Source organism: Vigna angularis, chromosome 8 (genome assembly GCF_016808095.1).
Source record: "Vigna angularis cultivar LongXiaoDou No.4 chromosome 8, ASM1680809v1, whole genome shotgun sequence".
NCBI lineage: Eukaryota > Viridiplantae > Streptophyta > Magnoliopsida > Fabales > Fabaceae > Vigna > Vigna angularis.
Window position 1 is genome coordinate 4,863,625 of NC_068977.1, and position 72,089 is coordinate 4,935,713.

At 35.3% G+C, this 72,089-nt stretch overlaps 4 protein-coding genes, 2 long non-coding RNA genes and 1 pseudogene across 9 annotated transcripts; 5 read left to right on the forward strand and 2 right to left on the reverse strand.

Moving 5' to 3' along the window:
* Positions 1-1,575: 1,575 nt before the first annotated feature.
* On the reverse strand, positions 1,576-2,865 carry LOC128193581 (uncharacterized). The gene is made up of 2 exons (XR_008244902.1): positions 2,372-2,865; positions 1,576-1,884 (listed from the first exon to the last, which is right to left on the reverse strand). It is a non-coding gene; the product is annotated as an uncharacterized LOC128193581 (long non-coding RNA).
* Positions 2,866-13,314: 10,449 nt separating this feature from the next.
* LOC108345728 (cullin-3A) lies at positions 13,315-16,673 on the forward strand. 2 transcript variants are annotated; one of them, XM_017584448.2, is made up of 3 exons: positions 13,315-13,477; positions 13,558-13,747; positions 14,497-16,673. In XM_017584448.2, the coding sequence occupies exons 2-3, from the start codon at positions 13,587-13,589 to the stop codon at positions 16,535-16,537; spliced, it is 2,202 nt and encodes a 733-aa protein (XP_017439937.1). In that variant the 5' UTR covers positions 13,315-13,477; positions 13,558-13,586; the 3' UTR covers positions 16,538-16,673. The 2 variants fall into 2 exon arrangements, with proteins under 2 accessions (XP_017439937.1, XP_017439938.1); XM_017584449.2 differs by having other exon boundaries at positions 13,566-13,747.
* A 4,190-nt stretch (positions 16,674-20,863) lies between these two features.
* On the forward strand, positions 20,864-31,140 carry LOC108345640 (uncharacterized). Its single transcript, XM_017584279.2, has 4 exons — positions 20,864-24,333; positions 24,622-24,872; positions 26,392-26,982; positions 28,691-31,140. Exons 1-4 carry the CDS (start codon positions 21,028-21,030, stop codon positions 31,080-31,082), a joined length of 6,540 nt encoding a protein of 2,179 aa, XP_017439768.1. The 5' UTR covers positions 20,864-21,027; the 3' UTR covers positions 31,083-31,140.
* A 427-nt stretch (positions 31,141-31,567) lies between these two features.
* Positions 31,568-35,706, reverse strand: LOC108346121 (DExH-box ATP-dependent RNA helicase DExH18, mitochondrial). The gene is made up of 2 exons (XM_017585109.2): positions 33,102-35,706; positions 31,568-32,125 (listed from the first exon to the last, which is right to left on the reverse strand). The coding sequence occupies exons 1-2, from the start codon at positions 35,510-35,512 to the stop codon at positions 32,071-32,073; spliced, it is 2,466 nt and encodes an 821-aa protein (XP_017440598.1). The 5' UTR covers positions 35,513-35,706; the 3' UTR covers positions 31,568-32,070.
* Positions 35,707-37,251: 1,545 nt separating this feature from the next.
* On the forward strand, positions 37,252-38,345 carry LOC128193678 (G-type lectin S-receptor-like serine/threonine-protein kinase LECRK1; annotated as a pseudogene).
* A 7,420-nt stretch (positions 38,346-45,765) lies between these two features.
* LOC108345426 (uncharacterized) lies at positions 45,766-47,825 on the forward strand. 3 transcript variants are annotated; one of them, XR_008244864.1, is made up of 3 exons: positions 45,766-45,933; positions 46,052-46,132; positions 47,055-47,825. It is a non-coding gene; the product is annotated as an uncharacterized LOC108345426 (long non-coding RNA). The 3 variants fall into 3 exon arrangements; XR_008244866.1 differs by having other exon boundaries at positions 47,120-47,825; XR_008244865.1 differs by having other exon boundaries at positions 47,212-47,825.
* A 17,013-nt stretch (positions 47,826-64,838) lies between these two features.
* On the forward strand, positions 64,839-65,354 carry LOC108344545 (uncharacterized). The gene has a single exon (XM_017582978.1). The coding sequence runs from the start codon at positions 64,839-64,841 to the stop codon at positions 65,352-65,354; it is 516 nt and encodes a 171-aa protein (XP_017438467.1).
* The last annotated feature ends 6,735 nt before the right edge of the window (positions 65,355-72,089 follow it).

Sequence of the window (72,089 nt, forward strand, 5' to 3'; positions counted from 1 at the left end):
ACTCAATTTCAATTATTAATGTTAATACATATATTATTTATTCACTATTAAAAATCCCATCATTAAAACTCATATTCCACCCTATATGACAGAATTACCGCAAGTAAAAGTTTCATTTTAATATCAAGCATTGTTTAAACTTCTGTTCCTCACAAATCATACTTGTAAAAAACTGGTTAAGTATGTTCTATTTTTTTTTTCTTATGCAAGTGTAAATTAGTTCAACCATTCATTTTAATTCTAATCATTCACACAAAATCCAAAATGATAGAGATATTTTAGATCACTAATGACATACACTACATGATAAATCCATGTGACTAGTTTTGGCATCTTTCTGGAAAACAACAGCATTTACCATTATTTATCAGTCCATAATCACATTGAACATACAATAAAAGTCTAATCCCTCCAAAAAGATTAACTAAATTATATCAGCTCAGTTCAGATTTTAAATCACAGTGCTAAATTTCAATTATATATTGTATCATGATCACAATTATTACTGCACAAGTTGTGTTTAAAGTTTTTTACAATGTGAAAATCTTGAAATAGATTTACATTCTCAACTGCAACTGCAACTTAGAAGCATGGTTGAGTTACAACTTTTGGTGTTATTAATCCATTAACATGACAAGAAGAAAGAGATGAAAGCTTCACTCACTTGCAAACAAATCATTAGCATTTGATAACTTAGTCCATTAATCAATGAAAAGAAAGGTATAAACAACACAGATGCTTGGTGGTAACAGCCTCAGAAATTGAGGTCACACAGAATTTGGAATTGGTCGGGTAGTTCTTCAGCACTCAATTGTACTTTGTGTGGCTCTTGGGACCTCTCTTGCTCAAAAGTCAAGGAAAATTTGTTTATAGTCTCAAGTGTGATGAAAACAACCCCAATACAGTTTTTGAAAATGTTTTCAACAAAATATATTTAGAAACTGATGAAGTGGCTTTAGCTGTGTTGTAGCCCCTTTTGGGAACATGGGATCCGTTTTGGTGAGCTAATTCAGTCCTTGTATATGTATTAATAATAACACCATACATATCATATAGCATGTGACATGCTTTTCTTAATTAGGATTCCATTTTGTCCTTTAAATCCTTGTTGCCCTAGCTTGTAGATCATACCCTATAGCCTTATCTCTTGCTAATCTCACTATTCCATTCTTCCATGTGATTAATACCATACAAGAAAAGTTATACTCTATAGTTCTAGAGTATTTTTCAATCCAACATAAACTAGACTGGTTTTCTTTCTTCATAGGTGAATAGGTGGATATCAGTAACTATTTGCTGTTGAATGGCAAAGAATGTAACCATTTAAAGTTATGTATTTAGGCTTTAAAATGGAGACTCAAGGTACAAAGTAGAGGACCACAAACTTTGGAGTATAGGGTCCTACTCTGTATAGGGTAGCTAGTTACACTATAATAATGTTAAGTACCTGCAGACGAAATAAATATTAGATTAGCAGCTGTAAGTTGGTCTTTCCCTTCTTAATCACCATAATTATTAAAGATCTTTGATGTAGTGGTGATCCTTGGTTCAAATAGGTAGAATCATACGAGCAGCTAAGATTAAATGATTATTGCTGTCCCTTTATATTTCTTTTAAACATGGCAGCACAAGAGGGTCAAATACCACATACTGCAACAAATCATTCAAACTCTTTCAATTATTTACCCACCACTACTGCTAATTTATTATTGCTTGCTTTTTGCTCATGTAGTTGTTCAGGGCACCATGAAAAATGTGCAATCCCTCTGTCCCATATGCTTGAATAGCATCATGCAGTTTGCCTCAGTTTCCATTTTCTTGACCTGGTCCATTCTGTACATTCAGCTCTGGAAAAAAGGTTGTCTTCTACTTTAAATGGGTGCCCTACAAGAGTACCAAAATGTTACTTTCCTATTCTTTTCTAACTTGCTTGTGGCCCTAGCATACAGTGTCCAAGTCCAATGCTATTTAGAAACATGGAGTAACATGAATGGTAGATAGGCCCTTCAACATGTAGTGAGATTTTCATCCTAAGGATTCAAAAAGTACAAAATATACTGAGTAACATGCATTTAAGTAAATCACATTCATTTGGTAAAAAAACTCTGCAATGTTATTCCCACTAAAACGTGACAAAACACAGTTGTAATAACTCTTAGGTTCTTTGAGGCAATATATCAAACAGATTGAACAGTGTGAACAAACTCAAAAAAACAGGATATTAGACCTAACCCAAAAATTTAAATGAATAAATCACTTCATCTTTTTGATTTCTTCCTTACAGAACACAACCTGAATGAAGCACACTTCACTGTATACTTTTGGGGGGCCCTTGAATCCATGATTATCTTAATGATATGACCAAACATACCTCACTGTTTTCTCACTTTATAAGCTTTGATTGCTGAGGGAAAAACAACACTATTTTAAGCAATAACGGCGAACAATGAATGATCGAAGGCACCAGCAGGTAGCTTTTTGCATGTGGACACACCCCTTTGCAACTTTCATGAGTGGTCATAAATTTGACGAGTGAACCATGTCTGGCACCTCATCACAATTTCAACAACATATACAAGAACAAGAAGCTTCAGCCACAAAGTTTTCTTCATCAACATGCACAAACTTTACCTATTCTTTTCAGATCTCCAACACAGATCAAAAACATGTTCCTGTCTTTTAATTTCATTACAATAAATATCATCAATTTCAGCAAAATTATGATATATCGAATAAATAATAAATCGCTAAATTTGATCAGATTTTAATTTTAATTCAACTTTATTTGTTAAATAAATTTTACGAATTGGTCTAAGTAGATCTTCGATGAACATTTATGCATTTTCTTAAAAATAAATAAATTCTTCTCACACCATACCAACTTTATCTCTTGATAGGTTTCTGGATTAGACAACTCATTTGGTGACACCATATGCTCCAGGTTTCCACAACATTGATAATGAGATAAATGTGTGGCTTGAATTTTGGATCACCAATAGTACCAAAATAATAATAATAATAATAATAATAATAATAATAATAATAATAATAATGCCAGGTTATTTACAAACTGAGAATATATGTACATTATTTTTCCTTATCCTGTCTTTTAGTTGTTTTTTTCGTAAACTTTTCTATAATTATTCATACAAAAAAAATTTCCGGTCCTTAAATATAATATACTGTAACCAATTAGTAATTAGCAAAAGAAAAGAAAATAAAAACTTAATATTTTTGGAGTCATATTCTTTTATCATTCTAAAGCTAGATTGTACATTTTCATTGCGATCAATTATGTCTTGGGTTTCAGTCAAGTGGCCCAAACCCAACCTCAATAATAGGCTTACTGACTATATACACACTCCCCTTTTTACTCTTCACACGCGTACCTTATTTTTGTATCTTTTAACAAAATAAAATATCAACAACATACTTATTCTAAAATGTATTGTCAGATTAATTAAAAAATTTTAAAACCATAAAATAAAAAAATTTTAAAAAATGATATAACAGTATGAATTTGTGAGTTTTCATAAAATTTAATCAACATGTTAATAGTTTCCTTCAACAAAAATAGCCTCTTTCAAAAATTAGTTTTAGTAATACATCATAGCCCATTGTTTCCTATACCCCACAATTACCAACTACACTCCAACATTATTATTATTATTAATAATAATAATAATAATAAATTAATATTCATTATTGTTCCATACATATTAATAATTAATGAACAATAAACTTTTTTCATAAATAAGACAGTTTTTAATTTTCTTTACAATAAAAACTGAAAAATTGGATTAGACAGAAATGAACCATAAATATAGGTATATGATCTTTAGTTTTATAAAACACCTTAGATTCTTTCTTAATTTTATTTTTTAATAGAGATGAAGAGAAAGAAAATATATACTCACGGATTTAAGTTCCAATATTTTAATTTAAAATTTCAACCAATTAAAATATTGTTAATGGTCTCTCCATAATAAACCTTTCCTACATATAAATTTTTAGTTATAATTAATTAATTAAATTATTTTATGTTTGAAAATACTAACCGTGACCACCGTTGCTATGTAGCTTTGGAAGAAGAAGAAAAACACACTATGGGAAAAAGAAAGAAAACCCAAAAACGAAAAGCTCATTCTGAAATTGTATTCTAGAAAATTCGTTTCGGAAGGCATTTTATATGTTCCAAAAAGTTTGTTTTGGAAAGTAAAAAATTAGAAAGTAAAAAGTAAAAAGTTAAAATAAAAAGGGTAGTTTAGTAGTTAAAAAAATCTGGGAGAGGTGCAGAGAGTATTTGGGGTGGTGGAGGGAGTAACTTCCTGGGGTGTAATAGTGAAAAGAGAGGACAAAATATTTTTGGTCAAAATGTAGAAAAGTGGAGGTGTGAATAGAAAAAATCTCCAGGAAATTACCATCTCATTTTAAGGCCTTGTTATTGGAACTCCCAAACTTCTCTTAAAATCTCTCTTCGTGGGAATTTGTTGGCATTCCATGTTTTCTTCCTGCACCACCATAATTTTTAAACTTTCAATTGTGTTCTGGCTAAAATTAATAGAAAAAGGATAGTTTAAGATTTTTTTTTCTTGTTTTAATTATAATTTTGAATTATACAATTTCATGATTATTTCGAATTACATAATTTAAAATTCAAAAATATTAATTTTAAAATTTTCAAATTGTATAATTAGAAATATTGTGAATTGTATTTCAAACATGTGTCCATGATACAATCCCCCTCTCCTTTTTATTGGTACATCAAATGGAGAAATATTTCCCTTATGTGTTTCAACAAAATTTCTTTACAATAAAAGTTTTTAACTTTATTTTATATTCACAAAATAAAATTCAATTCTGTAATTAAATTTTCTAATACAAGTTAATTATTATTTGTAACAAACAAAATTAAAATATAAAACAATTTAAGATACAGCTTTATGTATATTTGTTAATCGATCTTTAATTCTAAATATATGATATTTTACTTAAAAATAATTAATTATTTAATTTTAATATTTACTTTGAATTCAATTAGTAAAACACGCATACACTACATACATGGATATTTACATTTTTTTATTAACAAAAAATAATAAAATTATAATTGTAGAAATAAATATAAATAATTTTATAATTTTATGGTATGTGATTTTTATTTATTTTTGTAAATCATTTTTATTATAAATTGTTATATGAATTTAATAATTAAGTTTAAAAAATTGTAAAACTAAAAAGACAGTTAAATTTAGAAAAGTAAATATTTAAAATTTTGATTTAAAAAATATTACTTATTGAATGATAAGATTGAAAAAGAGTGAATTACTTTTATATATGATAGATAGTACAGGAGTATAGAAGTACAAATAATAAAAAGAAAATATTGAAAGAAAATCTAGCCTTCACAACTTTTATTATTATTACTTTTATGAGTTTGATTTTGAATACCCAGTTTTCAGAACTAATAAATTTCATGGTCAGATTTATTTAATTTTAAGCAATAAAAATGTTACATTATTTTCTTTATTCATTATTTTTTTTTCATTTCATTATTTTATGTATAAAACTTAAAAATAGGTGTTTTTTTTAAGAAAATGCTATTTTAGAGATGGGTGGGTTAAAAGTTTTAATATAAAAGAAATTCTTATAAACAAATTTTATTATTTTAAAATATATCATTTTTTTAGAAATTATTTTTCTTCTCTTTGTACTTATTCATTTGTTTGAATATTAGAGATAGCTTATACAATAATTATAGTGAGATCTTTAAGTTTATTCGATTTTTTCTTAAATATAAGTAAGTTTTTTACTCTTTCTCTGTTTTCACATTTTTCCATGCAAGCTGTTTTGCATTTTTTGACCTTGGCCAATATCACCATCTTTATAAATATATGTCTTCTTCCAAACTTCATTGCACAATTCCTATTCAACAAACTAGATAGTTCAAGTGGTCCTTCACTGTAGTTTTGGACCTATCTCCCCTACTCCTCAAGTTGCTCACATCAACTCTAAATTCAGCATGAGTCGGAATCCTACGGGCGAAACATTCACCCCTTTCCACCCTCTCGCAAAAAGAAATGTCAACACTCGAATCCTAATCTCTTCCATCGACATCATGGACGAAGAGACTCATCTCTTATACCACCTTATAAACATAAACACCAGTTAGTACCACATAAACACCACAATAGCATATCTCTCATGAAATTACAATTCACTAAAGCATTTCACCTAACAACTCCTAAAGTACAGTCTGACAATTGAATGAATAACATAACAACACAACAAAATTCATTTGTTTCATCATATCTAATCGTGAATACAATCTCATCAATTTCTTTCATAATTACCATTTTCAAACCCTCAATCATCAAATTCGAACAAGATTTACCAATTCATATCACCCACGCAATAAACATAGACAAGTAGGGTTAACCTTTGTATCTACCCTTTTCATTTTCCCAATATCTCACTTATTTCAGATACTGCATGCTTTTTTATAAAACTTAGAGGTACAGAGAGAACGTCTCTTCTACTAAATAGTAAACGTTGTTTTTAATTATTGTAAGGAAAATGATACTTAAACAACCATTTTTGACAACATTTAGACACGCCACACGTGTCAGCGTCTGAGCGGTTGACGTTTTGGGTGGAAAAAGCTGCTGCGTTCTGAGAAAGTCTGATGAAACCTGCTTCAACGCTGACGTGGCGAGGACGGGCAGATTGGGGTGTGCGTTTCAAAAATTAAAATGACGTGGCAATGACAGAATTGGGGGCAGATTCAAATTTTAGGGTTGTTTCGAAAATTTGAGATTCAAATATTTTGAGAGAGAGAGAAAACGGAGAACATTTGATGGAGCACCTTCTTTCCTTCTTTCCTTCTTTCCTTCGAACCAGCCACCACAGCTCTCGCCGGATACGCGCCGCCCGTAGACGTTGCCGTTTTCGCTCCATCCAGTGCCGTCGGTGTCCGTCGTCTTCCACCCAGCCACGCAGTTCCGTTTGCGGGTCGCCGCAGCGCCATTGTTGGCAGACGAACCGAAGACGGCATCGTCTTCCCTCCGGCCCAGCCAACCAAGTTTGCGTTTTGAGTATCGATTCCTCCCACCCGCTTCCTTCCCTGTGCCGGACCCTTGCGGTGGCCGCCGGACTGCCGTCGGAGTGTCGCCGAACCAAAAATAGTCCCACTTGGTCCCTTCCCTTCCCTTGATGATATTTTATGGACTTGCAAATCTCTTTTGCCAGTAAACCAACTTCCTTAGATTCTACTGATTCATTGGATGGTAGAAATACATAAATTTGTTGCAATATATGTTGTCTTTTTGGACGAATTTCTCATAAACTATGCTTAGAATATATGTTCATTAGATTTGATAGAGTATTGAGATCAAGTTCTTTAATTGCTTGAATAGACCCAAAACTATTTTTGTCGTTCTTGGATTTATTTTGTTAATTTGAGTTGACAAATCATGATACAATGATAATTTTGTTTCGGTTCTTACATGTTTTAATCACATCTATTGGTTTGAAATTCCACAGGAGACTATTGGATGACTGTTGATAATGGAATCATTAGGTAGGCAGACATAATTGGAGGGTTGGTGGAGTGGGAAACATTAATGGAAGTTTGCTAAGTGGGAATCATTAGTGAAGATCGTGGGAATCATTACTGGGGCCCTAAACGAGGGGAGCGATCAAGACGAGAGAGGGAGTGATCAGGACGAGCGGTAGATGAGGGGAAGGGATTAGGACGAGCGGTAGATGAGGGAAAGTGATTAAGACGAGTGGTAGACGAGGGGAAGTGATTAGGACGAGCGGTAGATGAGGGACAATGACTAGGACGAGCGATAGATGATGGGAAGTGATTAGGACGAGCAGTAGACGAGGGGAAGTGATTAGGACGAGCGGTAGATGAGGGGAAGTGATTAGGACGAGCGGTAGATGAGGGGAAGTGATTAGGACGAGCGGTAGAGGAAGAGAAATGATTAGGACGAGCGGTAGATGAGGGGAAGTGATTAGGACGAGCGGTAGAGGAAGAGAAATGATTAGGACTATTTTAAAACAGCAAACCATTTTAAAACCTATTATATACTGTTATGACGAACGCCTTGTAAAGACTGAACGTTCAACTGAGAATAAGATCGTAGACAACGAACGTTCACTAACACATAAAATGATCGTAGCCCAGCGAGTGGACGCCCGTCGCCCAGCGAGTGGACGCTCGTTGACCAGAGAACGAACGCCCATCGAACAGCAAGTCAGGACGCTCGTCCAGCGCGCAGCGCAGAGGACGCTCGGCCAGCACTCAGAGAAGGCTCGTCCAGCGCGCAGAGGACGCTCGTCCAGCAAGTGGACGCTCGTCCAGAGAGCGGAGATCGCTCGCCCAGCTACCGGAGAACGCTCGCCCAGCTCGCAAAGGACGCTCGTCCAGAAGCTTGTCGCCCAGAGGGGACGCTCGTCCAGCGCGCAGAGGACGCTCGTCCTATCAACCATTTACAGCAGATATGTGGTGTGCTACGACTGTCTCATTTTTTTGTGATTGGAATTGTTATATGGATTCTTGAACACCGAGTCAATAGTGACTTTCGTGGTCCTCCTAAGAAGCAAATTGTAATTATGTTAATGTACGCCTTTGTAGCGTCATATGATAACCTTTTACGGCCAGTTTATTGAATTTGGTGTAGCAATAGGTGTCCCAATGTTCATCTTTTGTTTAAGATTCTAAATCCATCTAACGAGTTATTGATGATTTGAATTAATGCAGTATAGACTAGGAAGTATTGCGGTTCAGTCATAGATGACACACGAAAAAAAGGGGGGTTTTTTTTTGGATTGTTTTGCAAGGAAAATTAAATTAATTAAAAGTTGAAAGTTAAAAACAATTGACAAAATTATGAAAATTAAAAGCTGAAAGCAGAAAACCGAACGGTTCTAACCAATGTTAAAACCGAACGGTGATATAAAAGACCGAACGGTCCAAAGCACAGAACGAAAGGTTGAAGTATAAATTGCACAGAAGTAAAAACCGAGCTGTAATAACATTGAGACCGAGCGGTCTCCGAAAATGCATTTGAGCGAACGCTAAATACTGAGCGTCCTAACTGCACGGTTCTTATAACAAGGCCGATCGGTTAAGGCAGTAAATCAGAAATGAGCACAATAAAGCCGAACGGTAAAAGCAGCTTAAACAGTTAATGAAAAGGACGAACGGTATTAGGTGACCGAACGATATGAAGATAAGAGGCAATGGAAAATGATATTGAAAACTAAACCAAACACAACACGCAATTGCAGAAACAGTAAACTCGCACAATAAAGCTATCAGTACAAACGAACGTAAAAATTAAATTGCAAACAATCAACAACAGTATAAATTAAATGGCAGACACACAACAACACAGATTAGATTTCAGCAGAAATTTAATCGCATGAGTAGAATAAAATTGACAATTCAGTAACAGGAAATTAAATGACATTGTTCATTCAAATTAAAATTCATTACAATACAGAAAATTAAATTCGAACCGTACACCTCAAAATGGTAAACAGCTCCTACTGTCGTGACTTCTCCTCGGCTGGAACTCCCTATGCACCTCACAGCACCTCACGGCACCTCTACTCTCATACAACAATCTCACTACATTACATTATTTAGAGTTCAAAACTAATCTACTGAACTTGGAGGAGAAGAACCGAGAGCCTCCTCCCAAGCGTAACCCTCTCACTCACGGCCTCTCACTCTTTTAAAGCCAAATTCTCAAGTCTCGTTCTGGTGCTGCCTCGTGCGTTTCCAGCCAGGTTGCCATGCTGTTGTCTCCCATTAGCAACCTTTAATGAATTTCTTCCATCACTCTTTTGCTTCTCTGTCAGATAAAGCCATGTGGGACCCTCCATTTTGTTTACACTTCTGCATGTTCTGCACACCATCGCTGCCCCAAAATCCAACACTTAACTAATATGGAGGCCCAAAGATAGTTTCTCCAAACACTAAGAATAAAGATTTACAAGATATAAAGAGAACATGTAAATGAACATGATATAAAATTAATAATTGCAGTTAGTTACAAGCCAAATATAACTTTAAATATTGTTTCTTATATTTTTATCTTTATGAACACCATTAATCCTTTATTTTGAAAAAATGGCAATTATCAGGCTTTCTCTGATAACGGTTTAGGGTTGCCATACTCAACTCAAGTTAAAAGTAAATTTGCATACGCAACTATGGAGTCAACAGCAGATTCGGGTTCTCTTATTTTCTGTATTTATTTGTTCCAACTTGAAAAGCACAATGTCAAAATTACACATTCCTTACACGTTCAGATTTGAGAGTAAAATATTTTTAACTGGATAATATTTTTTAAGGATATGAACTACCCTTAGCAAGAAATTCCACAACTCCTTGGCCACATAAAAAACCAATGATTGCCTAAACAAATGGATGATCTACAACTACTCTGGAGTGAATTGGAAAATAAATATTGTATTTTACAATGATACTTCAGTAGAACAAAGAAATAAAAAATCAGAAAATTAAGAATGATAAAATACATACATACCGTTTCCCCAGGTTCAAGAACATTTGCAATCCGCCTCATCATGACGGCAATATCTTTAGAAGAAAGGTCAGGCATGCCCTCATCCACATCATTAGTTGGTACAGATTTTAATGCAGACTATTTTGGATCAAATTCAATATTATCAAGCCATGCATCCTGCAAGGATCCCTAATTTATTAACAGAATTCAAATGAAATATCACAAATAAAGAAAGAAAACAACATAAATCCCTCACCTTAATCTCATTCTCTCTTACATATTCAACAAAATTGGCTGCTGCATGAAAATAACCTTCTTCCGTTTCTTTATCTAGGTTGAAAGGCTCAATTTGAATCCCGTCATCGACAAAATTCTCGCTATCCTGCCACAAGATATCACACATCATTGCCTGCCTATCTTTTACGTATCCAGTAACAGCTCATACATAACCAAAATCATCCACAAACAACATCATGCACGTATTCAACATTCATTCCACTGAAATAAAAAAAAAAAAAAACTAACCTTGAGTGAACACGAGGTGTGGCGGTTGGAACAGAGACAATTGCCTACGGTGTGGGTGGGACTGACAACCCGGAAAACCCCTCTTTTTCGTCCACCGTGCAGTCGCCACTCCGGCGGCACTCCGGCGGTGAATGCAAAGGTCCGGCATAGGGAGGGAAGCAGGTGGGACGAAGCGAGACTCAGAACGCGCACCTAGTTCGCTGGGCCGGAGGGAAGACGACGTCGTCTTCGGTTCGTTCGCCAACGTCGGAGCTGCGGCGACCGTGAATTGGAACCGGCTGGAGGAGTTGAGGACCTCCGACGACCTTCAACGTTGTCCGGCGGCACTCCGGCAAGCAATCCGTCGGACCTCTCTCTCTCGAACTCCCTTTCTCCAACTCTCTCGGGCTCTCACTCTCTCTCTCAACCTTCACTTCTCTCTAAAATTGTTCAAAAATGAAATTCAAATTTCAAACGCCAAACAAAAACCCCTGACCACTCCCTTTCCAAGTGATATTTCATTTTCATTTTAATTTTTGAAACGCACAACCCAAACTGCCCGTGCCCGTCCTCGCCACGTCAGCGTTGAAGCAGGTTTCATCAGACTTTCTCAGAACGCAGCAGCTTTTTCCACCCAAAACGTCAACCGCTCAGACGCTGACACGTGTGGCGTGTCTAAATGTTGTCAAAAATGGTTGTTCAAGTATCATTTTCCTTATTGTAATGACACTTTATTAATTTTTTTTCTCTTTTATATTTTGGATGACTTTTTTTTTTTATAATAATCAGGGTTGTGAAAATGAAGTTGACTTAAATAAATTAACACAAAAAACATCAGGTTAATTAACAAAATAGTATGATATAAATTAACAGAAAGACTTTCTTTACTTCCTTCATTTACTCTGCAATTTAAATGTACTTTAAGCCAACTCTACATTTATATGTTTTATAAAATACGATCTTGCTAACAGACAAATTATGTAAAAATAATTAATAAACATTAAATTTTACAAAAGTTAATAATTAAACGTGACATTAAATCAATATTGAGCTTAATAATTTTTAATATAGTTTTACTTTATGTAGAAGATAAAAATGTCTATAAATATTATAAAACTGTAATTAATAATTTATTTCATATACACAAACAAAACTAAAATTAATAAAATAATTATAATATTGTTATACCATTTTTTTAACTGTTTGTTTTTTATTTTAATATTGCTAAAAATTAAAATATAATTAAACGTAATAGAGAGTTTAAATTAACATAGAAAACAACAAACGAAAATAAATAAAAAAAAGTAAACAATCCAGTATGTCAACTACCGAGTAATAAATTACTAAATATCTAAATATTAAAAAAAATAATTAAAATATGTTACATAAATTTATATTATTTTAGTTAATGAAGATAATTATTCAAGATTTTAACATTAATGAAATCAATAATTATTAATAAAAAATAATTAATTTTTTTTATGAGTTTATATGATTTTAATTAATAAATTTAATTATTTCAAATTTCAATATAAATATAATATAATTAAGAATCGTTATTTATATCTTAAACAATACCGTAAAGACATTAGTTAACATTTTCCTATTAAAAATAATAACTAAATTTAAAAGATAATAATATTATTTTTAAAATACATACAAGTATTATAATTTAGGATAATGATATTTAAAACTAAAACGGTTGTATACTTGACACAACCATTCATTAATCTTGGTTCTTTTCCCTATAATTTATATATTAGATTAAACTATTTGATTTTAAATTTTTAAAACGATAAACAAATTTCATCAATTATTAAATTTAAAAAAAGAAAGATAAAGAAAAATAAAGATGTATGAATGTTAACAAAATTAAAGGACCAAGATTATTACAAAGACACAAAAATTGAAATTTTAATGACAATAAAGATTTCATTAGCTGTCATATAATGGAATTAATATAAAAAGTAATGATACCGTTACAATATTTACATTCATTTCTTACACGATATAGACTTAAAATAGTTATAGAAAAACAAACTTTTATAAAAATGAAAAATAAACTTTTATAAAAATAAAAATAAATAAAAAGTTAAAAATGAATAAAAAAGTAATGAACGATAGAATTAAATGAATATAAATTTTTGTGTGTGTCTGAATACTTTCATTTTCTAATACAAAACATAAAAAATAATATCTAACTAATAAATAAATAAAATTTTCCAAATTGGTGAAAAGATTTATGATATATGTGATTTGGTTTATGAGAAAGTCCTCCTTTGTCAATCCCTCTTCTCAACTATGTAACGTTACTTACTACTCACCACTCACTCCCATTCATTCTTTGCTTCCTGCAATTCCTTCTTTTCTCTCTCAAAAACCCTAATTCCCAATTTCCCCAATCGCTTCTTCCTTCTCGCCCCGTCGCTAGGGTTTGTCTCCTTTCCTCTCTTGATTTCTCCAATTCCCCTTTCTCCGTCTCTTCTCTCTCTGAATTGAACTTTGCGCGTAGCGCTTTAGGGTTCCGATTCGCCGGGGAAGATGAGCACGCAGAAGAAGCGCGCGTTCCAGATAGAGGCGTTCAAGCACCGCGTGGTGGTCGATCCCAAGTACGCCGAGAAGACATGGAAGGTTCTAGAACACGCTATCCACGAGATATACAACCACAACGCCAGTGGACTTAGCTTTGAAGAGCTTTACCGGTGTTGATTTATTCGTTTAACTATCAATTAACGTTTTTCCGATTTCAGTGCTCCAACTTTGGTGTGAACTGTGCGAGATGCGATTTTGGATTTTTTTTGCTTTTTTTTTTCAATAGTGTTATTTTGTTGTATTTTATGTGGTTCTGTGTCGTGTTGTTTGGAGTAAATTACACTGACTCCTTATGTTTTTGCACATGATGTCTCTTCTTTTTCAGTTGCTGCACTAATCCCCTTAATTTTTGAAGAACATTATAGTATTCATCCTTAATTATTTGTAAAAAAAAGAAGTATTATGACCTTATATAAAAGATGTTGTGGTTGCCTCAGGGCTTACAACTTGCAAATATTGACAGAGGTTCTTATATGACACATTATATTGACCATTTCCCTGTGATGCTGTTTGGCCATTGTAGATTATTATGCTTTTTTGTATGATCAGTTCACCAGCTTGTACTTCTCATTCACATGGACATTGCATGTAGTTTGTTCTCAGCCTACCATTCAGTTAGAAGAAAAAGCTCCGATCTATATCTAGTTATTTACTAATTGATGCTACATACCTCCCGTAAATTTATTCGAATTGAACAAAAATCAGGAGTTTGTTATAATCAGCGTTATGTTATTGCCTGCAGTTTATTTAATTAATTTCCCAAGCTTGCTTAATTAATTTGCCCATAGATCTCCTTACCCATTTTCGTGTATTTGTATGTATTTGATTAATTTCTGATCATTTTGATACGCCCATTCAGGAATGCTTATAATATGGTGCTACACAAATTTGGGGAGAAACTTTACACAGGACTTGTGACGACCATGACTGCTCATCTAAAAGAAATTTCTCAATCAATTGAATCTGCTCAAGGAGAAATTTTCTTGGATGAGCTCAATAGGAAGTGGGTAGATCATAACAAGGCATTGCAAATGATCCGAGATATACTGATGTACATGGATCGAACATTTATACCTAGCAACCATAAAACACCTGTTCATGAGCTTGGATTGAATCTTTGGAGAGATGTTGTGATCCATTCCAGCAAAACTCAGGCTAGGCTTCTAGATACGCTTCTTGAGCTTGTGCTTAGGGAAAGGAATGGTGAGGTGATAAACAGAGGATTGATGAGAAATATAATAAAGATGCTTATGGATTTGGGTTTGCCTGTTTACCAGCATGACTTTGAGAAGCATTTTCTTGATGTATCAGCAAATTTTTACTGTTGTGAGTCCCAGAAATTCATTGAAACTTGTGATTGTGGTGATTATCTGAAAAAAGCTGAGAGACGTTTAAATGAAGAGTTGGAGAGAGTATCTCATTACTTGGATCCTAGGAGTGAGTCAAAGATAACTAATGTGGTGGAGAAGGAGATGATTGAAAGCCATATGCACACTCTAGTTCATATGGAGAACTCAGGCCTAGTTAGTATGCTTGTAGATGACAAATATGAAGACTTGCAAAGAATGTATAATTTGTTTCGCAGGGTGCCTACCGGGCTCACAATTGTTAAAGAAGTCATGACTTCCTTTATACGGGATACAGGTAAACAGCTAATTATGGATCCTGAAAGGTTGAGAGATCCTGTAGATTTTGTTCAACGCCTGTTAGATTTGAAGGATAAATATGACAAGGTTATTACAATGTCTTTTAATAATGATAAGACATTTCAGAATGCCTTGAATTCCTCTTTTGAATATTTCATCAATTTGAATGCCCGGTCTCCAGAGTTCATCTCTTTGTTTGTGGATGACAAACTTCGCCGAGGGTTGAAAGGGGTTGGTGAGGAGGATGTGGAGATTGTACTAGACAAAGTAATGATGCTCTTCCGGTACCTACAGGAGAAGGATGTGTTTGAGAAATATTACAAGCAACATTTGGCAAAAAGGCTTCTTTCAGGGAAGACTATATCTGATGATGCAGAAAGGAGTTTGATTGTTAAGCTCAAAACAGAATGCGGATATCAATTCACTTCTAAGTTAGAGGGTATGTTTACTGACATGAAGACTTCTCATGACACAATGCAGGGTTTCTATGCTGGCCAAGGTACTGAGTTGGGGGACGGCCCTACACTATCTGTCCAGGTGCTTACGACAGGATCATGGCCTACTCAGCCTAGCCCACCGTGTAATCTTCCACAAGAAATATTGGGTGTATGTGACAAGTTTCGAACATATTATCTGGGCACACACAATGGTAGGAGATTGTCCTGGCAAACTAATATGGGGACTGCTGATTTGAAAGCAACATTTGGTAAAGGCCAAAAGCACGAGTTGAATGTTTCCACATACCAAATGTGTGTACTAATGCTTTTCAACAACGTTGAGCAGTTGACTTGTAAGGAGATAGAGCAAGCCACAGCCATTCCCATGTCAGATTTGAGGAGGTGCCTTCAGTCTCTTGCCTGTGTGAAAGGAAAAAATGTTCTTCGAAAAGAGCCAATGAGCAAGGACATAGCAGAGGATGATGCATTCTTCTTTAATGACAAATTCACAAGCAAGTTCTTCAAGGTAAAGATAGGCACTGTCGTTGCACAGAGGGAATCTGAACCAGAAAACCTAGAAACTCGGCAAAGAGTGGAGGAAGACAGAAAGCCACAGATCGAGGCAGCAATTGTGAGGATAATGAAATCAAGACGAACTCTAGATCATAATAATATTGTGGCTGAGGTCACTAAGCAGCTGCAGTCACGGTTTTTACCTAATCCTGTTGTTATTAAGAAAAGAATTGAATCCCTTATTGAGCGTGAGTTTTTGGAGAGGGATAAAGTGGACAGAAAACTGTATCGCTATCTTGCTTGAACTGTGTATTTGCTTCTTTTGTTGGCACTCCAGCTTGTGATTGTCTGTCATGAGTTAGATGCTCATCATAAAATATTTCTGCCAAGTAGTGTAACTCTCCTTTGCATATCAACAAAACGTAGACTTGTTAGGTTCACTTCTTTCAGGCTGCAAAACTTAATAGATCATTTTTAGCTTTTTTTTTTTCCTGAATATCAATAAACTGAAACTTTTTAGCTTGTGGCCCTTGACTGCAGTATACTTTTCAATCATTATTTCTGTAACCATACTGCCTGAGAAGGAAGCTTCGCCATGAAATTAACAGAAAGAAAAAGAAAAAAGAACATTGGTTTAATTACTCTTTTAGTCTTAATTTTCGTCCATAAATGTCAAGTTGCTTTTTCTGTATTTTTTAGTCTCTATTTGTGAAAGTAAATACATTTAGAGTTATGTGATGTAACAATATCATGTAACAAAGTTTCAATTTAATTTTTATATTTGTTTTTTATAATTTAATTTTGTCTTCAATTTAGTTTTAATATTTGTTTTTTTAATTTAATTTAGTGCTATTTTTTGTTAAAATAGAATAATATTATCTTTCTTCAAATTAAAATTAAATTTTTTAATAAATTTTATGCTGTTATTTTTATTAAAATTGATATTATATTCAAATAAATTACTTTATAAACAATTTTTTATTAAGATTAAATTGGTCATTTTATTCTAATTTTGGTTAAAATAGATCAAACATATTAAACTTATTAATATAGATTAAAACTACATATAAAAATTTATATATGATTATTAATTAAACAAGTTTAGATAAATAAAAATTTATTTTAATTAATAAAAATATTTGTAAAAATGATAGAGTTGGCTTAAATATAATTTTAGAAATATTTAATAAAAATATCAATTTAAAATTTATGCAAAAATTAATTTTGTTTCAATTTGAAAAAAAAACAATATTAATTTATTTTAATAAAAATTGAGATTAAATTAAATAAAAAATAAAATATAGGAAAATTTTAGACTTTGTTATGAGTGCTACTATATCATAACGTAACATTCCACTTTTTTAGTAGTATAAAACTTTTAAAATAAGTATCACATGATAATTGATCAAAAACTTCAAATTTTTAAGTTGAAGACTTACATCCGGAGAATTAAAAACTGACTATGCTGTTGTTTTGCCCCATTCCGCTTTGGATCAATTATAAAATATTTTTATCCGTTTTCATCGTTAAGGTAATAATTGCAAGTAAAAATATGTCAAACAAATAAACAAACACAAAAACATAAGCAAAATAATCACATCATGAAATTATAATTTACTGTACAACACATTTTATTTTAAATCAAACAAGAACCTAAATATATATATATATATATATATATATATATATATATATTCTAGACTTCACAAATCCAAGAGTTATGAGAGTTGTACACTTGTAATAGTAGAACAACTGCCTCCGAACTATCACACAAAATTAGTTTGTCAACCACTTATGGACAAAGAACACCAGACTATAGGCTATGATCTCCTACTACTCATTATCATATAATTATTTTTCTATCTGAGATGAAATGATTATTAGAGTGTTAGGATAACTCTCAAGACTGAGTTCCCTACATCAACCCTCTATGTAACACCATCATGGAATCTTTTCACAAGAGTCATAAAATTACGTTCATCTACCATAAAAAAAATCTAAATAAAATATTGTCAAATATGGAAGATATTGCAAATGTTTTTTAAAATTGTTTAAATTTAAATATTTTTAGAATGAAATTTCTATGAGTTGATTCTCACTGCAAAAATTAACACACACACATATATATATATATATATATATATATATATATATATATATATATATATATATATATATATATATATATTAAAAAAAATTGAAAACATTTTCTCCAATTGCAACCTTTATTTCTCTCTATTTATAATATAACATGTTCTGCATATATCCTAAACTTCAATACCTTTTTATCTTAAAAAGTTTAAATATATTAATGAGATGTGAGATCCTATAAATTTTAATAATTAAAAAATACAGATATAGTTAAATATTTTAAGTAAAAAAAATAAAACGATTTGTTAATTATAAATTAAAGAATTTATTTTAATTTAAAAATATTTATTTTTAATAAATAAATTTTGGTGAATAATTGTTAAAAAAATTATTAGACGTAATTAGATATTAAGAGATATTCTTAAATACTATTGTTAGATAAATAATAATAAAATGATATATATTTTTTAAATATTAAGCTTATAAATATATATGACAAGGTTTACAGAGAGAATTTTAATAGAAATTATGACAAACTCTAAAAGTTGAGTTTTTATGAAAAATAAGAAAAAAAAGTGAGGTAAAAGGTGGGAGAACTTACATTTTTGTTTTCTTTTTCTACTCTCTTTCTTTTATGTGTGCATGATAAATTAGGTTAAATTGTAGTTATTTTTTTTTTTATCTTTTGAAGTTTAAAATAGTTTTTATTTAAAATAAGTTGATATTTAGAGAAATTGATAATTGATTTAGATATAAAGTTTTAAAGGGTTTTTTTTAGAAAGATGATATTTTGATGAAAGAATGTTTTTTCATGATTTTGAGTTTGAGAAACTTTTAATCAAACGTTTTTCTTTTTCAGTAAAGATTATGATGATAAAAAAACAATTTTTTTATTAACATTTTTAATAAAACAAAAATAAATTTCTATTTTAGTTATTGTTAATTATATATTTTAGAAAGCGAAAAATGGAGACATTACATGTTAATGAATTCCAATTTCTGATCGTATTAACCCAATTTAAATTTAAACATGAGTTAAAAAGAAATCATATCTTAACTTCTATAATTAAATTCATATTTTGAAAAGTTAGATAAAATTTGAAGATCAATTAACAAAGGAAGTCGTTTTTAGAAATAATATACTGAATTAAAACTTAAATAAAATAAAAGTAATAATAATTATAAAAAAATATATAAAAATAATAAATTATTCCAATTTCATTTTATATATGACAAAGAGATAAAAAAACACGTGAATAAATAAGATTATAATTTCAAGAATTTTAATTTTTTTAAAAATCACGACTTTAAAACATGTATAATTTGATAACAAAACACTTAAAATTTATAATTTTAAAATAAGCATATAATTATTTACAACATATAATTATAATTAATTCAACTAATATAAATACTAAATAAAAATATCATATAAAATAAAAAAGCTATATTGTTTTGATATAATAATATATAATAATGTAACAAGTTTTTAATTGAGCACACTAGTTAGGATAATATGATGGTGACTATAATATCATAATAACGATCTCAGATAACTATTATACTTAGAATTATGTGATTGCTAATTACTAATTTGCCACATTAATTAATTTCGTTCGAATATAATTTACCAATTCAAGAAATATGGAAAACCAACAATGTCACTTGATGGTCATAGCAGGAAAGACTTAAAAAAATGGTTTAATCATTCACTAAGTCTCTATTTTCGCATGAAATTTCAATTTCGTCCCTTTCTTTCTGAAAATCTCAATTGGGTCCCAATTTTATGAAAATTGCAACAAATCGATCCTTTCCGTTAATTTGGCTGGACGACGTTAAAAAAATTGATGAGTGAATGCTGAGATGACGAACGAGCGCTCGTCCAGCAGCGAACGAGCGCTCGTCCAGCAGCGAACGAGCGCTCGTCCAGCAGCGAACGAGGCTCGTCCAGCAGCGAACGAGCGCTCGTCCAGCAGCGAACGAGCGCTCGTCCAGCAGCGAACGAGCGCTCGTCCAGCAGCGAACGAAGGCTCGTCTAGCAGCGAACGAACGCTCGACCACCGAACGAACGGTCGTCCAGTGTGGAACGAACGGTTGTCCAGCAGTAAGAGGTCGACGAGCGTCCGTTCTCTGGTGGACAACCGTTCGTTCCACACTGGACGACCGTTGTTCGGTGGTCGAGCGCTCGTTCGCTGCTGGACGAGCGCTCGTTCGCTGCTGGACGAGCGCTTGTTCGCTGCTGGACGAGCGCTCGTTCGTCATCTCAGCATTCACTCATCAATTTTTTTAACGCCGTTTGACACTATTTAACGGAAAGGATCGATTTGTTGCAATTTTCATAAAATTGGGACCCAATTGAGATTTTCAGAAAGAAAGGGACGAAATTGAGATTCCATGCGAAAATAGGAACTTAGTGAATGATTAAACCTAAAAAAATTTAACTAATCCTAATTAAAAAACTGTACCCTAGTGCGGCGCCTCCTCCTCCTTCCAATCCATGCACCATAACCCAGTGCTCACTCTCCATCTGAGTGAGGCATTTCATCGAACATCATATCGGCACCTCTTTCCCTTCTAAACACCCAAAACGAACTCTCACACTCACGCATTCACTGTCTGTGTGAGGAATTTCGTCGAACATCGACGCGTCGCCACCTTCATTTATCTTCGAAGACTTTGTGAGAGGAATTTATTTTATCAAACATGTCGTCGGCGAAGTGGCGCGCCTTGCAGCATCGCCACCGCTACACCTACACCGCTGTGGTTTTCCCTCCGTCGTTCCTCTCCTCCCTCTCCCTCCTCCTCTCCGACCCTCTTTTCTCCCCCTTCCACTCCTCCCTCCTCCACTTCACTTCTCTCTCCTCCACCCTCTCCCAACTCTCCCACGCCAAAAACCTCGCCTCCACCTTCCTCCACCTCCTCCAAGCCCACCCTCCCCCCGAACCTCAAACTCCTCTTAACCTTGCCTGCGAACTCTATCTCCACCTCCTCTTCCTCGAAAACTCCAACCCCCTCCACAAAACCTTCCTTTCTCCCCTCGCCAAAACCACGCCGTTCCGCTCCATCCTCGCCACTTCCTTCGGCACTCTCCTCCATAACAACCATGCCTTCCCGCGCTTCGCCGTCTCTCGCGCCGCGCTCTCTGTCCTCGGCATGCCCAAGCTAGACTACCTCGCCGCAGTAGTGGAAGATTGCGCTGTCCTCGTTGCCTCCGATGCCGTTAATGGCCTAACCGGCGTTGTTTCCGAGACTGAGAGGCCTTCGCCTGTTCTCATGGAACAATGCCAGGAGGCTCTGTCTTGTTCATATTACTTGCTACAGAAGTTTCCTTCCAAGTTTCGCGAAAGTGAGGGTGGTGAGAGCGGTGTTGTCATGGAAGGGATTGTGAGTGTTGTGTTGAGTGTTTTGAGTTCAACTGCGTTTTCGAGGGACTGTCTCGTGGCGGCTGGTGTGGCTCTGTGTGCTGCTTTTCAAGTTTGTGTGAGTAAAGAAGAGCTTGGTTCGGTGTTGATTCGAGGGGTGTTTAATAATAGCTTGCAGGGTTTGGATTTGAGTGGTGGTGGTGGTGACATTGGTGAGGTCAGGGATGTGATTGGGAGGATTCCTTGTAAGGGGGATTTGTATTTTGGGATTTCTGGCCTTTCTGTGTTGAGTAGGCTTTGTTTAATTAGAGGGGTTCTCACTGCGGTTTCTAGGGACTTGCTTAATGCTCATTTTAGTGGTGTGGGTGGTATTAAGACTGTCTTGTATGATGGGGTTTTGCCTGAGCTGTGTAGATTCTGTGAGAATCCTGTTGATAGTCACTTCAACTTTCATGCGCTTACGGTGATGCAGATTTGTTTGCAGCAGATTAAGGCGTCGTTGTTGGCGGGTTTAACTGATATGTCCGGGGAGTATGAGCCAATTCCGGAGGAAATGGGGGTGCGGTTGCTTAGGATTATTTGGAATAACTTGGAGGATCCTCTGAGTCAAACAGTGAAGCAGGTGCATCTCATTTTTGACCTGTTTCTCGACATTCAGTCTTCCCTCTGTGAGGGTGGGGAGAGAATAAAGGAGTTTTTGGTGAAGATTGGATCGGATCTTCTTTCGTTGGGGTCTCGGTGTAAGGGGAGATATATTCCATTGGCATTGCTGACGAAGAGATTGGGAGCGAGGAAAATGTTGGAAATGACTCCAGATCTGCTGTTTGAGACAACACAGGCATATATTGATGATGATGTCTGCTGCGCTGCCACATCGTTTCTGAAGTGCTTCCTTGAGTGTTTGCGTGACGAGTTCTGGGAGAGTGATGGTATTGAAGGAGGATACGCTCTCTATAGAGGGCATTGTCTTCCCCCAGTTCTGTATGGGCTAGGTTCTGGATCATCGAAACTTCGCACCAATATAAATACTTATGCCCTGCCAGTTTTACTGGAAGTGGATGTGGACAGTATATTTCCCATGCTTAGTTTCATCTCGGTTGGGCCAAATGGGGATGAGAACAGACTACAATATACAGAACTTGTTTGCTTGGACATGGAAGTGAATCTCGAACAGAGAATTGCTATTCTAGTTTCATTGCTGAAGGTATCTCGGTCACTTGCTTTGGTTGAAGGAGACATTGATTGGGCAGAAGATCCTTCAGTGAATGAAAAGGAGCCTGGGCTGGGAATTGAAAGCCATGCTATTGTTTGCATTAAGGGAATAAATGTTAGGATCCATGTTCAGTGGCTAGTAAATGCATTGACTCATGTGGACGAGTCACTGCGTGTTGATGCTGCTGAGTCTCTTTTCTTAAACCCCAAGACAGCTAGTTTGCCTGCTCATCTAGAGCTCACTCTAATGAAGGAAGCTGTGCCTTTGAATATGAGGTGTTGCTTCTCAGCTTTTCAGATGAAGTGGAGCAGCTTGTTTCGTAAGTTCTTCTCTAGGGTTCGAACAGCCCTGGAGAGACAATTCAAGCAAGGAAACTGGAGCCCTCTCGAGCATGCTAAAGGTAATGAAGTTTATCCTTCTAAAGGGAATGATAAGGAATCAACAATCAAAAGAGCCGATCATCTTTTTCACTTTATGAGGTGGTTGAGTGGCTTCTTATTTTTCTCGTGCTATCCTTCTGCTCCTTACAAGAGGAAAATAATGGCGATGGATCTCATCTTAATTATGATAAATGTTTGGTCTATTAAGTCATCAATTTGTGATGAGTCTAATAGTTCTTTGCCGGGAAGTCAACTTTATCCTTACAACAAGGGGATGACTTCATCTGATTCAACTCTATTGTTAGTTGGGTCAATTGTTGATAGTTGGGACAGGTTGAGAGAAAATTCATTTCACATATTACTCCATTTTCCTAGTCCACTACCTGGAATTTCTAATGAAGACACGCTGAAGAAGCTAATTGCTTCGTCAATGAAATTAGTTTGCAGTCCACGTGTAAGGGAAAGTGATGCTGGAGCTCTATCCTTACGACTTATATTTAAGAAGTACGTGCTGGAGCTAGGTTGGTTGATTGAAGATTCATTAAATGTTGTTCATTTAAGCTCAAAGTCTGAATTGGTAAATGAAGTTAGCCAGTCCAATAAATCCAGAAATCCTGTAATAACGTATTTGAAATCAATGATTGATTGGCTGGATGCTGCTGTAAGAGATGGGGAACAAGATCTTTCTAAAGCATGCAAAAACAGCTTTGTCCATGGTGTATTACTTGCTTTGCGCTATACTTTTGAGGAACTGGATTGGAATTCTGATGTCTTATCATCTAGCATCTTGGAGCTGAGATATTTGTTGGAAAGACTTCTAGATCTTGTTGTTCGGATAACTTCATTGGCACTATGGGTGGTTTCTGCAGATGCTTGGCATTTGCCTGAAGACATGGATGAATTGCTTGATGAGGATAATCTTTTGATGGAGATACCATACGATGAGCATATGCCTTCATCTGAATGTGAAAATAATAATTCAAATCCTTCTCATGATGATGGCCGATCATCAGAACAGATAGTCATGGTTGGTTGCTGGCTTGCCATGAAAGAGGTACCTAACCTGAACAGTGTCTAAGAACTGTTAAAGCATTGAAATATAGTATGATGTTTTCTCTTAAAAGGGGTAAAGTAGAAAGACTAAAGATTTCAGTCTATCATTCATTATTTCTTCACTTTAATTTTGCACGCCTATAATGTTAGAAATGATACCAATAGAATATAATATAGCGTACTAGTTATTTCAATGGTGAATGGAGTCAGAGTGGTTCAGTACACGTAATGGTATTAGGTCTACATATTTCTTCTCTTTCCTAATGTTTCACCATGTTTTCTTCCTCAGGTGAGCCTTCTTTTGGGGACTATTATACGAAAGGTGCCATTGCCAAGGAATACTTCTTCGGATTTATCTGATTTAGAGGGGCATTCTGTTGACTTTTCATCTGATTCTGTGCTTGACTTGGAACAACTTAAAACAATAGGAAATCACTTTTTAGAAGTCCTCTTAAAGATGAAGCATAATGGTGCAATTGATAAGACGAGGGCTGGGTTCACAGCTCTTTGCAATCGATTACTCTGCTCTAATGACTCAAGGTATGGATTTTTGTTTTTCTGTTTTTGTTTCTGTGAAATGAGTATTGGATAATGCATATCAACAGAAAACTTGAGTAGAGAAGGATAAAAAAGAAGAAAGGAATACCCAATACGAAGGCTACAAATGTATTCTGTGTAAATTATGAGATACAATTTGTCAATTACAAAATACAGAGAACTGACCCCTAATTATACTGGAATTTCAGTTATCTATCCTTGATAGGATTATCAGTAACTGATCCCAAAAATGTTATCATAAGATAATAACTGATGGCAGGATGACTGTTTTACTGAAGATTATAGATACAAGATAAACACTTTATTTACACATAATAAAGGCTTAAGAATAGCAAAAATACCCAAAAATAAGACGTGTTCATATATCGGAAACTGTGAGATGTAAAGAACACACTACAGATGGCAAAGAGATTCAGAACAGGGGAATGGAATTATTTGTTGATGAAATCTATTATTTATTTTACCTTTTGACAAAAAATAACTTTTATTGGAGTGAAAATAGCAGAAGTCCAATTAGGGGGAGGATAGAATATCATTTGATAGAATAAGAAAGCATATGACAAAGGACCATGATTAACTATATAATCCTTATCTCATGGAAGTTTACAGGCTATGGGATGCTCTTGATGAAAATTTCTGTCTTTCTCTTGTATAGTCTATTCCAAATAATGCAAGGTACTGAGCTTGAAATTGAATCTTGCAAGTGGACTCGCAATGCTACATATCATGTTTGGTATACTGAGCTTTCTAAAATTAAAAGGTATACTGAGCTTTCTAAAATTAAAATTCTAATTCCAATTGACAATAATTAAATAAAGCATTCTTGAATAACCTCTACATTTTGAAATTTTTATTTTGGTATTCTTTTTAAAATTAGAATTATAATTCCCCCAATTAATAGTGACAATTTCAAGCAATTGAAAACTAATGAAATAAAGCATTCACTCTGTAATCCAGACCATATAATTCTAACTCCAGACTTAATATGGCGCTTTATATATTTTCGAGGTATTGTGCAATCTGTGTTATACTATGGCGCATTTGATTAGAGTATAACTCTTGTACGGAGGAGATTTCATTGGATCTGCTATTGACTGTTCACTAGGTCTAAAGGGACGGATTTATAGTTGCTGTACTTTCAAAAATGAATGCCTAAAGTAGGAGGCTTCATTGCTTCTTTAGTATCTGTGTTTTGCTTATAAATGTTAAAAGCAATTTGGTATTTAAATTCCTATTTTCTTCACATATACCATCGTAAGATAAAACTATGACGTGATAAATGAGTTGTAAAATTTTAGTTACGATCTTGTCACTATCACATGCTCACATACAATGTACTTTATGAAATGAAGATTCTTGGCTGTTATGTTCTCTCGTATACATAATACAAAGAGAAATATGTTTGTTTGATTTAAATAAGGAAGTCTTTGTCATTTTAACTAGGTCATTATATCGGAAATCATATGTTTTTGCCATTTCTTAGATGTATCTTCCTTTTCAGACTTCATAGAATGACAGAGGCTTGGATGGAACAACTTATGCAAAGAACTGTGGCCAAAGGACAAGTAGTGGATGACTTGCTGAGAAGAAGTGCTGGAATACCTGCTGCATTTATTGCTCTGTTCCTTTCAGAGCCAGAAGGCACCCCAAAGAAGCTTCTGCCTCGGGCATTAAGATGGCTTATAGATGTAGGTAATGGGTCCATGCTGAATCAGATTGAAAACAATAGCTTCGATGGTGACCCATGCAAGTCAAATGATTCTGCAAATGGAAATAATTCTACACGGGCAGCTGAAAGAAATGTCAATCTGACGTCGTCAAAGATCAGAGATGAAGGTGTCATTCCTACAGTACATGCATTTAATGTTCTAAGAGCTGCATTCAATGACTCCAACTTGTCTACTGATACATCTGGTTTCTCTGCCGAGGCTTTGATTTTGTCCATTCGTTCTTTCTCTTCACCGTATTGGGAGATTAGAAACAGTGCTTGTCTGGCTTACACTGCCCTGGTTCGTCGCATGATTGGATTCCTTAATGTTCATAAGCGGGAATCAGCACGACGGGCAATAACTGGACTTGAATTTTTTCACAGGTATGAATGTTGGATCTACTTACTTTTAGCTATTTAAAATCATGTCATATGAGAAGAACACGTTCATATTTCAATCCAAGAAATTTTTTGCTAAAATTTGATTTATTGCTTCATGCATGTATCCTGGAAGTTTTTACGATCTTCTAATATTGGTGCTGCTTGCAATACTCATGAATTATGTTAGGGTAGATGCCTTGCAATTATAGTTTTTAATCGTGTGCTCTATTGGTATGGCCTGTGGCCACTATTCATCAGGGGACGCTCTGTTGAAAGAGGGAAAATCCCCCTGTTACTTGTTTTATGAGACACTGGTCCTTTTTTTTGATATTTCAGTCTTCGAGAGATAGGGTTTCTGTTACGAGACCCACTCTGTGGCCATTTGAAGTTAAGAATGAACATGAGATCAAACAGCTTTTCTAGTGACTAAAGGCTGTTCTTTCTATTCTCCAAGTTTTTTTACCTTTACAATACACAAAGATGAGTTTGCATTGACCTTGACACCAAATGCTGTTTAAAGTTTCATTTAATTGATTATTATTATTCCTTATACATATTTCTGACAACAGGACAACTCTTTTAAGCTTTAAGTTCAATTTCTAGTAATTCTAGTGAGTTCAATTTCAGGGTACTACTCGGTTAGATTATCTGTATTATAAACTTTTTAAATTATTCATAATACATGTTAGGTCTGCAGTTATGCTACCACAGTTGAAATATGACACTGATTTTTTCATATATATGTAGACTTATTTTTACTTTGTTAAGCGCGTACAGAAGTTTGTTTATTCATATTATATACATGCATAGAAAGTATATTAAATTAAGAAGGTATTGAGATTGAATCCTCAAAAGGAAGAGTAAAAGGTAGACAAGTAGATGAAATTTAATCACTTTTTATTCCTTCAAAGTCTTATGATCAAACATGTATTGTAAGTAAATTCTCTTTTTTTACATTAGGATGGAATTAATGAATTTGGTAAAAAGCTGTAGTTAAAATACGTTCCGGTCCTGATAATTTTGATGATAATTCAGGCATTGATCTGAATTTTGGAGGTAAGGGATCTGAGAATAAACTCCAAGGAAGTATAAGAACTTTCTATAGAAAGGCGATGATTACTATTTAAGACTAATAAGCTGGATCTTAATCTTTTTATGATAAATGCTAGATTATAAAACTATTCTCGGGCTTCCACTTTGTAGCCGAAGCTTTTGATAGAGTTGATCTTTGGCTATAATCATCACATTGATAATAACATGCTTGCTGATAAAGTGGGCACAGGCTTAATGAATTTCTAAGATTGAAACATCTCCCATGTTGGAGGAGGTATATATATATCTGGCATAATCATAAATTTGTTATTATATTGCCTTTTTCTGAATGTTGATAAGTTCTCTGGTTTCTGGCATTGCTTTAATCTGCATAGTGTATGTTGATAAGTATAGATATGATCGGATGATTTTTGAAAATGGTTCACTTGGCATTTGTCAATTGTTGTACTGTAGATGGAATGTGGTAGCAGTTGTGGCCGTCCTTTCTGTGTTCATATCACTCCACACTGTCCACTAATGATGTATGCAGCCCATGGGCTCGCTGTCCAAATCCTAACTTCATATATACCATTACTAGTTCTGGATATCACTGTCTGTTATGAGTGTGTATGTTCAGAGGTGGTCTGAAAAGTTACTGATGACTTTTTTTTGGACCTAGGTATCCGTCATTGCATTCATTTCTGTTTAATGAACTGGAAGTTGCCACAGAGTTTTTGGGTTGTGCATCTTCAGAAGATTTAGAGTCCATCCGTGGAAATAATTTGCATCCGAGCTTGTATCCAATTCTGATTCTCTTATCAAGGCTCAAGCCTTCATCAATTGCTGGTGAGACAGGAGATGAGCTAGACCCTTTCCTTTTCATGCCTTGGATTAGAAGGTGCTCAACCCAAAGCAATTTACGAGTTCGTGTTCTTGCATCCAGAGCTCTAACAAGTATAGTATCAAATGAGAAATTGCCTGCAGTCCTTCACAATATTATATCCGAGTTGCCCTCTGTAGATAAACTGATCAAATCAACTAGTTTTCCAATTTCTTTCAACTTCATTCATGGAATTCTCTTGCAGTTGAGCGCTTTACTGGATATAAATTTTAGGAATCTCGCTGATAACTCGAGGAAAGATCATATCATTGGTGAGTTGATTCAAAATCTTCTACTACGGTCATGGATTGCAAGGCCCACTCATTGTCCGTGCCCTATCCTTAATGAAACATTCTTAAGAGTTCTGGATCAAATGCTCAATATGGCAAGAACATGCCAGATCTCAAAACATTTCCGTTCCATTTCCAAGCTGCTATTGGAGCTGTCAACAGAATGCTTAGATTTAGAATCACATAGCCTGTCATATTATGATCCAACCATTGCCAAACTTCGTGAGCAAGCAGCCATTTCATATTTTGGATGTTTTTTTCATGCACCTATGGATGAGGAAGAGACAATCAATATGAGACTAAGGCATTCTCTTCCCAATTCAGAATCATTTCCTGAAGATGAAATGGAAAATACATCTTTTGGTCTTTTGGATAGGTTGATTTGCTGCTTGTCAGACTCATTATATGAAGTTCGGCTTGCAACACTGAAGTGGTTGCTGAAGTTCCTGAAAGCATCGGAGCCTTCTGGCAAGGTCTATGATCTATTCCGTAATGACATCACGGCTGTTCAACTCTGGGTAAAAACTAACCTTCATGGAACCTTGGTGAACATTTTGGCATCAGAGAAGCACCACAGATGTACAAATTACATTCTGAAGATCCTTGTAGCTTGGAGTTTGCTGCAGTTTGGAAAGTTGGGTCAAGAGAAGTGCACCGGTACAGGTTATGTTGGTGAAATGGACTTTGATTCCGTATTGAAATTTTGGAATGAATTAGTTTTCTTGTACAAGCAAGCAAGACATGCAAAGACCCAAGAGACCCTTGTTCGCTGTCTGGGAGTATGCATCAAGAGAATTACAATGTTGTTTGCAAGTTCTATTATACCAAATGACGGAATAGATTTTTCAGTATGTGGTGAAATTCATGAGGAGGAAATGGTAGTTTGTTTGTTTGATTGCATTGTTTTTTTCTGTAACATGATTAAACAATGTAGTTCATCATCTGAGCCGGCGAGTATCCGCTATGCAGCAGCTGAATCTTTGATAGCATCTGGTTTGCTTGAGCAGGCTGGGCTCCTTGGCTCATTTGTTTCAAATAACCAGATTCCCTTGGGCACTTCATCTTGTTTTGTGAAAAATGAAGCTATGAACTCGTATGCTCATCAGGTACTAGAGGTGTGGCTCACATGCATTAAGCTTTTGGAAGATGAAGATGATTCTGTTAGATTGAGGCTTTCCTCAGATGTTCAGAAGTGTTTTACTAAAGAAAAAAGTAGGAGCAACCATCCTCCTGGATTGGTTCCAATCCAAGTAGATAGAGTGATAAGACTCTGTTTTGACCACCTCTCTTCCATTTTTGGCCACTGGATTGATTATTTCGATTATCTTTGTCAATGGGTATTACGTGCTGAAAACTGTGTAGCACCCGAAGGAGATCTTGTGAGACGGGTATTCGACAAGGAGATTGACAATCATTATGAAGAGAAGCTGTTGATCAGTCAAATTTGTTGCTCCAACATGGAAAAACTACCTATTTTGAAGTCCTGGGCTGACAGAGATGAATTCAGGAGCTATTTACATGAATGGAGAGTTAGATTTTCCCATCAACTAGTGTCATATGCTCAAGACCATATTGTGAAACAGGAAGGGAATGATTGGATAGGAGGCGTGGGTAACCATAAAGATGCATTTTTACCCTTATATGCAAATTTACTCGGTTTCTATGCTATTTCTAACTGCATTTTCCTTGTATGTAATGATGCCAAACTACTACTATCTGATGTAGTTGTTCTTGGAAGAGCCATCAATCCATTTCTTAGAAACCCTTTGATTTCTAACCTATTTAAGTTAGTTGTAGAATCACATGAGAAAGTGGCCGGTGATGTTGCTGAAGGCTTGCTTCCTCAGATCGAAAATTGCTCTATCTGGGATAGTTTTAACCCTTATTTTCTTCTTTATTAGGATTTGTATACTGGGTGTAGATTCTCATAAAAGTCCTTTATGGGGAGCTTTTACCAAATTTTGAAACTTCCATACAATTTCCCCAGTTTGTGTACACAATTTTGTAATTGGAATGTAATTTGTTAACAGATTTTGTTTGACAAGCTCATTTCTTCCCAGGTCGATAACTATTTTCCATAACTTATTACTGTTTTGGCCAAAATAGATATAATAAAAGATATTTGTTTTTCTTTAATGTCCGTTGCATCAATTATTTTATTTTACCAAAATATTCTTAATTAAAGTATTGATTGTAGTGGAAAATAAATAGAAATCAAATAAGTCTTAATGACATTTATTTATGAACTTTAGAACAATTTTATTACTATATATTAAGTCAATCAGTTACTTTAATTATAATAAAGTGAGTAATGAAATCTAAGATCTAGTAAATACACGAGATCAATTAGAACCACACTACTTACAACACAACACGATTTCTTCTACGTCAGTTTTGTATTACACAAATGTCAAGCATTTGGCAAATACTTATATGTCACAAAAAGGATAAACCTATAAAAACCTCAACAAAATCTTAACTTGCAGCATAACGAAATTAGTCAAGAATATATGTATGTTTCCTTCGAACGGGAATGATGATTGACCTATTTATCCATAGTAAAGTTGCACAAATCAGAATTTCTCGACTCCATTTTCACACCTCATGATTTGGTGAACTTGAAAATCCGTAAATCTGTTATAAATAAATCTCTTCTATTTCAACTCCATCTCAGAGCAATACTTACCGTTTAACTTCAATGTTCCGATACTCCGGTAAAATGGATTGTTACCGAAATGAAGTGTGACAAACGGGTAACTTTTCATATTCATTTCAGAACATTGCTATATGATCAGAACTTATAGGGTACTTATCCCGCAGAAAATAAACCTTAAAGATCCATCCCCAACAGAAGAGAGAATATTAGAACTACCTTAGGGTCATGACAATTTAGCTAGCTACTTTCTTTGACTTATCAAGCGGTAAAAAATCCTGATGACGATTCCTGAAAAAAAAGAAAAAAACCTTGTAGTCAGGTAACACCGATCATGGGATAGATACGTAGATGACAGAAAAAAAAGAACGATAGAGCATATAAAAAACAATGGATTTTGAACGCATTGAATTATAAAACGTAGAGCTGGATAAGAAACAGCTCCAATACATTCATAGATAAATCATGAGCTGCAGACTTCAACCGTGAATTATTTCTTAATCCATGGACCCTTTTGATTTCCTATCATAGAAATAAAAGTTCAGCCTTCAATTGTATCACCAGTACAACTACACAAATTAACTATAGTGTTAGTAATATACTTTAGCACATTCTTCAATATTGATTCATTCTTCAAAATGTTATCACTTCAAAAACTGATTGATTTGCATGATTAACTAGTTTGACCTTCTAGAAAATAAACTATGATATAGCATGTAGTAAGCATCTCTCCCTCAAGGATGTTGATCCCCTCCCACCAAACAACCAGTCCCCAAAAAATTCTAAAGGTAAAAAATATAGAAAACATAGTACCAGAAAATAATTTGAACTTACAAGTTTTTCATACTCAAAATGAAGTTGTACTTTTCTTTTGGAATGTAAAATTTGTTGTATGACATTTGGTCCCTAAAATAAATTTTCTTTTGCTTTTCGTCCTCGTTATTTTGTTTTAATCCTTCTAATATATTTACTTTTCGTTTCGGTCCATAATCATTTGGAGTTAGACCCTTTTAATAATTAATTGTAACATTTTACCCCCTCTGATAATGTTTTCAACAATCATAATTTGTATGCCACAATGATGAGCCACCAAAATCTCACAAGATATCATCACAGCCAGCCTTTCCCTTAGATAAAGAAGCCATATGCTTAGATAGTAAAACAGAAGAAGTTTGCAGCAAAAGAATAGATCTTTGAATTCAAATTTAGTGAAATTAAACAAACACTTGGATAAAGATGGTAGACAGATAGATCCAGGGATTCTTACTTATATAATTTTGTAAGTGATTGTGGCCTTGAATAGTCCATTCCCCGTTTTACAGTTTGTAATTGAACTGCACTCCCTGTTTCTAGTTGCCTTTCAATTTTTTCAGTTTTTTGTGTCCCTTTATTCCTTGGTTCAGGTTTCCAGTTAGCTTTGACAAGAGATTCACCCAGTAAGTGAGCAACTTCTGAAACCATTGCCTCTACTTTCTTCACATAAGGAAATGTCTTCTCGTCAAATTGGTTCGACAACCACAAATACATAGATAATACTTGATGCCTAGTCTCAAGGTCTAGGAGTTCAGCATCATTTCGAGCAGAACTTTTTGGCATGCCCATAGCTACATTTACAGGGAGCTTCTGACCAAGCGATGTTGCATATCTAAGTAAATGGTGCATAGCTTTTGGTTCTCTAACATTGACAGGAGCAAAACAAAACTGAAAACGATCTTCTAGAGATAATCCCTGAACCCTCTCTAACATATTAGCAATCTTCTTGATGTGACCATGTTGACACAAGAAGTATGACCCGTCCAAACGGCAACTTTCACCAAATTTTTCTAATATCTGGCTGAATGTCAAATCCGGAAGTTGCCCAGCAAACAATTCAATCTGTTCATAATATGGAAACAGGCCTACCTTTTTCACATTATCAAAAGGTTGTTTCAAACACTCAATTAAGTAGTCCAAATCATCTAAATGCAAGGTTGTGGCAAGTCCATCAGGATATAGGCATCCTCTCCGGCCTGCTCTTCCTGCAATTTGCTTAACCTGTGATGCTGGAACAGGAACCATTTTGTCACCATTGTACTTTGAAAGGCTATTAAAAATCACCCTTCTGATGTTAAGGTTCAGGCCCATTCCCACTGCATCACTGGCCACCAGAACATCATATTCATTACTTTGGTCGTTGAACAAACTAGCCTGCTGTCTACGAGTTTCAGGTGGTAGAGCACCGTATATCACACAACAACGGTGTTTAGTCTGCGTCTCAATTGCCAACTTAACCTCAAATATCTCTCTTCTAGAGAATGCAACTACACAATCCCCAGACCGAATATTTTCGAGATTTCCTAGCAGTGTCTTAGCTTCAACCACCAATGGTTTGAACCTCTCATAATTCTGTTCATACAACTCATCCCCAGTGTCTTGACAGATCTTCTTGACAATATCCACAACACTAGGATCACCACACAAATGTATCTCATCAGCCTTCAACCCAAGGAGAGCCCTTGTCCATGCATATCCCCTATTAGGATCTGCCATCATCTGAATCTCATCAATAACTGCCACATCATACAATTCCTGTGTCGATGCCATTTCCACAGTACATGCAATATGATCTGAAAACGGTACACGCTTGTTTTCCTGCCCAGTCAACAGGCTGCAATAGATCCCCTTTGCATTAACCTTGTCAAAAACTTCCATAGCCAACAACCTAAGTGGACTACAATAAATCCCTTTCTTCGCCTCCATAAACCGCTGCAAAGCATTATACGTCTTGCCGCTATTCGTCGGCCCACAATGATAAATAATCTTCCTTTTCATCGCTCGTGCGAATGGAAACCAAGTGTGTGGCTTGGTGAGGTCAGCCGACTCAACCATATTCCTGAACCTCTTTATCTCATCAGGAAAATTCTCCAAACAAAACTCCACAAATATGGGAAACAAAAAACTCACCGCCTCATGGCTCGGCCCAAGATACACCAAGTACTTGGCAACATCAGCAGGGCAGTTCTTCATGAGAAACCTCTGGAACTTGTGTACTGCTGTGGGAAAAAATGACAAACCAATATAAATGGCAAGGGCCTGATTGGATGCCCAACCTGATTTGGCAAACCAAAGGCACACTTCTCGCAGCACCTCTACCTCTGACCTATCCAGACTTGCACCCCGTTTCCCACTGCACATTTCGCCGTACAACTCGACAGGATCACGTGATGCCATGTGAACAAATTCATCACTCTTCTTCCCTAACTCATCGCCATTATCACTACCACTACTAATACTACTACATTCTTTCAAAGAATCAACAATCTCTAAATTGCATTCATTACTACCATCATTTGCAACAAGCCCATATTCAGAAAAACCATGAATACTACTACTAGCCTCATTTCCAAGCTCAAAATCAATGTTCTTACCACAATCTGCGTCGAACTCAGATATCGGCGTCTCGCCGCCGCCGCCCTCCTCATCCCCGTATGCGGAAAAAGGTCTTGCGAGGCGGAATCTTTCGCCGGTAAGTCTCGAACTTTGAGAGAATCTCGGGCGAAGGAGCGGGTTTGAGAAACGGGTCGAAATTGGGGAAAGCGGGTTCTGAAAAGTGTGGAAATGGGAGTGGTTGAAGAGAAGAGCTTGAAGCTTTGAGAGGGTTCTCTTGCGTGTGCACAAGTGGAAGAGGCCTCTAGCCATTGGAATAGGTTCAACAAAGAGAACGAAAGAGAACACAAGGGTTTTTATTTTGTTCTGGCAATGGTGGATATTAGAGGAAAAGAGAAAGGGTTGGATGAATTTAATATTTGACAATTACGGCGTGGAAGTGTGTTTTGTGAGAATGAACGGGAGGAAATTTAGGGAAGGGTCTGGTTAGGGATTTAGATTCGGAATGGTATAAAGGTTTATTGCAAAGGACGGCTGTGAGTTTTTTTTGTATTTTTTTTATCATAAAAAATTTAATATCATAAGTTCAAATTTTTTACTTTAAAGAAAAAAAAAACAGGTTACCCTGTGTTAGTTTCAAAGGAGGGTACTCTAGAAGGGAATCTGTAAAGACATGTTGGAGTGGGTATTAATAAAGATTATGAATTCGTTAATAACAGAAGAGAGACCTAGAAGAGCCATTGACGCTGGAGCGAAAAGAGAACCGGTAAGGAAGTCCTAGGAGGCTAATCGAAGGAGATGGGAGGAGGGATGGCGGCAGCGGAAAGGAAGAGGGCAGCGGACGACAGTGCTGATGGAGAAAGGATGAAGACAACATTTCACATAATTAACTAGTTAATTGTCCTAATATTATTACGGTTCAGTTCTTTTAACCTGAAGTATAAAATAATTTAATTAGTTTTTAGTAAAAACAATTTAGTTTTTTTAAGTACAATATAATAAGTTAACTGTAGTTTAAGTTCAGTTTGGTGAACTATGACCAATCCTAATGCTTATTGATTTCTTTCTTCTTGTGTGAGCAACATGCCTTTTTCAGATTCAAGATGGGTGTTCCTTCCACTGCTGGATAAGTCTTCAAGCTTTCCATTCTTGCTTCCACTTTTGATATCTTTTTCTCGTAGGAGTTGCTGATCATTTGCATTGGGTTAGGTTTTTCTCAAACTTATGATCTCTACATGTTTGTTGATATGCCCATAAGAAAGTGATCCCGTGTGCATATGATACTTCTATGTTTTTTAACTAACAACGTTCTCTATAATAATGCTAATTAAGGAATAACATTCTACTTAAATTTTCATAACCAGAACATCATAACATGCTAATTATGATCTCTACATGTTTGTCGATGTATTATCTGAATTTGTGATGGGGTTTTTCAGGATGTTGCTGAGGATTTAGGGGTCTACATTGTATCATTTGACAGACCAGGGTACGGGGAGAGTGATCCTCATCCAAGCCAAACTATGAAGAGCCTGACACTAGATATAGAAGAACTTGCTGATAAATTGGGACTAGGATCCACATTCACTAGTAAAAAAATACCTTTTTATGACATACCTATTATAACAGATAAAAATTATCCATTATAATAGGTTGACCGGTGGCAGAATGGTAATAAAAGTAAAACATATTATAACGTAGTTTTATACATTCGTTATAATATGAAATGTGGTGGCAAACTTGTAAATAAATTTAAAACATATTATAATGTAAATTTGTATATCAGTTATAATTTCAAACACGGTGGCAAACTTGTAAATAAATTCAAAACATATTATAACGGAGTTATACATATATGTTATAAACATAAGAGGATTAGAAAACTTTGGTAATATATTAAAACTGATTTTAAAAAATATCTCATAATATCTCTCAAAATCTGATTTTTCTATTTTCCTCAACAGTCAGGTTAAAGTGTCGAAGTCTTGGCAAGCCCTAATTTCTCCTCACATTGAATTGATGGCGCGATCTTCCCACATTGTTGGCTCTCCATGGTCTTCCCATGCTCTCCATGTCGTCGTCTCGGAGGCGCCAGACAAGTAGTTTGTGTTACCGGAGCTTCCGGTTACATCGCTTCCTGGCTCGTCAAGTTTCTTCTCGAATGTGGCTACACCGTCAAGGCCACCGTTCGCGACACGAGTATGTTTTTTTTACTTCTATAATTTTTGTTTTCGTCAGTGATTATTTGTGGTGATGCATTACTATTTGGAAGATTAAAGATTGGGTAATGTGTGATGTGCAGATGATCCCGAAAAGGTAGATCACTTGCTCAACCTTGATGATGCGAATGAGAGATTGCATCTCGTCAAGGCGAATCTTCTAGAAGAAGGTTCCTTTGACTCTACTGTTGAAGGTTGTCACGCTGTGTTTCACACTGCTTCTCCCTTTTTCAACGATGCCAAAGATCCGCAGGTTTGCTTCTTTTGCGATTTGGTTTATGTAGTTATTTTTTAATCTGTTTTGGCTGTGTAATATTTTGTTTTTAATTTATCTATTGCAGACTGAGTTGTTGGATCTGGCAATGAAGGGGACTCTGAATGTTCTGAAATCATGTGTGAACTCGCCCACGCTGAAATGCGTCGTTTGAACTTCTTCTATTGCTGCAGTTGCGTTCAGTTTTTGCTTTAATTGTAGAACTGTTTTAGCGGTGGAGATAATGTATTTCCATGAAGAGTGTGAGGCTTCAATCATTCACTGTGACATAAAGCCTCAAAACATCTTGGTGGATGAGTTTTGGACTGCCAAAATATCCGATTTTGGGCTTGCAAAACTTCTCATGCCCGATCAAACCAGAACCATGACAGGGGCAAGAGGAACAAGAGGGTACTTGGCCCCTGAATGGAACAAGAATGGCCCAATATCTGTCAAGACTGATGTTTATAGATACAGAATAATGCTGTTGGAAATTTTATGTTGCAGAAGAAACATCGAAGTTCATGCCCCTGAACCTGAGGCGGTTAGTCTCTGCTCCTGGGCTTATAACTATTTTGTTGCAGGAAAACTCAATAAGATTTTTCCTTGGGAAGTGGTGGATGACAAAACTGCCGTGGAAAATATGGTTAAAGTGACACTTTGGTGTATCTAAGATGAACCTTTTCTTCGCCCAACAATGAAGAGTGTCGTATTGATGTTAGAAGGGGTCACTGACATAGAAATTCCTCCTTGTCCCGCTTCTAATTCTACTTGAATTTTCTCTGTTAAGAAATGTCGCAGTGTTCATGAATCATATGCTTTTCAGTTTATTTGTTTGTGGTTGTCTTACTGTCACTTGTTAGGCTTATTTTATGGTGCTGTTAAGGTAACAAGATAGAAGTTGAACTAGTAATGCATAAGGTTGGGATGGCATTGTTTGATTAATGTAGCCAACTCCAACTGATGGGGTAAGGCTTATCTAATGAAGTTTGGTTTATTTAACATCAGTTTTAAAAAGATATGTGGATACTTATTACAATCATTTATTAGATATTATTTCTTAGCTTACTGTTTCTTATTCATGAATAGGTTGACATTTTGGTTCTCAAATATATTATTGTTGAGAGCAATTATGACCAAAGAAGTTGAAAATATACACTTTGGTGATGGTTCATGCATCAACAGTGAATGTGGTGTAGTTGGCAACACTCTTCATAAAGAAGAAAATGGCAACATAGAAAAACAATTTCATAGCTGGGAGATGAAAGAAGAACCCGTGTAGGTGATCAAGATCAAGAAATTTTTTCTATTTATTTATGGAAAAGAAAATCATTTGTTCTAAAAATGATTTGTTCTTTTAACTCTCTTAATTTTTAGAACCCCAAGGGTGTTGTTAAAACAGGAATATGATTATAATTTCATTGGAGGTTAATTATAATAATTTAAAAAAAAACATATATTATAACGTACTAAACAATTTCGTGCATATTATAACTGATTTCAGAAACTACGTTATAATATGTTATTATAATGTAAATTTATGCTACGTTATAAAATGCGCAGACTTATTATATCGCCCAGAATTATATCTCCAGTAACTACGTTATAATAGATCATTTTTGTACGTTATAAAATGTGATTTTTCCACTAGTGATTCTACATAATAGGTTTCTCTCTTGGGGGTCAGGTTGTTTGGAGGTGCCTTAAGTTCATCCCTCACAGGTATGATGTATTCAGGTTTGAGGTAACTCTGTTGGCCTCAAACAGAACATTCTTTGTTTTTTTTTCTTTTGTTGGCATGTAAATGTTTATGTCCCTTTGGTTGAACTTGCATTTTAGTTCTTTCAGTGATATAAGATCTTTGTTACTCTGCACTTATGATGCAGAATCTGTTGGTCCAGGCGGTCAAAACAAACTTTGAATGAATATTAATGTTAACTTCACGAGTGTAAAATGCTCAGGTTTGGGAAATTGGTGGGGTGATTATGCTTGTCTATGACATCAAGATGAGTGGGGTAATTGTACTTGTCATACCAAATTATGCAATACTTAAGACTCTCATTTCTGTGTAAGTGTGCAGTACTTAAAGAATTGTCTACAAAAACTACACGAGGACATCAAATTTCTTGAAATAAGTTATATGAATCTATGAGCCACTTTCTTTATCTGTATTCTTTGTCAGTGAAACAAAATTTCAATGGTGCAGGTTGGCAGGTGCACTGCTGATTGCCCCGGTGCTGAACTACTGGTGGACTGGTTCTCATCTGGTGTGGCTTGTAATTTGTAGATTGAACCTCTCTTTGAGAGAGAGAATGCTAGAGCATTTAGAATGTTGTGGCTATTTGTTTGATACTTACAGTTATTTACATATGAAAATTTTTCTTGACTGCTGTCAGGTGCACAGAGGCAACTTGTTTGTTCTTGATGTAGAAACCTCGTTCTTTTAAACTATTTTTTAGTTAACTATAAATATTTACAGTACAGTTCAATTTAGTATACTTTGTCCACCTCTAGATATTATTATTCGTTTGAACGAATTTGCGAAAGAGAGAAGGAAGAATTATTTGCAAGATGCAAAAGTTGTTTGATTTTCACGGAGGACAGAGATTTGTAGTGGTTTTTTTTTTTGTAAAAAATCAATATTATCTCCCTTAGTTATCATTTAAAACGAGGCAAAAAAAGGCATGCAACATGATGAAAATGGTGAGGTTGGTTGGTGTATGAGGGCACATAGTGCAATCGTAGACGCGGATTGAAAAAGTGGAGGTTGAGGATTGTACTCTAAATCACTGGAGCTCTTGAAGACAAATACCCAACCTGTATTCGATTCCAAGAAAGGTAGAATTGATTCCATCTTATGTACAAAACCGTGAAGAAGTTATATTACGAGCATAGTGTATTTGGTTCCAACGCGGGCATATTCGGTTCCAACATAGGTGTATTCGGTTTCAAGTTTGGTTGTTTGATTCCAATGGCAGCTGTAGTTCTGGTGTTGGTGTTTACTTCAATACAATTTTTTTCATATTATATATATTATTAACCATTATAATTTGATATTACTTTTACTATTAAAGGTATTTTGATAATCTTCAATTTCTACCAATTAAACTATTTTTTTATTTGTCACGTCAGTCACATCTTACATTAATTTTTAGAAACTTTACTTCTAAATCTACTCTCACTCACCTCTAAATCTCTTCAAAAAAACAACAATATTCAACTTACTTCAAATATCCTAAAACTCATCCATTCTCTCCCCTAAATACATCCTTCAATGTGAACACAACCTTAATGCTGGGTTGTTCGGATTTTGAAAATAATTAAAAAGGATAATTCGACCTATAGAGTTACAAGTGTGTATGATTCCTTCTTCCCTTTGACAATAGATGTTACAAAGAGATTTGAGATAATTGCACTAGTTTTTCTCACTCAAAATATCGAAGTGAATAACATATATTATCATGTTCTCTTAAGAAACGTACAAGTCCCCTTCACACAACATGGGTCTTCTTTTTGTGCTTTGTCCAAACTTCAGCTTAAGACATGTCCTCTTTCCTTCTGACATGTGTACAACTTCCTTATTATCTTGATTTCTTTGTGGATCAATTATCAAGTCGATTAGGTTATGTGCAACACATTTTATGAGTTGAATAAAAAGGCAAGATGAATCTAATTAGTAAACCTTATTACATTGTACATATTTTAATGCATTTCTAATGATAAAATTGAAAATTTTAAAATAATTATTTTTATTTTTTAATTCGATAATTAAATATAAATTATTTTACAATTATTAGAATTATAGTAGAAAATGAAGTGCTAGAGTAACTTGATCTTTCTCTCCTCTCCATATTAAATTGCACTTTTTATATGGTTGGTCACGAGATTTCAAAATCTTGTTAAGACAATTCACTAGATTTTGAAATTTGGTATTATTATTTTTTTTTTTCAAGTTTAATTCTTTGGTGTGCTAGTAATGGTATCTTTGTGGTGTTAGTAATGGTATCATTGATTGGTTTTAATGTTTTTTTAAAATAATATGTTGCCGAAACGGCAAGAACATGAGGTGAAACTAAATATTAGAGAGAAAGCACTACAAAAGGTGATGCTAGAAGGATATCCATGGGATATTCTCGTAGAAGAGGTCATGTATGTAAGGAAAAGCTGCACCATTAGCTCTTTATGTTGTTGATTAGGATGTTGTTGAACAAGACGACGTATACATGGATATCCTAGAAGATCATAAAACACTTCTTTCCTAACCAGTTATGCAGAGCACATAGCATTTTCATTGTGGAAAGGTCAAGTTAGTAAAATAAATACTTTTTTTTGTCTTGATGATTATATGTATGGGTAATATATTACATTGAACTCGTTCATCTCCTAACGATTTTAACATTACATAATAGATTACAATTTTTTGTAATTGCTCACAAATGTTAAAAAAAACGTGTGTAATACACAACTTCACATTTTTAAATTAAAGTTGTGTGAAGGTTACACGAGTTACCTATATACGTAAACAAAAAAATTCTATTTTGCTAATAAGGCAATCAAATTTACAAAAACCCATGCATGACAAAAATGATATTGCACACCTACCTACAATTTATAGGTTAACATGTATGACAAATTACAATTCATAATATGGTAACTTTTGAAAGTTTAATTGTGTAGTTATTTAAAAATATTCCTACATAATTTTTATTTAAAAGTACATATTTCTTCATAATTTTTATTTCCAATTTATTCTTTATAATATAGTTATTAACTAATTTAAAAAAAAATATAATTATTAATTAATTTTTTTTATAAATATTCATTTCTTTGATATATTTTGTATGAAACTATTATATATATAAATATATTTTCTTTATTATAATGGTAGCTTTTTACATTGTGTTAGTTATTATTTTATTGTTAGTTATTATTTTATTGGTAGTTTTATACATTACTAACTTACATTACATTAACTTATATACACTTAAAATATTTAAAAGATACGGAGTAAACATCACAGAAAGAGACTATTGGTAGGGTTTCGGAAGAAAGATGGCGATTTCTTCTGCTCGAAAATTGCCAGATGATCTCATACCGGAAATTCTGTCATGGCTTCCTGTGAAGAATCTCATGCGATTAAGGTGCGTTTCCATGACATGGAATTCCCTTATCATGAATCCCTACTTTGTGAAATTGTACCTTAAAAAGTCCTCTAGAAACCCCCAAATTCTCTTCCACGAGGATCTGTGTGATGAGGCCATCAACACGTTGTCATGGGAAGAACTCATTTGGCTCGGGCCATTATATTTTAGTATCTGTTGGCATGAAAGAAGCAGATCGGTAATTAATCGTTAATTTCTGTTATATTAGTAAGTAATTGTATGGTTAGATCTATTATTTAGGAGTATAGTGTCATGTTTAGGAGATTGCTTACAGCTTCAGACAGGCAGGTGTAGAATCTGTTTTCTTTTGTTGTCGATATATTATAAAGTCTATGGTGTGTTACAACTGGTATCGGAACTTCTTCATAGAACTGATCCACAATTTTATTGAATATATGAATGCATCTGTGAGAAGAAAAACAGTAGCAACGGTAAATGTGAGATAAACAATCCTTTTTCATAGAAAAGAAGAAGAAACAGGGGAGATTCAAACACCAGCAAATATTTAGAACCTGCAATTTCTATATTTGATGAGTTTGATGGGCACTGTTACATTTCCTTTGTCGTTCTTGTATGTCTATTCATCCATGTCAAAACTCATACATGATACATTATCGTTTCTATTGCCACATGACTTAGCTTGTAGTTTCTGTAGTTTCTCTTTTAAGTTTTAAACAGGACTCTGGGCACAAATTATACTCGAAGCATTGCCACATTTAATCATATACATTTTTATATATATTAAGTGCAGGATTTCGATGTAGTTATGTATCATTTGATGTCATCATTAAAATCCCTTTATCTCACTGATAACTATAATGTGTTATTCATAAATAATGATGTAGAGGTTTTGTTTAGTGGTGCCTTCTGATTAACCATATATTCAAGGTCCAGACTATTTTTTAAAGACTTGCATATATAATTAAGACTACTACTTTAGTTTTATAATTGCCTTATGAAGTTTTAATATATATTTTTTTTATGTTTGAATGTTTTGTTATTTTGGTGTAATTATGTTATTTTGATTAATAAATGAAACAATTTAGTTTGTTGTTTTCTTTTTATAGTGTTATAATTATTTTACATGTTTTAAATTATCATCAAAAATAATTTTTCTTGAATTATGAAGTATAAATGCAGCTGAAAAATAATAAATAATTAAATATTTTTTAACTTCAAATGTATTTGATAATCAAAATGTGTTAGGCTCTTGACATGGTTTACTTAAAAATAAATAAATATAAATTCATTATTTTGCCACACAATGAGTTACATTTTTTTGGACACTTATGAGTAGGTGTTAAGTTAATATACATGAACAATCATAAATGATGTGTTATTTTTTTTTAAGTTCACATGATTTATTTATTTAAAAATGTGTTTCAAAAATAAAGTACCAAATATAAATTCATTATGTAAAAAATGACAAACCACCAATCATGACGTGATAATTTTTGGAAGTTCAAATGTGGATGGTAATCAAAAGAAATATTGAGTTAAACTCCTAACATGTTTTTATTTTATTTTTAAGAAAAACAAATTGTTCCAAAAACTAAGTGTCATATATAAATTGATTATGTAATCAAAAGAAATATTGGGTTAGACTATTGATATGGTTAAATTCTTTTTAAAAATAAAAACAAATATGTTGCAAGAATTAAGTACTAACTATCAATTCGTGACAAACGAGATTACACTTTTTGCACACATGTGTGGATATTAACATGCATGACCAACCACAAATGATAACATGATAATTTTTAAAGTTTAAATGTGTATCATAAGAAGTATAGGGTTAGACTTTTGACATTGTTTAATTTAAAAAAAAAAACATTAAAATAATGAAATGTGTTCCGAGAACTAAGTATCAAGTATTAATTTATTATGTCACAAACAATGTTAAAGTTTTTGCACACCTATGTGTATGTTATAGGCTAACATGCATCAACAATCACAAAATGATGACATTGTAATTTTTTTAAGTTCACATACTTAAATTTAAAAAGAAAAAGATCAAATATCTTCAAAAAAAACTAAGTATCAAATAGAAACTTATTATGTGACAAACAAGATTACAGTTTTTAAGTTATAAGTTAACATGCATGAACATCCATAAATGATCACCGTAATTTTTTGAAGTTCAAATGTATATGGTAATCAAAACAAGTATTGGGTTAGGCTCTTCACATGATTTTAATTTTCTTTTTTCTTTAAAAAAAACAAATGTGTTCCAAAAACTAAGTACCAAATATAAATTTATTATACAACAAACTTACATATGTGTTCCAAAAACTAAGTACCAAATATAAATTTATTATACAACAAACTTGGTTGCAGTTTGTGTACTTATGAATAAAATATAAAGTATTTTTAAGTATATTTATGCACTATAACAAATTTTGAATTTTATTGATTTTTAATAACTCGTGAGATCTTAAAAATCAGGATTTATATCAATCACGCATATTATACTTGATAACTTTTTAAATTTCACATCTAGTTTGTTTTCTAAAAAAATATTTCATGTGTTTCAAAACTAAATACTAAATATAAATTCATTATATGACAAACATGGATATGTTTTTGCACAGGTTATAAATTACAATGTTTTGTTATTCATGCATGTTAACCTATAACATATATATAAATTTGCAAAAATCATAACTTAGTTTACCACATGCTAAATTTGCATTTGATATTTAGTTCTTAAAACACATTTGTTTTTGTTTTTCTATAAATAAAATGATAAAATAAGATTTATACTCGTCCTAATTATAATTATTTTATAATTATAATTTTTTAAATTTTTTTTTAAAAATTGAATGTAAGAGCCTGAAAATGTAAGGCTACTGGGTCCTGCAGCCTGGCCCAAGAAGCTAAGGACACTAGGACTTCAGAAGAGGCCTCATTTTTCCAGCTTTGAATTCATTTTCCAGTTCCCCTTTCTCTCTCTAAACTCATCTCCATTTTCTCCTTCTTGCTCTGTCTTCTCTCTACCCTTGCACTCATTTGAACCGTTGAAATTTCAAATAGGTGGTGTTCTTTCGCTCACGGAGTTGAGAGCTTCCCTTCTATCCGATTATATTTCTATTTGGACGGGTAAGTCAGTTTCTCCACTTTTTCTTGAACTTAGGGCATGCAACTTTACTGGTTGCATGGTGCTCCTTTTGATTCTCTGTCTATTCTAGCTCTAAGAGCTGTTTCCATCACCATTTAGGTGATTGTAGGGCACTGTTTGGGTTTTCTCTGTGAAGACACATTTAGGGCACTCTAGTTGACTATACTACTCAACCTCAAGGTAAGGGGAGCTAATTAGTTTTGTATGAATTTATTTTATAAAAATATATGCATATGAATGTTGAACTGGTGTGCTCTTGTGAACCTGTTTTATAACTTTTATTGTATTGGTGTTATAACTGAAATTGTGCATGTTGTGATGTGATGAATTTAATCTGTTTTGAATGGGTTTGTTGACTGAAATTGATCTTGTTGGAAGGTCAGGTCTGGAGTAAGGGTTCTGTAATAGCATGTATATAGGTATTAAATAGATGTACATATACTGTTTGAGGTTGCTATAAGAGGAAGTGAAAATATTAAAATTAAGCATTTCAGATTTAGAGCATAAGAGAACAGGGTAGATAATTTAAATAAATTAATTGTTAACTATTGAGAGCCTTTCTTTTTTGGTACGATAGAGGAACCTTAAAAACTTGAGTTGGCACATCCCTGATCATAGAGCAGCCCTAGCCTGGTCTAGTCAATTGTGACTAGTCATATGTGTTGGTGTCGAAGGTGAATTTGATACGTTCAGACATCTGAGTCCTCTCCGGTGACCAATTAGAATAAAGAAAGATCTTTAGGATGAAAATAAAATAAAACAAATTGATTGTAGATGCATAAAATTATCATGTATTAATTTCTAGTCAATTATAATTTTAGGAATTCAGTGTGTTCTGAATTTAAAGTAAAGATCCATATATATATATATAATAAAGTAAGGATAGTTGTTTTTTATATTGAAACGTGAGTGTTAATTAATAATTATATTACTTGTTGGTATGTATAAATTGATGTATTTTATGAGCTGTTATGGGTTAGTTGGAATTGTTTGGTTCTTGGTATTGATTAACTTAGATTCAATTGTGGAGATGTTATTTTTATAATTTGTGAGTGGTGAGTAATGTATATTGTTGAGATTGTGTATATGTTGATTATGGCAGAAAGTATATGATTACAAAGTGATGAAAGTATGATCCAAGTTGTAAATCAAGTTCCATCTATGTAGGATCTCTTGGTGAGATCCTTAGTGTAGAATGATTGCATGGTAGCTCAGTTTTGGGGGTTTTCTTGACGCTCCAATGGTCTTTCATTCTCAAGTAGAGAGGATTGATCCATGTGGTGAGGAGTAGCAGGAGGTCCTAGTCTTGGAGGCTTCCAACATGCTCCAGGGCGCGGAACGGATTAACCTCGTGAGTGTGGTAGGGTGGAACCCATTGGCAACGGCTTTGCAAAGCAGTAGAGGCCATCACGAGTGCATAACCCGCCATAGCTCGACAATCATTCTGGTCCGGACGAGTTGGTCTATAAAACAATGAGTCTTATGATGTCAATGTATCATGTTTGAGTGGCTTTTACATGTCGTGTGTGATTGAATAACATGATTTTTATATCTAGCTCACCCTTGCTTGTTTGTATTGCTTGTGTATGTTTCTTCTTGCGATAATCATCCATTTGGATGGGAGCAGATGACGAGAAGGTTCCATTGGAGATGGCTTTGGATGTTGAGGACAATGCTACCGCCTAGTCTCTGGTGGTGTTATTAGTTATTCCTGAAATTTGGGATATTGTTTTTCCTTCCAACTTATATTTAGATTTTTTTGGAGTTTAAGTTTAAATTCTGAAGCTATTTTTAGGATGACTGTAATCCTATTTACTCTTAACTGCTTTACTATATTACGCATGATAACGTCCTTAATATATATGCATTGGGACTTAAACTTTAATTTTTATTATAAAATATCAAATATTTATATTTATCAAGTGAATTCTAATTTATTATCATAATTTTAAATTTTAAAAGGATGTTTATATTATATTTTTAATTATGAATAACATTCAATTTGAAAATATATTTTTTTATTGAGGATAACCTCTAAAATAATTGATTATTTATTAGAAAAAGTATTTATTACTATAAGACTGATTCTATTTCTGTCAATTTTCATTTAACTATATAACTAAAAAAACTACTTAGTGCATACAGGAAAGTATTACTTATACAAAATATTAGAAATGGACAGAATTCCAGCTGAATTAATTATTTCTTAATTTGAAATTAAACTTAAAACTGTGACTTACTCTCTTCCATACTTCTTTGTCTAATTTGTGTTGGGTATGATTTTAAAGGAGTTCCTTGTCTAGTGATTTCACATATCATTTTAATATGTTAACACTTTTTTATAATAACTTCTTAATGATAGGCTATATTTACTATTTTATTAATCTATATTTACTATTTTATTAATTTATTTAAATTTATTTTCAAAAAATATTTAAAACAAACCAATACAAATTAGCACGTGAACATTATAAAAATGTTATAAAATAATGGTTAAAAAATTATTTTTCTTTCACGTATTACAGAACAGGCTTCATCATGTTATAAATAATGAAGACAAATTTTGTTACTCTCAACCTCGAAAAACAACTGTCCGGTCTGATAGAACATTCACAGAACTTCTACATAATTTTGGTATTTCCTTAATTTGATTATTAGTCTTTCCTTCAAATAAACCTTCCATTTATTTTTTATAATTTTCATTTTTTACTTTTACTTTCTCTCATTCTATTTGTTTCATTTCTAATTAATAACTTTAGTTTTCTTTTATCTTAAATTGTAATCTCTTAAACACGGTATCAAATTTAAATAAAACATCACAACAAATAAAAAAATATATTAAATTTAAAATTAATGTGTTTGTAAGTTAATAAAAAAGAATTAGAATTATTAAGTACTAATAAAAATACATTGTATGTTCAGTTTTCTTTTGTAATAAATAAAAAATAATAAATTATTGTTATTATTATTATTATAACTAACATAAATATAACCATGTATTCGTATTTTTTAAATATTTTTGTTATATTTTAAGTTAAAAGTATAAATTAAGTTAATATATAAAAAGAAATTAACAGTAGAAACTATAAATATGAAAACAAAACAAAAAAAAACTTGTGATAGTTTTATCCAAAATATTTTAAAATAATTTAAAATAGCAGTTACAAGTAAAATAAAAATAAAAATTGTGTACACAACAAAAAGAGATATATATTTTTAAAAAGAAAAATATTTCTTAAAAAGTAATTTAAATAAAAAAGATATTAAATCAATATTAGTAAGTTAAAAGATTCTCCTTGTTTATAATTATATCAGTTAAATTAAATTAAGGGTGTACTTTTCATCGCATTTTACAAAATTTTCAATCGACAATCAATCGAAAATTAACGAATCCAAAATAGTCGTTAAATGACTTGATTTCTTAAAATTATTAACTTGAGATTTTTTCTTTTACATTAAAAACACAATTATGAATTTTAAATTTTACAGAACAAAGAATAAAAAAATAAAGGATATTTTAAAAAGTAATTGCATAATAACATTAATTTAAGTTTTAGAAAAAATAAACGCATGAAAATCAAACTATGTGATTAATTATTATGAATAAATTATTATATTTATCTAAATATTTTATGCAAAATTTATTTATATTTAATTAGAAAAAAAGTTCTCCAAAATTAAGTTCTGTGAATATGTTGTTTCCGAATTATTTTAAAAGTTAAAAAACTATTTATAATTGCATGCGTATTTTCATTTATACTATTTATACTTGTTTACAGGGATATATTTTTTAATATACACAATTTTTATTTTTATAATATAATTATTAATGAATTTTTTAAAAATATAATTATTAAAAAGATATACTTATTTCTGATTTTTTAGAAATAATATTTTATATAAAGTTGTTATAATTTCTTTTTATATTTGAAGATTTTACTGTTAATATATATCTAGTTATTTCTAACTATTTTTATTATTTTTTATATATATTATCAACTTATCTTAACTAATAGTACAATAAAAATATATAAAAAGAAACTCTAGGGAGGTCACCATTTAGTTTTTTTTGGAAAGGAGATGGCGATGGCAATTTCTTCTGCTACCATACTTCCAGATACACTCATATCAGAAATTCTGTCATGGCTTCCTGCGAAGAGTCTCATGCGATTTAGATGCGTTTCCAATACATGGAATTCCCTTATCATTAATCCCGACTTTCTGGAATTACACCATGAAAGGTCCATCCTCTTTCAAGATTTAAGTGATGAAGCCAAAACTTTCGTTACCATGGGAAAAAATTATTTGGGTCGTGCTGTTATGTTTTCCGGGAGAGGAAGTTATGATACTGCCGGGAGGGAAATAGGTCGCGCCCGCCAGAGTTTTCATGTGTCAAAAATACTTTCAAGTTGCGCCGCCGGCCATGGAGTTGTTCGCCGTTCCCCGATCCACTCTTCTTCGATAATGGAGCTTTTGCAGGCCATGGCTATGCTCTAATCTTGTTTTTCCACCAGCTGTTCTTCGTCCCTCTTTCCCCGCCAATAATTCCACAGTTCGCACGTTGATTTTTTCTTTTCATGTGATAATTTGATAATCATTATAGGTAGAATAAGAGGAAGGAGAGATATAAACTTTTGTAAATCAAACTTTCATCTTTTTCAATATTTTTGGATTCTTTCAGTTTCAATATGTTATTTTGATTTGGTTTTCACTCATTTCGCGCTTCGTCTTCTTCTTGAAGCAGATTTATAGAACATTCACGCATTGTTTTGTGTTTATTGGGTTTATTAGGTCTCCTGATTTTGTCTATTTTACTTTGTTTATGGATGTATGGGTTTAATGGTAATATACTATTATTTTCTTAAAATTTGAAATTGTTTGTTTTAGTAATATAGTATTATATTAAAAACGTGTTCTTTGATAGATTAAGATTTGTATATATATTACTTTCTTGAAATTTGAAATTGTTTATTTGAGTAATATAGTATTATATTAAAAACTAGTTGTGTGTTTGGTTGTGATTTGTATATATTATTGGTTATTAGATTATTATCGATGATTATGGATTTATTGTGTATTGATTTAATGATTGAAATTAATTATGTTATTTTTTCTTTCGAAAGAAAAATTTTCAATCATTGAATATTAAACTTTTCAAATTTGAAGTATTTTAAATAAAAAAACAATTTAAGTAAGGGGTTTGCTAACGCGCGTACTCCTGTTTTTCAGTTGGTACATTTTAGCAATGTGTACTGGATTTTACTAGATAAAAATACCCTTATATATTATGGATTCTAAGTTTTAAGGTTAAGGGTATTTTAATAATTTTCATTCTCAAAACTTAAAAAAAAAAAAAGAAACCCCCTAAACCCTTACTCACCTCTCTTATTCCTCTCAATCCTTTCTCTTTCATCTCTCTCACTCCAACCTTTTCTCTGTCATCCCTACTGTAGCTCGAATTGAAAAAATCAGAAACACTTGCCTTTAAACAATTTGCTTTTGTAAAGAGTTGAGTCATTGACATATTCACCTTCAGCCAAAGGTTCATTCAAGATCTCTTCAATTTCACCATCTTCACTAATCTATCTAATTTCATCATCTGCATATGTTGAATCATCGTCTCTAAAAAAACCCTCCAGGCCAATTACCAATTCTTTCAGATGTCATTATGCTTGTGAAAATTAGATAAAATTATATACGACAAAAATTATAAAATGAAAACTCATTATAAAGTCATTTTTTTGTAAGAAATTGTTTAAGAACGAGTATTTCTGATTTTTTTCAGGCCAATTACCAATTCCTTTAATGTTTGTGAAAATTAGATAAAATTAGATAAGACAAAAATTATAAAATAAAAACTCATTATAAAATCATTTTTTGTAAGAAATTGTTTAACAACAAGTATTTCTGATTTTTTCCAGGTCAATTACCAATTCCTTTATGCTTGTGAAAATTGGATAAAATTAGATAAGACAAAAATTATAAGATCAACAAAACTCATTATAAAATCATTTTTTGTAAGATTGTTTAACGACAAGTGTTTCTGATTTTGACAGAGAAAAGATTGGAGTGAGAAAGATGAAAGAGAAAGGGTTGAGAGGAATGAGAGAGGTGAGTAAGGGTTTGGGGGATTTCTTTTTTTTTTAGTTTTGAGAATGAAAATTATTAAAATACCCTTAACCTTAAAACTTAGAATCCATGTATATAAGGATATTTTTTGTCTACTAAAACCCGGTACACATTCCTAAAATGTACCAACTGAAAAACAGGCGTATGCGCGTTAGCAAACCCCTTTAAGTAATACGGTTATTTTTTTGTGACAAAATTAAATACTATTTATAGTTAAATATTGTAATGAATAATTTAAATTATAATAAAAATAAATTTTAGTTAATGATAATTTATTTTAACATTATTGAAATCAAATTTACAAATAAATATAAAATATTTATTTTGTAGACGAAGTGGAAAATATTTAAAAACAAATTTTTATTATTTAAAAACTGAACATCTTTTGGTCTTTATATATATATATATTTGGTCATTCAATTATTTTCTCCATAATATGGTTATTAAATTGGTTTTTATATAATATACTAAATTGGTTTCTATTTAAAATGATTTATATATTTCGTTGCTAAATTGATATCTATACATTTGGTTTCCAAATTGGTTTTAATATAATTAGGGGCTAAATTGGTTTCAACATAATTGGTTGTTAAATTGGTTTCTATATATTTGATTACTAAATTAGTTTCCAAAGTAGAAACTAAAAATGGGTAGCTAACATTTTCTACCAATGTTTTAGCTATTTATGACTATTTGATCTAAATTAAACATATAAATATATATTATTAATATAATTTTTTTATTATTAATTTTGTTTAAAATCTATTATAGGATACATTCGTTTAATTACGAGTTCGCATTTTTGATATAAGAAGTTTGATACAAATTTAATTGGGACGTAAACTTATTAAGTTTGAGGAAGTGAATTTTAATTTTTTTTTATTCCATCAAAATTTAAAATAATTTTTGGTGTGAGAGAAAAATACATGCACTTAGCCTTTAACATGAAATTGGCACTTGAAATTACTCATAACTTTTACATTTTTTCTAATAATAAAAAGGTTGAAAATTTTCTCTACTTCAAAATCCAATTTAGTTTGTAGATGATATTATCAAAATACTCTCTACTTCCTCTTATTCATCCATAAAAAAAAATATATGATTATCAAATTATTATATAAAAAATGAACTTGTGATATAAAAAATGGAGCCTTTTAATGCCGCCTCATACGCGACAAATTTCATCATAACCAGTAGCATAATTTTCATTTATTATAAACATTAACAAAAAGTCAAATGATTTTTTTGCCATTTTAGTGTAAGTTTGGATTTTATCTCTCAACTTCAACTCCAAGGGAAGAGACTGGACCTTTCTTGATGCAATTTCAAGAACTTAGGATTGGTGATAAGGAAATTAGAAACACACTTGCATATAATTTAATGTGACAAAACTTGTAAGGACCACGGTACTGCAGCACAGCACACAGAAAACTTCACCATCCAATCCAGAGTTCACGCATCCAGCAGCTGTGAAGAGTCCTCCCTCCATCAAGCTAGGGAGCCCACGGTTTCAATGAAGAAGAAGGGAGTCATTGGCTGGAAAGAAGGGCAACTCCCATCCATGCAAGCTTTCTAGGAGCATCACAGTCTCCCCATTGCACAGCAACAGCTCTCGGTTCCAGCAAGGTGGAAGTCTCACGGCCTTGTTTCGTCTCAGCTGCTGCACATCCAGGTGAAACAGAGAAGCTGCACGGTGATGGCTGCCACGAAGGAGAAGGCGCTCCGTCCATACAGTACTCCGTCCAGCACCAGCAAATCCAGCAGATCTTCACGGTATGCCAGCCAGCAGTCTAGCACACGTCCAGCACTCCTTCACCGTCTAGCTTCACCTTGAAAAAGAGTTTACAACGTCCAAAAAGTGATAAGGAGCAGTAGCATCCATCAATGGAGTGGAAGCACACAGGCGGGAACAACGGAATATCCAGCAGTTTGAAGAGAAGCAGCAACATTCAAGATATAGTCCAGAGTTGGTGTTTACGTGATCAGCGGAGAGGCGTGTGCAGGGGGAAGGATGAAAATGGAGAGTCCCTTGCTTAGTTTTGGTACGTCCAGGAGGTGAAAAAGAAATTGGAGAAAAAGTGCTAAGAGACAAAATATGGGAAGAGCACCACTTTCTTTCTTTTAAAAATATTGAAGCAAAGGTGAGAGGAAAAGAAGGGGAACAACATGCCCCACACACAGAGCTCACGTTCAGCATAGGAGAGAAGCTGTAAGGACCTCATTTTCTTAGTGGTGGGGACACCCACTTCTTGCATGATTAGAGTACAATTATTGGGGAAGGGGGTCGCATTTTGGTTCGGGAGAGGGAAAGTTCACATGGAGGAACCCATTCTTCCTCACTCCAAGAACTTCATCTCCAAAATTCTCTCGCTTCTCTCTAGAATTCCAGCACCTGGAACCATAGGAATTCAATTCTGATGCTACCATGGCCTCCACGGAGTAGAGGGCTTCTTTTCAACCGAACGTTTTCGTCGTTCCGATCGGGGCAGAGTTCTTGGCTGTAGGATGGTTGTGCTTGGAGAAAACCAGGTAAGGGGAGCTGGATTACTTTCTTCAGATGTATTATGTGTTAGGTGTATGGATTGAATTATGCATGGTTGGTTGTTTGGAAACTGTGTTGTGCTGTTTGGAATTGACTTGGGTGAGTTTGGATTGTTATAATTGATCAATGGGAAGTGATTTATGTATGAAACCTTGTATGTTTTGGGTTGGAAGGAAATCTGGGAATTTTGGGGTTGAAAAATGGAGTTTTCTGGGTTCTGGAAAACCTCATGCGATTCTGCAGAATTCTGCAGAAACGCGCGCTCGTCCAAAACGGGATTCGACCACTTAAGGGTCGGTCAAATTCTGAACGCTCAGTATTTGTTCTGAGCGTTCGCCCTAATCGGCCAAATTGGGACGTTCGTCCAAATGGCTCGACCAATGGTCGGCCAAAACATGCTGAGCGTTCGGTTTTCAGTATGACGAGTGTTTGCGTTCGTCCTTCCATATGAGTGTAGTGTTCGTTCTTGATGATTGTAGTGTTCGGTTTTAATTGGGTAGTCTCTAATAGTGATTTAGAGCGTTCGTCTAAGTGTATAATGGATTTCGAGCGTTCGTCTAAGTGTATAATGGATTTTGAGCGTTCGTCTGAATGTATAATGGATTTTGAGCGTTCGTCTGAGTGTATAATGGACTTTGAGCGTTCGTTGTTAAATGGGTATTTATAGTTTTAAATCTTAAACGTTCGTTGTTAAATTGGTAACTATAGCGTTCGACATAATTTAGTATTATCAGGCTTGAATCTTGAACGTCCGCTATGGCTAATTAGTGATTGTAGCGTTCGGTCCTAATTCAATAAATCTTAAGTTTGGAATTCTTGAGTGTTCGGTCTTATTAGCGTTTTGTTGGCGTTCGTGTCCGGCCTGTTGTTTGACGTTCGTCCAGTAGCGTTTGTCCTTAGGTAAAGTTAGAAATATGTTGGACGTTCGTCCAAACTGTATACAGCGAATTAGTAAATTTAGACGTTCGTCTTTAATTAAGTATTTTCATGAAGAAATCTGTAGCGTTCGGTCTAGATGTTCCTTGTTCTCAGATAGCGAACGTCCTTTAGTAGTAGCGAGCGTCAGTCTTGATGATAGTTTTTCTCAGGTAGCTAGTGTTCGATCTAAATTTGGTAACTTGAGGTTTAGTTTGAATACGTTCGGTCAGTACTTTAGGTGTTTGGCAAAGTACGTTAGATGTTCAAATAAGACTCAAAACGTTCGTCCTAATAGTGTTAGGTTAAATGAATTTCAAGCTTAAAGTTCGTCCTAATAGTGTTAGGTTAAATGAATTTCAAGCTTAGCGTTCGTCCTTATAGTGTTCGGTGAGATTTGGTGTTTGAACGTTCGTTCCAATAGGGTTGATCTGGCGTTCGGTTTTGAACGTTCGGCTTAGTGTTTGATCATAACGTTCGTTCTAAGAGTGTTCGGTCAATACGGAGTTGTCTTTTAGCATTCGACCAATACAGCATGAATTCCTAGCGTTCGTCCAAACAGTAGTCGTCCAAATAATGTTAGGCTATTAGCGTTCGGTCTTTAACGTTCGGTCAGAGTTCTTAGTGTTTGGTTCCAATTTCAGTTATTGTTATGTTGATGTGGAATTAAGTGTACTATGCATAGTATGACATGAATTATGTGGAAATTATGTGAATGCATGAGATATGATCAAATTACTGTAATGAATGTATTTTATGATGTTGACATGAAATTATGCATCTGATCATGATATGTGTATTATGGAGAGATTTTGTAATGGTATAATATGATTTGAGGAATATGAGTGTATATGTTGATGTTGAGGGTCCCGTAGTTGGAGGTTATCCTGATACTCTAATAATCGTCCAGTCTCAAGTAGAGAAGGATGAATTATGTGGTGAGAGGAGCAGGAGGTCCTGGTCTATGTGCCGGTTTTGGACATAGTGAGGGGACTAACCTTGTGAATGGTATGAAGTATTTTGGAAGTGTATTTGTAAGAAAAAGTAAAAGTCATCACAAGTGCATAACCTCCCGTGACCGCTCATCAACGTATCATCCGGATGAGTGTCTAGTAGGAATTGTGGTATGATGGTATATGAGAATGTCTGACCTAAATATTATATGATGTTTATATCAAAGCAATTATGCATGTTTTATAAATGATGTGTTGCATGTTAGCTCACCCTTACTTATTTGTGCATGTATTGGAAAAATCATATTTTTGCGATGATCGTATAATGTAATTGTTATACGGGAGCAGATGAAGAAATGTCACGTGATCCTGTGCAAATGAAGGAAGAGATGGAAGAACGAATTAGAAGGATTTAATGTTATCTTTGCAGTTAACTCTGAGCTTAAAACTTATGTATAGATTTTGTGTATGAGGTTATGGGGTGTTACCGTAAATGTATTATTACCATATTTAAATTTTGAATTTTAATGGGTGAATTTTTGGGATGTTACAAAACTAAACGCTAAAGAAGGTTGATCAATTTATAGTTAAATATTGTAATTAATAATTTAAATTATAATAAAAATAAATTTTAGTTATTGATAATTTATTTTAACATTAATGAAATCAAATTTACATTCGGATATTCTTTTTTCTTCTTCTTTTCTTTAAAAATTTTCATTAATTAATTATTCGTTTTTTGTTCAGGAGGAGTTTGAGTGATCCTTGAGTAAGTAAGTTTCATTTTCTCGTGCATGCAAAGAAAATTTTGTTGCATATGTTCATCAGCTTCTTCTTCTCAATTCTGATCATGTTATTGGTCTTTTGGTTGATCTTTTCTTTTCAATCGGTAATCTTTAGGTGTTCTTAGATTTTCTTGAAGTTCAAACAATTTTCCTGAAGGTGTACAAGTTTTCTGTTCAGTCAAGAAGTAAGGGAAACTAGTTAATTTAATTGTGATTTTCTATATATGAAATTACTGTTTGGATGGTTGCATGTGTGTAACTTGAATGTTTGATTGAATTGTGTTGAATATGTGAATGCTGGAACCTGTGAATTGGTTGGAGTTTTTTTACATAAGTGTTTGGTATGTTATGATATTAAGGAAGTGGGTATGCTAAAATGAGAGTTTGGGGTTGAGAGTGAAATTGGTCACTGGGGAGAATCTGGGCAAGTGTAATTGGACCTGTTAGCACCTTTAAGTCCTTCTAAAATGTGTAAAAAGTAGGAAAATGAATTTTTGGTCATTGAGTTGTTGATTATGCAGAATTTGGAGTGAAATCTGGTATGACACTCTTTGGGATGATGTTAGAACGATTTTAGGTACCTTTGGATAGGCGTAAATTGGTATATGAATCATTTTTGGAGGATTAGAAGTTGGGAAGTTGTAATAAATTGGTGAACATAGTTGTTGATCATAATTTTGCAGTTATTCTGTAGAATTATGCAGATCGCCGACTGTCATTCATTGACCGTTCGACTTTCTTCTTGTGTTCGGTCTTAATTGAGTTTCTACTTTTGTAGAGCTTTTCAGTTAATGACTGTTCGGTCACTTTAGTGATCGGTCCTACCTGAGTATTTTGTCTAAGTTTAGAGTGCTCAGTCTGGTACTAGTGCTCGGTCTTGTACTAGTGATTGGTCTCGTACTTGTATTCGGTCTTAACTGCGTTCGGCTTCTCATGGGCCTTACCTATTAATGATCGTTCGGTGATATTTTAGAAATCGGTCTTATATTAGTATTCGGTATTAACTCTAAGTGTTCGGCCTAAGCTATAGGTGTTCGGCCTAAGCCATAAGCGTTCGGTCTCCAACGTTCACAAGAAGTTCGGTCTTACATGAGATTTTCCATTGTGGTTTGAGAACTTAATAAATTTAGTTATATGAATCTTTTGTGCATAAGTGATGGTGTGGTTATTTTATTAAGGTATTATGTTCCAATTAATATGAAAGAGAATTCCAAAGAGGGATATCTCGGTACTAATTATCAAGGTGGTAAAGTATGAATATGGACAGCGAAATTCATGGCGTTCATCCTGAAATTCTGATGATTACCAATTCTCAAGTAGAGATGGGTAATGCATTGTCTGAGAATGTCAGGAGGTCCTAACCTATAGGGTCTTAGGTGAGTTATAACGAATTAATCTCGGGTGGCAGCTGATGGTTTTCCAATTACTACACCCCGGGTGCATGAACGACCTCAAGCTATATATTCATACAATTTGGATGGTCAAGTCAAGTGTTAGGTCATTTCTTGTAATGTATGGTCGTTCATTGTATGCTTTAAAGTGTTCTGTTGACATATGCTTTATGTATTTGTTTAATTTGCATGATAACTATAATCAATTAAATTACTCTAGCTTACCCTTCTTTTCTATCTTGTTCATGTTTCTTGTTCTGTATTCTTTATTTGCAATGATTACCTTGTGGGTGTGAGCAGAGGGAGGCGAGTGTTCGCTGGAGCAAGCGCTGGACGACGAGGACCCAATGGTGTAGTATAGGATCGTTCGGTCATATAAATATAGTATGTATAGACCGTTCGGTCATGCATATAATTTTGTAGTTAGAGTAAATTTTTATAAAGTTTAAATTTATAGTTATTTTGTGGATAACTATAAGTTAATTTTATTTCAATAAACTATTTTATAATATTATGGTGTGATGACTCTTAGACATATAGTTTTGACTATATTTTTTTAGAATGTTAAGTTATGAGTGTCGATATTTAGAAGGTATACATTGAAATTTGTATATTTCTCCTCACCTCAATTACACAATAGGTCTCGTTGAAGTTCCTATTTGATCAAATTATTATATTATATAGAAAATCATATCAACATCTTCTCTTGCCAAAGATAATAAAAAAATGTTGAAGAAGCTTGCACAACTTGAAACTTTGCTTGATAACGCTCCAATGAGAAAAACAAAAAACAAACAATATAGGTCACTTCAAGGGCTATTATATAACTATCCCATATAAACAATTTGACAAAGAGTGAACTTTCAAATATTATCATGATAAACAATTGGGCTCATTTATACACTTTAAAATGTAAAATATACTTACAAATGTTTATTAACATGTGATGATATGATTTTACTTTCCTACAAAATCAGATAAAAACTATTTTTTCGTAATTTATACTAATTTTTTAAACAATAATTTTATTATTTTATGTAATTTTTTTATAGAAAAAATTATTTTAAATAACATATATTTTCTTTCTGCAATAAAATGTCATTCTTTTACTTTACATAATTGAAAAATTACAATTAATGTAGTCTTAAAATTTACAAAAATACATAAATAAAAATAAATTTTGAAAAAAATCCACCATTAAAATAATAGAGGAAGCATTGATTAAAAAATTAATTATTGAAAATTATGATAGAATTGTCAATGGGTTAGTTTGTTCACATTCTAAAATATTTCTAAAACATGTAATCCAGATAAAATTGTTATTTACGAAGTTGGAAGTGTGCAAAGAAATTGTGGGTGGTGCGTGAAGCAAAACTAATATATTAAACAACTTTTGGGGTTAATGTTTTCATGGGCTTAGTCTAGTTTTACGAAATGGGTCGATCCATGAATATCTTACTTTTTCACTCTTATGGTTTCTTCATTCACTTCCATGATATGTTTTAAAGGTCTAAAATGTCTATATTTTAGATTTTAGATTTATTGTATTGTGTAATTTGACAATATGTTTTAGATTACATAATATAAATTATATTTATATAAATTTTGAATCATAAAATATAAAAATGTATTTTAGACTATGAAATACATTTTTAAGTTTCTAGACTGTGCAACCTATGAATATTTTTTGGATTATGAAATTTATAATATATTTCTAAATTTTTAGGTTGCGTAATCCAAAATGTATTTAATAAAAAATGTTTTTATGAATTTTGTAACATAAAAAATGTCCAAAATGAATTTTCATGTTTTCACAGTAAAATCTTAAATATATTTCTAAATTACAAAATCTAAAACATAATTTATATTATACAATTTAAAATATATTTTTAAATTATGTAATTTAAATTATTCTAAACTTTACTGTTAAAAATAAATTTTTAGATATAAAAATATTTTAGATAATACCATCTATAATACATTTTTAAATTGTGTAGTTTAAAATATATTCTTAAATTTTAAATTATGCAATCTAATATAAATTAAAATAATTTTTAACCTTGGATAATTACCCTTTTCTACACTTATAAATGTGAAAATAAATCTGAACAGAAAGAAAGTATGAAAATAACTCATGAGCCTAATTAACGTTGTTAAAATAATTGGAATTATTAATTAACCAGTCTAATTAGACCACTCTAATCCATCATTTGAATTAATATAACTTAATATAAAAGAATATGTTATATAGTAAGAATTTTGTTAATATAGTAATGACTAATTTCTTCAATCAAGAGGGTTGAATTTTTTTTTTCAATTTCAAGATAATATTGAATTAATAATTTCTTAATCAATATGATATGCAACTTAATCAATATTTTAAGATATAAAGTTAGTTATGAAAGAAAAAATAGAAAAATTTATACTAGTTTTATTTTTTTAAGAGTCTATATCTAATTTCTTTCTAGCAACTTTAATTTGCTAGAAAGTTTCAATAATATATCAAGAGTTAGAGTTATAAGATAAATCTACATAACATATACTAGATATATAAAAGAACTTGAAATGCACTTCAATAATAACAAAGATAATGTTACATACAAATATATTAATGTATGACAAGGTAAAAGGAATACTGAAAAAAGGTTATACAAAGGAAAGAATTCACTCTGAAGATATTACAAATTGACCTATAGCCAAATAAGTTTTATAATTAAATGATATTTATTAATTCTTTGAAGAATTCCAAAACAACAATAAAAAATTTCTTAAAAGACTCTTAATTCTCTCACGTAATGTTTAAAATAAAAACCCTTAGTTAAAAATTAGAATTTTTTTTTTAAAGTGAAAGACAATTATTAAGTATTTTAATTGATTATAATAGTGAGATAATCGATTAAAGATATTAAGATTAAAGATAATTTTGAGTTTCGTAAAAGTAAATTCTTACCATTTAATATATTATATTAATGTTATCGTCGATTAATAGCACTCATGTCTTAAACCCATGACAAATAACTTCAGACTCTTGACTTTTTAAATTATGAAAACACCAAATATGCTCGATCAAAGTTCACATATTTACATAAAGATAATTATGAATAATTAATTGAATATTTTACTTATGTTTAAAAAATATTTATCTTACTTTATTATAAGTAAAGAGTTAAACTAATAAATATAAGGTATTAATAATTATTTTTCACATTCACTTATTATATATTTTGAAGACTAAATTTATTGTTATTAATATTGTAATAATTAAAGAAAAATTAATATTATATATTTTTTACTTCTAACTCGACACCCTATGAAGAATCAAAACCACGTAAATTTTGAAGTAGAAAATGTAAGTTTATAATTATTATATTATTAATAAATTCTTATTTTTGAGATATCACAATCCATCCATCTTAAAATGAAGAATTCACAGAAAGGTGTATTCATAAGTTAGTTCTTTTAAAAGTTTTCTTCTTATTACTATTAAAAAAATTAATTTAAATATTTTTTTATAATTATATATTATCATAAAAAAAATTGAAAGGATATCTCCTTCAATTAATTTTTCTTTTACCTTATTATAATTTGTCTTAATTTAATTTTAATATAAGATACTGTATAAAATATCTTGCTATTAATATTATTTAAATTTTAATTCAGAAAGAGTTAAGATGAAAAGTTACCACAACTTACACCTTTAAACTATATAACTAAAGAAAAAATTAAATCCGAACATTTCATTTTTATATTAAAATTTGCTAATATTTATATAAAATAGTACTTGATTTTAATAGGCATGATAAGTTTTAATTAAAATATAATATAATTAGTTTATCAAAAATATATAAGACTTTAAAATAGGCAAATTGCCACCAACTTACATTTTTAAGTCCTAGAATTAAAAGAAGATACATCCCATTAACCCATATAACTTAAGTATTATTATAATTTTATTTTATGACGTGGAATTTAATTTAATAATTATTTTTATTTATTTGATTAAGTCTATAATTGTTTGTATGTATAATAAATTGTTATAATTATATATTTACACCTTAAAATTAAAAGCAATGTAACATCCAAATAATTTTTGTCATCTAGTATAGATTTTATCATTTTATTACTATTTAATTCTAAAATTTTTAATTTTTATTTATGTATATTATATTTGTTACCATTTTATCTTAAAAATTATAAAACACTTAATACAATTTGTAAAGACCTAAAAAATGGTATTTTAAAATTGTACGAAATCAATGAGTCAAAACGAAATAAAATAATACATAAAGTAGTTAATCAACATACATCTGTATAAAATGAAAGAAATATTACATATGTTGGTCGCCGAAAGCTTCGTTCTAGAAATGTTTGAGTAGAAAGAAAATTATGTTATAAAGATAAAGTGAATAAAATTTCACCATCCCGGCTAATTTTTAATGAATTAACTAACATATAACATTTGAAAAGTATATGTCTTATAACTTTTTAACATTTGAAATTAGGGCATTCGACGTCATACGTGGGTACATTTCATTTTCGTATCAAACAATTTCATGAAATTTATCCAACATGACGTCAAAAATTGAAAGTTCTAACGTCTAATGAGCATATGATGTTGGAAAGTATAAATTTCAACGTCGAAATTGAACATTTATTTACAAAAACGTTACTGATAATTTTTTACGTTAACTTTTTTATATTTCGATGATGAATGTGAGATGTTGAAGCCTTAAGCCTTATTTTGCATTACCGTATATTGTCCTAAAAGAAAATATAAAACAAAGATTAATATAGAAGATAGACAAGTTGCAACACTCTTAAATGTCTAAAGTGTATTATGTCACAACAAATGACTTGAAATATACCTGTACCAGGGAGAGCCGGACACTGTACGGAAGGATGCCCACGTAGATGGCCGTCCGCCCGTTTCGAGGCCCACGTCACCCAAAGGGCCAACGACCGTTCGCCCGTTTCGGTGACCAGGTAGAACCTCTGCTTGTAAGAGAAACTTTGAAGAACTCACATGGAATTCTATCACCACAAGACAGCCCCGCCCTCTCTACACTCACAAAAAGTGTTCTTCAGGAAAATGACGAGACGAAACGTCTGGAAAATGACTTGGAGGGCTCGTGTACCAGGAAGTGCCGGGCGCCGTGCGGAAGGATGCCCACGTCAAGGGCCGTCCGCCCCACTTCAATGCCTCGAGACGTCCAAGGGGCCAATGACCGTCCGCCTTCCCCGATAGTGGAGGCTTGGAGGATTACCTCTTAAATAAATGTGAAGGGTCGAATAGAGTAGGGCGGACGCCCATACCACAGGGGCGGACGCTCGCATCTCGTTGACCGGCCAAATAACTAATCATTATGGTTCAGGTAAATTAACCTGGTTTGGAGGTAAGTAGAAATTAGAAGCTATTAGGCTATTTTGGGCCGTGATTAACTTTTCACTAATCCCAAGCCCATAGCAAAAACTATAAATACAGGTCCACGGTGAGTGGTAGATAGGTTACATTGAATGCACATTTATTACTATCCCCTGAGAAAAGCCATTGCTCTGAAACTGACTTTGGCATCGGAGAATCTTTTGTAGGTCTCCACCCCTCAGGATCAAGAGGAGAGTCAAGGCTCGAGAAGAAGATCCGCCACTGAGACAAGATCGCAGGAGAATTTGGAGATTTGGAACAGCACAACCCTACACATCCGAAACATTTGGCGCCCACCGTGGGGCCGTGTGATTTCAAAAACCCAATGGTGACCACGAGAAACATGAGCATGGACGACCCCGTTGAGATGATCCGCGAATTGCAGCAGAAAATGGACGAGATGCAGCAGCGTCACGAGGACGAGATGGCGGCGGTCAAGGCCGACTGCGAAGCCCGGATAGCCCGGGAGGTTGGACGGATAGACGGGGGAAAGCAAGTAAAGGATAAAGGAAAGGAGGTGGCGGGAGAGCGCCCGCCCCCAGATACCGAGTGTGATAGAACTTGGAGGCCTACCGGATCTGAAGCAGAAGGAAGCAAGGCTAAATCGGTGCATGCGGAGAGCCTTGTTGCTTCCATTCACCCAAAACATAATGAATGTCCAAATTTCGAAGCAATTTGTGGCTCCGCAATTCAGAATGTATAACGGGACAACGGACCCTGCGTCCCATATCCAGACGTTCTCGAACGCAATGGCGTTCCGAACGGGCAATGATGCCATTTGGTGCCGAGCGTTCTCGCTCTCATTGGAGGACGAAGCATTGGAATGGTTCAATACCCTCCCCCCTAATTCAATAGAAAACTTTGCTGGGTTAAAGCAGCTATTCATCAAACAATTCGCGGCCAGCAGTACCCAAGACTTGACCGTATTCGAGTTAATGACCCTCAAGCAGGGGAAGGATGAAGCGCTGCGGACGTTTATGGACAGGTATCAAAAGACCGTCCGGCGCGTGAAATGCCTGACGCCAGAGCTCGCCCTTCACTATATCCTACCGGCTCTAAAGCCGGGGCCGTTTAAGGATAGCGTTAGCAGGCGAGCGCCCAAAACAATGGAAGAGTTGAGGGAACGAGCGGCGGATGAGATAAGGGTGGAGGAGATGAAGCTCTCGTACAAGAAGGAGAATCAGGAGGCCAGGGGAGAAAGGACGGACGGCAACAAGCCTGGTCAGTCGACGGGGAAAACGTCCGGTCCTAGGCCTAGGGAGTAGAAAAAGGGACCCCGTTTCCAACAATATACCCCTCTGAACGCCCCAAGGGAGAGAATCCTCCGAGAGGCCCTAAGCGCGGAATTGATACCGGAGCAGGAAGAGCTCCCGACAGCGAAGAACGCTGACCGGAGCAAGCATTGCGCCTACCATAAAAATATGGGTCATAACACTGAGGAGTGCTGGACCCTCAGAGACAAAATAGAGGAACTCATCCGGGCGGGAAAGCTCAGGAAATACGTCCGTGACGAACGCCCGCCGCAATCAACCGATCGGCCTGCTCAGAGGCCGGCCTACCGTAAGGATAAACCGCAGAGGTCAAGAGCGGAGCGGCCTCGTTCAGAGAGGCGACCTAGCCGAAGTCGCAGCCGCAGCCGAGAACGCCCCCTGAGGGGGCACATCAACACTATCTCGGGAGGATTTGCGGGAGGAGGATCATCTTCTTCCGCCCGTAAGCGCCATGTTCGGGCCCTCCAATCCGTACATTTGGTTGACAAGCCACGCCGCTCCATGCCGCCCATTACCTTCTCGGACGAAGACTTTCACGCCCCTGATCCCGACCAGGACGATCCGATGGTCATAACCGCAGAAATAGCGCGGTACGGAATCAGCAAAGTTCTGGTTGACCAGGGAAGTTCGGTCAACATCCTCTACTGGAAGACCTTCGTGCAGATGGATATCTCAGAGGACCTCATTGTCCCGTATGATGGGCAGATAGTAGGTTTTGCAGGAGAAAGGGTTGACACTAGGGGGTACGTAGAATTGAGAACAAGGTTGGGAACCGGACGCTCTAGCGAAGAGAAGAGGGTCCGATATCTGCTGATAGAGGCTAACACGTCGTACAACGTACTGCTCGGAAGGCCGTGCCTAAACGCATTTGGGGCAATCATCTCTACCCCTCACCTCACGATGAAGTACCCCTCCGAGAAGGGAACTATCTGTACGGTCCGGGCGGACCAGAAGACGGCCCGGGAGTGCTACGCGGCGGGGATGAAGCTGCACGTCCGACCAGTGAAGAGGCGGGCGGCCGACTCTGAGGTGGCCATGGCAGACCTCGACCCAAGGACGAATACCGAGGACCGTCTGGAGCCTATTGGAGAAACCCAACCTATCTTGATAGGAAGGGAACCCACTCAGACCACCCTCATCGCCAGGGAGCTGAACCCTGAGATGGAAAAGGAGCTGAGGGCACTCCTATGCAAGAACCGGGATCTATTTGCGTGGACGGCAGCTGATATGCCGGGCATCCATCCCGCAGTGATGTGCCATAAGCTCTCTCTTTTCCAAAACGCGCGCCCGGTCGCCCAGAAAAAGCGAAGAATGGGCGAGGAGAAGCGAAAAGCTGTGGAGGAGGAAGTAGAGAAGTTGAAGAAAGCTGGTTTTGTTCGGGAAGTCACGTACACCACGTGGCTAGCTAACGTGGTTATGGTGAAAAAGGCCAGTGGAAAATGGCGCATGTGCACTGACTACACGGACCTGAACAAAGCCTGCCCGAAAGATTCGCACCCCCTACCCAGTATAGACGCCCTGGTGGACGGCGCTTCTGGGCATCGAGTACTAAGTTTCTTGGATGCATATTCCGGATACAACCAGATACCCATGTATGGGCCGGACGTCGAGAAGACAACATTCATAACGGAGAAGTCCAACTTCTGTTATGAGGTCATGCCATTCGGCCTGAAGAACGCGGGGGCGACGTACCAACGCTTAATGGACAGGATCTTCCGGGAACAAATAGGCCGATGCATGGACGTATATGTGGATGACATGGTAGTCCGGTCCGCGGATGGAGATGGACACCTTAAAGACCTTGAGGAGGTGTTCCGACAATTGAGGAAGTTCGGCATGCGCCTAAACCCCGCCAAATGTACATTTTGGGTAGCTGCCGGAAAGTTCCTAGGCTTCATGTTGACATCCAGGGGGATCGAGGCCAACTCGGACAAGTGTGAAGCGATACTACAAATGCAAAGTCCGACCACCCTTAAGGAAATCCAAAGACTGGTCGGACGCCTCACCGTTTTGTCCCGATTTATCCTCAACCTGGCGGAAAGAATGAGGCCGGTCCTGCGAAAATTGAAGAAAGGGGCCGGCCTGGCCTGGGACGACGAATGCGAACGAGCGTTTCAGGACGTCAAAACCATCCTTGTCAACCCACCGATCATGAACCGCCCGGTCCCAGGAGGAGATCTGCATATTTTCCTGGGAGTGTCAGAGACGGCCATTAGTGCCGTGCTAATGCAAGAACGGCCTCAGGCGAGGCTAATTTATTTTGTGAGTCGCACGCTCCTAGACGCCGAAACCCGATACCAGCGGGTAGAGAAGGTGGCCTTAGCTTTGTTGCACGCCTCCCGAAGGCTTCGCCCTTACTTCCAAAGCCATCAGGTGATAGTCCGGACCGACTTCCCCATCTCCAAAATCCTCAGGAAGCCGGACTTAGCCGGACGGATGGTGGCATGGGCGGTTGAGCTCTCGGAATTTGGCTTACGGTATGAGCCGAGAGGATCGGTCAAAGGCCAACACTTAGCAGATTTCGCAGCCGAGCTACCACCGTCCGGCCAGGACGAGTGGAACTTGTATGTGGATGGAGCGTCTGGTCGATCGATCAGCGGGGCCGACATCGTGCTCGAGGGCCCCAACGGATTCTTGCTGGAGCATCATTCCTTGATCTTCAAGTTCAAAGTATCCAACAATCAGGCCGAGTATGAGGCCCTGGTGGCCGGTCTCGAGCTGGCAAAAGACATGGGGGCAAGGAGAATAACCTGCCGGACGGACTCAGAGCTGGTGGTGGGTCAAATGAATGGCAACTTCCAAGTCCAAGAGGAACGTTTATTGCGATATTTCCAACGAGCAACGGAACTCGCAAAAGCGTTCGATAAAGTTGACATACAGTACATTCCCAGGGAACAAAACACGAGAGCAGACGTACTGTCTAAGCTTAGTTCGGGAAAGGAAAAAGGACAGTTAACTACTGTCGTGCGGCAGGTTCTACGTCAGCCTTCAGTAGAGTGTTCGGCGGTGTCCGACGGGGGAAAAGATTGGCGAACAAAAATCAGAGAAATCATGACTCGCCAGGATGAAGGGCGGACGGTAGGACCGAGCGAAGCCAAGAAAGTCGCCCGGTATCTTGTGGTGGGGGACGACCTGTATCGCAGAGGATTCTCTTCCCTTCTCCTTAAATGCTTGGGAGAGGCAGAAGCACATTACGTTATGGACGAGCTCCATAATGGCATTTGCGGCCTTCACACAGGTTGGCGGACGCTAAAAGCCCGGCTACTGAGAGCCGGATATTACTGGCCTACTGTGGAAGCGGACACAAGGGCATTCATCCAAAGATGCGTTCGCTGCCAAGAGCATTCCAACAACTCCCACCTACCGCCGCACGCCCTCCATTCAATATCATCCCTGTGGCCATTAGCCCAATGGGGTATGGACATCGTAGGACCGTTCCCAGTAGGACAGACACAGAAGAAGTTCCTCCTGGTGGCGGTGGATTACTTTACCAAATGGGTAGAGGCCGAGCCCCTGGCAACCATCACGGCCGCCCAAGTCCAGAAGTTCTGCTGGAAATTGATATGTCGCTTCGGCCTCCCTCGATCGATCATCACAGATAACGGCCGACAGTTTATTGACAAGAAGCTAGTCGAATTCTTCAAAGGATTGGGGATTAAGCACGTCACCAGCTCAGTAGAACACCCCCAAACGAACGGACAAGCGGAAGCGATGAATAAGACCATAGTCTCGGAGCTTAAGCGGCGTTTGGGAGAAAAGAAGGGAGGGTGGGTGGACGAGCTACCCGAGGTCCTATGGGCGTATAGGTGCACACCTCACGGAACCACAGGCGAAACCCCTTTCAACTTAACTTATGGTACTGATGCCATGTTACCGGTGGAACTGGGTGAACCGTCCCTGAGGCGGCAGGTCGAAGACCTGAACCTCAACGACCAAGAGCTGAGGATCGAGTTGGACTCCCTAGATGAACGGCGAGACCAGGCAGCATTGAGGGCCGAAGCATGCAAGCGCATGGTTGAAAGAAAATACAATTCCAAGGTCCGGCCAAGAAGCTTCCAGGAAGGGGATTTAGTGTGGAGAAAAGCTGGCGACGCCCGCCGAAACCCAGCGCATGGAAAGCTTGCTGCCAAATGGGAAGGGCCGTTCCGAATAATGGAAGCCCTAGGAAACGGGGCGTATAGGCTGGAGCGCATGGACGGACGTTCCATCCCCAACACTTGGAACGCCACGCATCTAAAGTTTTACTTTAGTTAATTTCTATGACTGGATCACATGTACTGCTTTTTCCGAATAATGACAGAATATTTCTCTTCCCCTACAAACGTAACTTTATTTTGTAGAGACCAAGTTGGCAGGACAACTCAGCCACAAAGGACCGTCCGCCCTATCAAACACCAAGCTGGAGAAAAGAGTGTTCCAACAAGAACAACTCTCAGCTTGGTTGGGCGACGAAGCGAAAGACCGTCCGCCCTATCAAACGCCAAGCTGGAGAAAAGAGTGTTCCAACGAGAACAACTCTCAGCTTGGTTGGGCGACGAAGCGAAAGACCGTCCGCCCTATCAAACGCCAAGCTGGAGAAAGAGTGTTCCAACGAGAACAACTCTCAGCTTGGTTGGGCGACGAAGCGAAAGACCGTCCGCCCTATCAAACGCCAAGCTGGAGAAAGAGTGTTCCAACGAGAACAACTCTCAGCTTGGTTGGGCGACGAAGCGAAGGACCGTCCGTCCTATCAAACGCCAAGCTTGTGAAAAAGAGTGTTCCAACGAGAACAACTCTCAGCTTGGTTGGGCGACGAAGCGAAGGACCGTCCGCCCTATCAAACGCCAAGCTGGAAGTGTTCCAACGAGAACAACTCTCAGCTTGGTTGGGCGATGAAGCGAAGGACCGTCCGCCCTATCAAACGCCAAGCTGGTCAAAAAGAGTGTTACAACGAGAACAACTCTTAGCTTGGTTGGGCAATGAAGCGAAAATTAAACATCTAAAAGCTAAACGTTGACATCCGCCCGGGAAAACGAAGGGCAATCCCCACCCCGGCCGGACCATTATTAAAGTCAGTTAACTTGGTAAGAATAAAGGTGCATCTAAGGAGAAATGAAATTAAAAAAGATAACTGTGTATTAATCGAATGCGCCAAAATGCGTCCGGATTTACAAAAAGACCGTCCGGCCAACCTCTGGATAATCCAAGTCGTTGGACGGACGGACATACGATACACATCAAAAAATGAAAGGAAAAGAATCCTAACTATCTTCCCCGGCATCGGCCTCCCCGGTCGGCTCATTTTCCTCGACGGCCTGCAGATCCACCAAGATGCCGTCAAAAACGTCTTTCTCAATATCTACACCAAGAGAATATGGCTCTGGAATGCCCGCCAAAAGGGACACCTGGCGAAGGGCTTTGTTAAAGCCTTCCTCATGTTCAAACATGACAGTCGACTCCAACTCAGCGATCTTCTCCTTGGCCTTCGCAACTTCAGAAGTAAGCACCTCGTTTGCTTTGGTGCGCTCGGCCTCGGCTTCCTTTAGGCAGGCTACCTCCGCCTTCAGCTGCCGACCTTCCTCCGCCATACGCTCTTGTTCGCCCCGGGCGGCTTCCAAACCTTCGACGGCCTCCCTCTTGGCCTTCTCAAGATCGGCCTCCAGCTGCTCGACCTTCTTATCATAGTCATCTTGAGCAAGGATCATCTGCTCCAGGGTTAGCTGAAGGGAGGCCGAGTTTTTCTTCTCCCTGTCAAGCTCGGCTCGGATCTCCGCCACTCCAGGGCGGTCGGCAAATTCCCTCAGGTACCAGGCCAGGGCGGAAGTCCGGGTTGACATCTCTAGCATGGCATTAGTTAACTCCAGTTCAGAAAGGGGCTCAATGAGCGCCCGTTGAGAGGAGGTCATGTGGAACTTGGCCCGGTCGCTCATGCTGAATTCCGGGCTGAAGACGCCGCCCGGTAAGGGGATGGTCGGGACCCTCTCCCGATCTTTCTCTTTGCCTTTGCCCTTCCGGGCCTTCTTTGAAGCTGATCGAGACGAAGAGCCCTCCTTGTCTTTTCGCCCCTCAGCAGCAGGCCCTTTCCTCTTACGTGTCAAGGGATCAACGGAGGCAGTGGCCGCCTCAGATGACGGGTCAACCTGGACGGCCGCCAATTCTCGTTCGGGATCCGAACCCGGCACCGTGCCGCCTGAACCCCCGGGCTTCCCGGCGGGAGGGACTCCCATCTTCGGAGCTAGGCGTAAGTTCGGAAGACGCCCTGCAGGAGGAGGACGGGGCACGTTGGGAACATTCGTCGGCCGGGCGGTCGACGAGCTGGCCCCAGACTTCTTCCGGGTAGCCATAAAGTTGGATTTGCGGGGGCCTGGAGTCGTCATCAGTTCTGCAAGAAACAGAGCAATTCAGAAAATTTAATGTCAGTATACGAAAGACAAACACCCAAAAAGACAACACCATACCGAACGCCTTTTGTCCACAATCCTCAAGACTAAGGCATTCGACCAAGTGACGGGCGGAGATCCGGCGGGGGAGGGCATTGATAGTACGAACGACCTCAAGGTCGGGTGCTGTTAAGGCTCCCACAGAAGTCGCCCTTATTCGACGGGGGTCTCTCGTCCAGTAAAACGGGAACAGCGGTTTCCCTTCGCCATCATAAAATTCGTGGCGGTCGGCTTTGTCGATGATTATTTTGAAATAATTATGCTTGAAATTTTTGAAAGAATCAGAGAAGGGGCGGAACAGGGTCCTGTC

Coding starts and splice junctions, on each gene's coding strand:
- LOC108344545 (XM_017582978.1), top strand. CDS start 64,839: ATGGCGTTCCGAACGGGCAATGATGCCATTTGGTGCCGAGCGTTCTCG.
- LOC108345640 (XM_017584279.2), top strand. CDS start 21,028: ATGTCGTCGGCGAAGTGGCGCGCCTTGCAGCATCGCCACCGCTACACC. Junction 24,334..24,621: donor GCTGGCTTGCCATGAAAGAG/GTACCTAACCTG, acceptor TTTCTTCCTCAG/GTGAGCCTTCTTTTGGGGAC. Junction 24,873..26,391: donor CTCTGCTCTAATGACTCAAG/GTATGGATTTTT, acceptor CTTCCTTTTCAG/ACTTCATAGAATGACAGAGG.
- LOC108345728 (XM_017584448.2), top strand. CDS start 13,587: ATGAGCACGCAGAAGAAGCGCGCGTTCCAGATAGAGGCGTTCAAGCAC. Junction 13,748..14,496: donor AGCTTTGAAGAGCTTTACCG/GTGTTGATTTAT, acceptor ACGCCCATTCAG/GAATGCTTATAATATGGTGC.
- LOC108346121 (XM_017585109.2), bottom strand. CDS start 35,512: ATGGCTAGAGGCCTCTTCCACTTGTGCACACGCAAGAGAACCCTCTCA. Junction 32,126..33,101: donor TCACTTACAAAATTATATAA/GTAAGAATCCCT, acceptor CTTTTTTTTCAG/GAATCGTCATCAGGATTTTT.